The sequence below is a fragment of the Pistacia vera genome, unplaced genomic scaffold (assembly GCF_008641045.1).
Source record: "Pistacia vera cultivar Batoury unplaced genomic scaffold, PisVer_v2 Contig490, whole genome shotgun sequence".
In the NCBI taxonomy this organism is placed as follows: domain Eukaryota; kingdom Viridiplantae; phylum Streptophyta; class Magnoliopsida; order Sapindales; family Anacardiaceae; genus Pistacia; species Pistacia vera.
In genome coordinates, this window is record NW_022196324.1 from 651 (window position 1) to 72,739 (window position 72,089).

Consider the following 72,089-nt stretch of genomic DNA (forward strand, 5'->3'; position numbering starts at 1 on the left):
GATTTCTCTGTGATTTTCGGCGATAAAAGTTCCCTATTTCCGGCCAATATTTGATCCTAAAGCTTCTTTACACAAAATCATAGTTGATATTTACAAAGAGGAGGAAAACCTAACCCCATTCCAAATCCTAGACTCCGACGACGGCGACTGTTCAAAGGTTGTCAAAGAAGACGCTCTGGTAGATCATCCGATGAGTGAAGGTGGTCCAGAGGCAGAGGAGACAACGACAGCACAAGAATAGAGAGAAGAATCAGAAAATGGTTCTAAAGAAGAGGACGTCGGTTAGAATTCAAGCGAGGAGGAAGATGCCAGTGAAGAAAGGGTACGCTTTTTACTAGTGGTTTTGAATTTGATGAAAAATTTGATTGGTTTGTGCGAATTTGGGGGACATGTAGTTGGTTTTATTGTTACGGTGGTTGTGGCGTTTTATTGAGCAGTTGGTGGGCATTGAGGGAGTGGCTTTGTTTAGGTTCTAGAGGATGAGGGAAGGCAAGGAAGGTCATATGGAGGTTGTTGTAGGAGGTTGGAGGGTTGGGGATGGCAAGAGGTGGCAGAATAGGGGGTTGGAGGGCTGCCCTGCATATTGCAGTGTTGGCCATGCACAGCTGCGCATGCATAGTTGTGCGTGGCCAGCCTTGTAGTATGCAAGGCAGCCCTCCCGCCTCCTATTCTGCCACCTCCTGCCATCCTCAACGATCTCGAGTCATGGAACCTGCCACAATAGCCTCTGTAGGGCCCGCATTGGCTTCCTCGGTCATCTCGAAGCCAAAAACACCCACTCCCTAATGCCCTAGAAGCCCATATCCCCCAAATTGGTAGCCTATTGGTTGTTTTTTTTTTTTTTTTTTTGCTGATATTTAGTTTATATTGATTGTGCAAATTTTCCGAAGCGTAAATTATAAAGACTATAGGTTGGAGGTTGTAAGCGATAAGGTACCATACTTCCCCGTAAGGGTGACAGATTGACAGTTAGGTCGAGTTGGCAAGTTTTTATGAGAATAATGGAGATTTTAGAGGAACAAAAGAAGGGTATGGACCGATTCAAAGAGAGTTGTTTCAGTCATTTTGGGGACATTGGAGAAAATTGGGAAAAGGCATTCTGGGGGTAGGGAGTGCATTATATGTTGCTGCACTCAGTTAAAAGCCAAAAAAAAAAAAAAATGAAATGTGGTTCGTGGTGGATGGGAAGCCATTGCATTTTAGGATGATGAAATATGCCCTAATGACAGGCTTAAGATGTGGGGCATTTCCAGATGCGGAAGAGCAAGAGAGAATAACGAAGAGTAGGGCAATCGATAACTTGGCTAAAAGGCTTTAAGGGGGAAGGCGTCTATTACGAGACGCGATTTAGAGGAGAGGTTAGGAATGTGGGTATACCTCTTTAGAGAAGTTTAACATGTGCCTGGTATGGTTCATGCATTCAATCCTAATGGCTTTTGACTCAACAAAAGTCGTTAATATGGATTGGGTGAAGTTTGCAAGCAACATGAACTTCTTTAATGCTTATCCGTGGGGACGGGTATCATTTTAGCTTACCATTGACTCCCTACGTGGAAAAGACATGGCGATAAAACATCGCTAAGCTGTCGAGAAGGATAGACCAAGCACGTACAATTTGTTTGGCTTCCCATGGGCACTGCAGGTAAATATTAATAGCTTTTTTTTTTTATATTTTTTTATATTATATGTGTTTTAATTACGATATGGATTGTTTTTTTTACAATGTAGGCTTCGATGTATGAAGCCATCCTTGTCTTGGCTAAGGCAGGGGGTGGAAGAAGACTTTGGATGAACGGCCACAATTTCCTAGGATGTTGTGGTGGCATTTCGAGAAGTGTATCCATTGGGATTATGACAAAATAGAAATGGAGATTCAAACAGCTCGGGTAAGATTAAAGGATTAATCTTTTGAGTATGCACTTGCTTTTAAACGTGGCTTAAATTTGATTGATTTTTTTTTTCTTATTGTTGGGAGTCGTTCGTCCCTTCCTCACCCCTACTAGGGGTGAAGTGGGAGAGGAGTATGTTACATCTTTCAGAGCACTGGACGATGCAGTAGATGAAGGGATAGACCGCCTAATATAGGACCTAGAAGGGGTCACGCATGTCAGTGCAATGTAGGATCACTACTTGAGAATGTTGTTGAGGCCAAGGATGATGAATCTCAATCGACGGGAGGGAGGAAGAAAAGAAGAGGAGGAGGATGAAGAGGTTCATACGCCTCTATCTAATTGGCAAACTGGTACAACAAGTACTGCTTTGTCGAGGCGTCGGGAGAATGACATGGTTGACCTCATAAACGGTATGTTTGACAATTTTACAATAGCCGTTGATGAGAGGTTTGAGAAAATGGAAGAGCGGATGAAAAGGGTGGAGGAGAAAGTTGATAGGGTGGCGGAGAAAGTTGATAGGGTGGAGGAGGAAGTTGGTGGGGTATTGAAAGTGGTTGAAATGCAACCTGAGCATAAAAGAGATAGCTAAAAGAGTAAGCATGTAAAATCTCCTTACATGGCAGTAACATATGGAAAGAAGAGGAAAACAAAGAAAAAAAATAAGGAAGTCTGTGAAAGTGGAGAAGCAAAAATGGAGGAGGGTAAGGAGGAAGGCGAACGAAGTGGGGAAGTGAAAATGAAGGAGGGTGAGGCGAGACACGAATGAATTGGGGAAGTGATGATGGAAGAGGGTGAGGAGGAAGTCAGAGGAAGTGGGCAAGTGAAAACAGAAGAGTTAAAGGTCTATTTGTATAGGCCAACAGATGAGGAAAAGAAAAAAAACTCTTTTATGCCTATTACGAAGATTCTGAAAGTGATGGGCGTGTGAAGTGAAAGATTAAGGATTATCCTCGAGAGTGGTTTGAAAAGATGTTGACAATGGGCAGGTGATTCGATGACTCGGTGAGTTATTTTCTCTTATTTTTCCTTGTGTTTTCCATGAGGTATTGTATGCTTATCATGTTGTTTTTATTTGATGCAACACATTGATGAGGTATTGACAGTTATGAGACTACGACAAAGCAGTAATGATGATATTTTGTATCCATACTATGCCATCACCGATATGGCCTTTGGCCAAAGGCCAATAACTACATATGACGTTTTAATGAAAAAGGTCAATGGTGGAGGTGCAATAAGGGGAGGCAAGCAGAAAATATTGGCCATAGATGACTTCGACGGTGTCCTTAATGATTTTCGGTTTGATGAGAGGATGATGCAGTACGTACGGGGGGGAAGACCCAAATATTGCAATAGTTGGGCAAACGTTAAAAGAGTATACTGTATCATGAACATCAAGGATATGTATTGGATAACCGTCGTTTGGCTATTAGAGGAGGGTTTGCTGCAGATCCTTGATTGCAACCCGAGTATTTATTGAGAGAGGTAGTTGGAGACAGAGTTACAACCGCTGTGTATATTGTTCCCACGATTGTTGAACGATAGCAGGATGTTTCAGCACTTGGGTGATGAACTATTAACGAGAAAGTTGCCACTCAGGTGCCTTCCTATCCTGATAAATGACTCAAGTTAAATTTTATATAAAACTTACATAATACAATTGTTCTATAAGCTGATTCTAATGCTAATATCTTCTTCCTCTTGTAGTGCTGATTGCGGGGCATATGCACTAAAATTTATTGAGTTCGATATGACCAACACCCCAATGGACAGGTTGAATGATGAAACAATAAGCAACTTTCGAAAGCGGTTGGTTGTTGAGTGCTCCCATGGACATATGGATCCCTTTTGACTGACTAAAACCCAATCCAAGTCATTGTTGATGCTGTCATCAAAAGGTATGGAAGTTGGACTTAGAGTTTTGTAGTTTATGTGAAATGCATTTCTTATTGGGTTGTCTTGAATAATTGGATTGTCTTGAATTGGGTCAGCTGGTGTTGTTAGGTGTCAGGCTGTTGATACTTGGGTTGTGGTGTTATGTATACTTTGTGGCCAAGGCCCTGGATAATGTTGGAAGGGGCGTTGTAGAAGAAGACGAAGAGGTTGTTGCTACTGTTGCTGATGCTGAAGGTGTGTTAGATAATTGTGGAAGATGGGGAAGTGGTTGAAGAGAATAATGAAGAGGGAGGATGGAGGCTGCCGGCACTACTTTTATTTTGGGTGTATATAGGACATTTATTTGTTGTATATAATGTTGTATTTTAATGTAATTGACACATTTCATACCTGTATAAAAGCAATTCAATATTTCTTTCCCTCTTTTCAGTTTGAGTTTATTTAATATTCTTGTTAAATGACATTAATGAGTTGATGCAATTAGGTTGTCAAATTCAGGAGAAAAGATGGAATTAATATGTGTTGATGATTTTAGTTTGTCAAAACTCAGGAGAAAAGCTAGAAAAAAAATATGTGTTGCCCATGATCACTTAAGCGACTATATATATCGCTTAAGCAATCAAGGGTTTTCTATACAGGATCGCTTAAGCAAGACCTTAAATCGCTTAAGCGATCGTGCACTTGGGGTGATCCTCATTAAGTTGATTTAAGGTCTCGCTTAAACGATCCTGTATAGAAAACCCTTGATCGCTTAAGCGATATATATAGTCGCTTAAGCGATCATGGGCAACACATATTTTTTCCAAATTTTCTCCTGAGTTTTGATAAATTAAAATCATCAACACATATTAATTCCATCTTTTTTCCTGAATTTGACAACCTAATTGCATCAACACATTAATGCCATTTAACAAGAATACTAAATAAACTCAAACTCAAAAGAGGGAAAGAAATATTGAATTGCTTTTGTACAACTCTGAAATGTGTCAATTACAACATTATATACAACAAAATATGTCCTATATACACCCAAAATAAAAGCAACGTCGGCAACCTCCATCCTCCATCTTCATTATTCTCTTTAGCCACTTTCCCATCCTCCACAATTATCCAGCACACCTTCACCATCAACAACAGTAGCAACAACCTCTTTGTCTTCTTCTACAACACCCCTTCCAACATTGTCCAACCTTGGCCTTGGCCACAAAGCATACATAATACCACAACCCAAGTATCAACAGCCTGATGCCTAACAACACCAGCTGATCCAATTCAAGACAATCCAATTATTCAAGACAACCCAATAAGAAATTCATTTCACATAAACTACAAAACTCTAAGTCCAACTTCCATACCTGATCTTATCTGCAGATCTTACGGCAAGTTGCTTGTTTTATTTCATCTCAACGATTCGAACCTAATTTTCTATATCTGCATGTGATCGATTCTAGCAACTACTTCTCTTGTGGTCAGGTTGCTTGCAAATTGAGCACTTATTCATCCTTTAGGGAACCACACAGGTTGATGGAATATGTTTTACTCTTTTTCTTCCATTTTCTGTCTTCTTGAATGGTGGATGGATGATAATATCAACCAGCTATGGCGGCACCACCCACTGCTCTTCTAGAGGAACTGGATATATCATTTTCGAATAAGCCAGCATGTAATGGTTTTCCATATAAAGAGGGGACAAAGTTCCATGTAAATTCTTGAACCCAAATCCGGCCTCTGTTGGTGTTTCAGTGCTGCTAGTGCATGAGGACAAGGTAAACATTGAATGTCAAACACTTTATAGCTACAAGTTTTACTAAAATGGTTAACTAAGACATCTAGACATAACCGTGCATGGTGAACTCTTGAGCATTCAAAGGATAGACAAATAGTGCATTTGATAGTTCTATACGTTCTTATAATAATTTTTCAGTTGACGGAACAAAGGTTGTGGTAAAATTATCTGACTTCATATGACGCTCACGGAACCATCGTGACAATGTCCTCTGGATTGCATCAAAAAGAGCAACAATTGGAAACTCTCTTTCTATTAACAACTTCGAATTTATGGACTCGACTATGTTCATCATCATGACATCGACTCGAAACCAACATCATGCTCAAGATACATAACAATTCTATCATCCTTGATTCAGATTTGTCGGAAGTGCTCCTCAAACTCATCAACTCGATAAGCTTTTACTGCCATGTAGTATGTTTAAAGGAGGCTAGCACACTTAATCTTTTGTTTTATGTTCTCGCCAAGGTGCTTCATACAGAATCCGTGATGTGCTTAAGGGTAAATAGTGGCAATCCCCTTATTTATAGATTTGTGCCTATCAGATATTATACACAACTTGTCACCGTTAGGCACTATTGTAAGTAATTTATGGAAAAATTAAGTCCATGACTTGTCATTCTTAGAGTCAACCACACACCATGCAACGGGATATGTGTGATTCTCGCTATCCTATGTAGTGGCTACCAACAATGTACCTCCATACTTTCTTGTCAAAGAGCAACCATCAATAACCAACACCTTTCTCATGTTTACAAAATCCCTTATAGCAACACCATAAGCAGTAAAAAAATATTCAAACCTTATATTCTTGTCCCACTTCAAAGCCGTCTTGCTACCTTGGTTTGTCAACTCAAGCAGATAACATGCTTCTAATACTGCGTACCTGTGCTCTGGCGTGCCCCTCACAAAATCTTGTGCATGATGTCTCCCTTTTCACCATTTCCAGTAACTAACATTGCATTCCAACTTTGTGCGCACAAGTCTCTAAATGTCCTTAGGAGATGGATTGTCCCCTTCAACAAACCGACTTTTGACAAATTGTCAAATAACATCAACAGATGCTTGTCGATGCTCGCTTGAAATATGCCCCAACCCATATGTGTGCTCACGGGTATATGTGCTAACAATAAATTTTTTAGACTCTGCCAACCTTCTACAATAAACCCGCTACTTGCACTTTCGATCATGACATGCAACCGTAACTACCGATGAATTAGACTTTTTGGTGATGAACTCAAAATTACCTCTCATGGCAACAAGTTTGAGCTTCCTCACCACTTCCTCCTCACTGTCAAATAACTAACCTACGTGCAAGTCTGATCCATCAGTAAAAACGTGAGCTGCTTCACTACTACCCATAATTGTCGCCTTTGAACCTGTATAAACGACCATAGTGTTCTCTTCCTTACAAACTACACCTTCTGCATATTCTGTATTTATAGGAATCTCCATATCTGTAGGAACATGTATGGGGTCCTCCTCGTCCACATTTTCATTCTGCCCCACATGACCACCTCTTCTATAATGTCCTCCTCACCACCCAAATCACCGCCTAATCTTGATTTTTCAACAAAGAAATCAATGCCCTCATAGTTAAAATTAAAACCAGCATTCTCCCCACCCAAATCACCGCTTACTCTTGAACTAACTTCCAAAGCTTTATCCACAACCGAAACCATTAAAATTGGCCTCGAACCATTATCGCCCACATCAAGCATAAATAACTTCACATCTTCATCAGATATTAATACAACAGGGGGTTCCTTAAAATTTGTAGGAGCTATGCTTAAAACATACTTCACAACTATATCACTACGTGAGCAACTCAACCCACCTCTTCTAATGATTTCATCAATTAAACTCATCAAAACTAACTTCTGTACTCACGACAATTGCTTTAACTTGTTTGCTCTTCCCAATCAATTTCCAGCAACTTTCTTCCTCCACCCACTCACCAAAATATTCAACACCCAAAACCACTTGTTCCATGTCTAATAATAGTCAAGTACCTATAATGCAAAAAACAAAATTATTAGCCGATATATTAAAGGTTGATAGATTTTAAAAAGCATCTCTAGAGTCTCTTAAGTGATCTGATATATCGCCTATTGGATTGCTTAAACGATCTGGTATAAATAAACCTGATTGCTTAAGCGATCTGTTGTCATATACCAGACTTATAGCAGATCATTTAAGTGATCTTCTGCCATAAACTTGATCGCTTAAGCGATCTACCATCTACTGCACTAAACCAAACATACTAGATTGCTTAAGCGATACACAAGATCACTTAAGCGATTCATTAGATATAGAACACATTTTCAGTCATCTCCACCTACAATCGATGCTATCACCCCAACTACCCACAATGCAAGAAAATATTCAAAAATTTCACTCATTTGAACTTGCATTACGTCAAACACAACCCAACAACCTAAATAACTAAATCAAAATCATAACCCAAACCCAATCCATAATTAAATCTTTGTAAATTGAAATTTAAATTGCAAAGAGGAGATACGCATACTTGGACAAAATGTCAAGAGGAGGAAGAGGGGGATCTTTGGCAGAGAAGATGTTAATGGCGGAGGAAGAAGAAAGTGTTAATGGCAGGGAAAGAAGAAGATGTAGAGGAAGGAGGAAGAAGAAGATGGAGAGGAAGAAGAAGATGTAAACGAAGCTTAGAAGAAACAACAACCAGGGGAGGTGCGTTAATAGCGTGAGGAAGAAGAAGAAGATGTTTGGGTTTGTTTGCAAGAATTTTAGCTCTTTGGGGACATATTATAATTTTTAAAAGATTATACAATACTTCATTAATCCTAATTAACTACTAATCATGTTTAATTAACCTTAATCAATAATAAGCTATTTACTTAACATTTTAAACTACATGATCTTTTAATTAAATTTGAACTTGATTTGGTCTTTTAATAAAATGCCTCGAAAGTGGGTTGCTCAAGTTCAGCCCAATACGCGGGCATCCATGGTATAAAAATTCAAATCAATTTGAATGATTTGGTGTCTAATCCAAAATTAATTTTAAAAATTAAATATAAATAAATTATTTGAAGACAGTTTAAAACTATAAAGCATTGAAAAACAATGTTGTGGTCGATTGGGACGATAAGGATTACTGGATGTATTACTTAGGAGTTCTTGAGTTTGACTTCTCTCGGTAAATTGACCTGAAAACTCCGTTCACAAAAAATAAATAATAATAATAATAGTGTATATGATTTTCTTTTTAAATATTCCAATTAAACATGTTTCATTGTATTATTATTAATTTTTTTAAAAATAAAATAACAACTGTATTAAAATTCAATATGTAAAATGTTCTTAGTTTTTCATATTGATTCAATCGAGTCTTCGTCGGGGTATTTCCATAATGGAAATATAGCTGCCCGGTCATCCCAAGTATGTATTTAAGAAAATGGCCTTGAAACTGTTCATCAAATTTTTTATAATTTAGAGAAGATGAAGTGGCATAGTTAGGATTAATTAAACACGTAAAATGGGTTAAAATGAAAAGATTAAAACATATGTGGCCGAATTAGAATAATGAAAGTTTTCAAAATTGAAATTCGCAAAACAAGCCCCACTAACTATTCACCTCGCTTAACGAAATTATAAGTTGAAAACGCAATTTCTTGAACGAAGGGAGACGCGATTTTTTTCGAGAACACAATTGATTTGCACCCTAAATCAATTTCTTGAACCTAAACCGAATACAGTCGCGATTTTTGGTGATATAGTCGCGATTTTCGATCGATTTGTTGAACCTAAAATCGATTTCCTTAACCGTAAACGAAAACTGTGCCATTTCCGGCGAACAGTCCAGATTTCGATCGAAACTGCAAACTTTGACACCAAATTCAACCAAAACCATGAGTGACACTGACAATGAGGAGGGAAGCCCAACGCCACTTCGAATCCTAGATTCCGGTGGCGCAAGCAATTCAATGGCCGCTCCGGTGGATCATCTAACCATTGAAGTGGTCACACGTAGAGGAGACGCCGGCGGCACAAGAACAGGAGGAAGAAACAGCAAAGGGGTCTGAAGGCGAGGAGTCAGGCGAGAATTCAGGCCAGAAGGAGGATTCCGGAGAGAATTCAGGCCAGGAGGTGGATTCGGCAAGAATTCAGGAGGAGGTGCGGAGGATCCAGGCGACGAGGAGAGGCCGGCGAAGATAGGGTACGTAGTTTGGGAATGTGTTGTAATTCGCTTAAGCGATCATTGTATTGCTTAAGCGGTTATTCTATTTTACTCGTGATCCAGCAATGATCGCTTAAGCGATAAAAAAGATCGCTAAAGCGATCTGAGATTGGGAGATGATTTGCCCAGACAAAGATCGCTTAAGAGCTCATGAGTGTTTACTCTGGTCGCTTAAGCGATCTTAGGTCTGGGCAGAATCAGAATAAGAGATTCTCAGTTAACTTTTGGTCGCTTAAGCGATTTAAAATCGCTTAAGCGATCTTGCATGAGACAGTAAAGATCTCTTAAGCGATCCGAGATCGCTTAAGCGACTACAGTGGTTTGGTTTATTTTGTTGATGACATTTTATTTATATCGATTGTGCAGATTGTGCGGACCGTAAACTGTAGAGGTACGAGTTGGAGCCTATAAGTGAGAAGGTACCCTACTTCCCTGCAAGGGTGACGGTGGGTCGAGCTGGGAGGTTTTTGACAGAAAGGGCCATTTGCTAGAATGAGAGGTGAAAGAGATTTTGGTGGCAATTGTTCGGTCAGTTTTAAGAATCGGAACAAAGTGGAAAAGTCATTTTGGGGGAGGGAGTGCCTACATGTTGATGCACTCAGTAAAATGCAACAAAAAAAATGAAATGTGGGTTCGTGGTGGGGGAAAGCCACTACAGTTTGGTATGATGGAGTATGCGTTGGTGACGGGCTTAGGATGCGGGAAAGTGCCAACTAAGGCGGAGGCAGACGCAGTAAGGACGAGTGTGGGGGCCATAAACTTTTGTAAAAGGTTTTGAAAGGGGCAAAGTCTATTACAGGAAAGTTTAGAGAAGAGGCTATATACAGTTCGTTTAGTGATGCAGGAAAATAAAAGTGTGCTTGATATTGTTTTTACATTCTATCTTATTGGCTGGTGACTCAACAAAAGCTGTTGAGAAAGATTGGTTGCTGTTTGTAAGCGACTTGGGTTTTTTAATTCTTATCCGTGGGGATGGGTATCATTTGAGTGAACCATCAAGAGCCTGAAAAAACCAGACATGGCATTAAAGCATGCCGAATGGGGCGGAAGGCTAAACCAAGCACGTATAATTTGTTTGGCTTCCCATGGGCAATGCAGGTAAATATAATAGCTCTATGTTATATTTTTATAATATGTGTGTTTGAATAATGACATGGACTGTTTTTTTACAATGTAGGCTTGGATGTACGAGGCCATCCCTGTCTTCGCTAAGGCGAGGGGAGGAGAACAATGTGAATGTGCAACAACAATTTAGGATGTTGCGGTGGCATGTCGAGAGCGTAACGGGATTATGGCAATTAGAGATTGAGTTCAAGCAGCTGGGGTAAGATTGAGGATTAAGCTTTTGAATATGCAGTTGCTTTTTATTTTGCTTCAATCTGATTGATTTTTATTTCTTATTGCAGGAAGTCGTCCGCTCCTTTTTGACCGCTATTGGGGATGAAGCGGAAGAGGACTATGTCACATCTTTAAGAGCACTGGAGGATGAAAGGGATGAACAGATAGACCGCTGATGCAGGACCTAAAAGGGGTCACGCAGTGAGGCAGTGTAGGGCCATTGTGACAATGTCGTTGATGCTGAGGATAATGAAGCTCGGGGGGCCGAGGATGAGGATGAGGAGGAGAAGAGGGAGGAAGAGGTTCGTATGCCTCGGCAAACCGTACACACAGTACCACTTTGTCGAGAAATCGGGTAGGGAGAATGAGGTTGTTAACCTCATAAACGGCCTGTTTGAGAGTTTTACAACAGCCGTTTATGCAAAGCTTGAGAAGATGGAAGAAACAATGAAAAGGGTGGAGAAGAAAGTGGATAGGTGGGAGGGAAAGTAGGTACAAGTAGGGCGAAGTTGGTACAATGGAGGAGGAAGTTGGTGGAGAATTAAAGGCGGTTGAAGTGCAATTGGCTTGAAAAGAGAGAGCCGGAGAGTAAGTTTGTGAAACGCCTTACATGGTAGTGACACAGGTAAAGAAGAAAAATGAGAAGAAACAAATGGGGGACAACCAGAAATGGAGGAGGTTGAGGAGGTTGGGGGTGGAAGTGGGGCGGTGATAAGGAGGAGGGGGGTTGGGAGGCGAGGGAAGCAGGGATGTAAAAATGGAAGAAGGGGGAGGAAGTGGGGAAGGGAAATTAGAATCAAATGTCGATGTAGAGGCCAATAGAGGAAAAGAAAAAACTCTTTTATGCCTATTACAATAGATCGGGAAGTGATGGCATATAAGTGTAAGACAGGGGATATCCCGGGAATGGTTTTAGAAGTTGTTGACAATGGGGACGTGGCTTGGGACTCGGTGAGTTATTTTCACTTAATTTTCTTATTTTTGCCTAGTTTTCCATACTTATCTTGTTGTGTTTTATTTGATGCAGCACACGATGAGTTGGCACTGATGACGCTAGATAGAATAGTGATGGTGATCTATATCCGACTGTGCTTACCGATGTGGCGTTGTGGGAAAACGCTTGTTCAGCATATAGGTCTTTAATTAAAATGTGTTGTAGTGGTGTAGCAAAAGGACCGAGAGCGAAAACATTGGCCGCACAACAGTCGGATTGCATCCCTGATGATTTCCGATTTGATGAAGGATATGCAGTACGTAAGGGGGGATCGGCCAAATATGGCCACGGTTGGGCCTTGTTAAAAGAGTGTACTGCATCATCCTCGTCAAACAGATGCATGGATAGTAGTCGTTGCGATCTAGAGGAGGGGTGTCTGAAGATCCTTGACTGCAACCCAACCATTTGTCGAGACAAGCAGTTGGAGGTCGAGGTGAGCCACGTCCAGGTTGTTCCCGCGGCTGTTGCGTGACAGCGGGATGTTTGGGCAGTTGGGGATCAGGTACAACCAGAAGTGGCCAATTTAGCGCTCTACCTGCCCAATAAATGAGTCCAGGTAAATTTTGTTTAAAACTAACTTACATAATACATGTTCTATAAGTTTTATAATGCTAATGTTTCTTCCTATTGTAGCGCTGAATGTGGGGCATATGCCCTGAAATTTATTCAGTCTGACATGACAATAGCCTGATGGACAGCTATGATGAAACCAGAGAGACGTCAGGAGCGCGGGCTGTCGACTGCTTCCATGGGCAGATGGATGTTGAGTGACCAGAACCCAATCAAAGGGTATGAAAGTTGGACGCTGAATTTTGTAGTTTATGTGATGTTGATGTTCATACTTGGGTTTTTTGAGTTGAGTTTATGTGATGTAATTATCAATAAGGGTGTATATACATGTTCTTCAATGGTGTTTTGATGTGTACTTTGTGTCAGAACTGCTTATTTAATTTGTTCTCATTGGCTTGGCTATTTTCTAATTCATGCCTTTCTCAATTATGGTGTTTTCACTGCAAGTCACTAAGATGGATGGTCAATCTCCATAGAAAGTCAACCGAGGGACCATATTAGCCGCCCTTGTAGATATCATCTTGAATTTGTTGGATGCTAGTGCAGAGCCAGAAAGCATCGGGAGATGATGGCGTGGGCATCTTTTCAAGCATGGATTGCCTGATACCATTCACTGGGTTCTAAACTCTTTGGCATCAAAAACTAAATTAAGGCAGTGTAGGAAATTGTAAATAATTTACTATGTATGGTGTGATCATTGTAAAGAATTGGATCTGATATTTGGGATATATTTTTGTTTGTCCATATAAGATAATTCATCAGCACGTTTCAATTTACTATGTAGGTGTATCCATATAAGATATTTTTGTTTGTCCACATATCTTCTAAAACGACTAAGACTTTTCCAGAAACGTCGCTTAAGCGATCTTAAATCGCTTAAGGACAAGGTCTGGGCAGAGGTATTTAGAAAGAATCGCTTAAGCGATACGCAAGGCTGTAAGCGATATAGTCTGGGCAGATGTCATTCTGCCTCAGAAAAGACGCTTAAGCGATCATTTCGGGCAGATGGCATTCTGCCTCGGAAAAGATCGCTTAAGCGATCATAAATCGCTTAAGCGACCATGTGTCTTTTAGGAAGAATCGCTTAGCGATATAAATGGGTCGCTTAAGCGACATAGTCTGGGCAGTTGTCATTCTACCTCGGAAAAGATCGCTTAAGCGATTCGTTTAGTGCACCTATTCCGATTACATTTATATAAAACATAGTGTCTTTTACATGTCAGTATGAAACTATAGGGTTTACGATTCGTTCAGAGCACTAAGTTCCGTTATTACATTTATATAAAACATATAGTTCTTTTACACGTCAGTATGAAACCTATAGGGTTTCGATTCGTTCAGAGACATGTTCCGTTATTACATTTATATAAAACATATAGTTCTTTTACACGTCAGTATGAAACATGGGTTTACGATTCGTTCAGAGCACCTGTTCCGTTATTACATTTATATAACATATAGTTCTTTTACCGTTAGTATGAAACCTATAGGGTTTACGATTCGTTCAGAGCACGTGTTCCGTTATTAATTTATATAAAACATATAGTTCTTTTACCATCAGTATGAAACCTATAGGGTTTACGATTCCTTCAGAGCACCTGTTCGTATTACATTTATATAAAACATATAGTTCCTTTACACGTCAGTATGAAACCTATAGGGTTTACGATTCGTTCAGAGACACTGTTCCGTTATTACATTTATTAAACATATAGTTTTTACACGTCAGTTGAAAACCTATAGGGTTTACGATTCGTTCAGAGCAACTGTCCGTTAACATTTATATAAAACATATAGTTCTTTTACACGTAGTATGAAACCTATAGGGTTTACGATTCGTCAAAGCACCTGTTCTGTATTACATTTATATAAAACATATGTTCTTTTACACGTCAGTATGAAAACTAGGGTTTACGATTCGTTCAGAGCACCTGTTCCATTTACAATTATATAAAACATATAGTTCTTTACACGTCAGTATGAAACCTATAGGGTTTATGATTCGTTCAGGCACCTGTTCCGTTATTACATTTATATAAAACATATAGTTCCTTACACGTCAGTATGAAACCTATATGGTTTACGATTCGTTCAGAGCAACTGTTCCGTTATTACATTTATATAAAACATATGGGGTTTACGATTGTTCAGTATATTTTTATATTTGTTTGCTTAATATTTAGGAAATATTAGATATTTTTAATTAATTTTTGACCCATTAAGTGAATTAATTTCATTAATACCAGAAAAAAGTTTAAATTAAAAAACACCCCCACCTACCAACTTCCAGATTCTGGCTACCGTCGTAGCAACGAACGACCGGAAATGGCCGGTAATGGCCAGTTGTGACCTTTTTCGGCCAGATCACCGTGGATGTGGCCGGAAAAGGCCACATCTTCCCGTCATGGACTTTCATGAAATGTCCGACTTTGAAGGTCAACGACGGCCAAATGTTGGCCATCGTGACCGACAACGACGGCCATATATTTGGCTATCACAGACGGCAAGCTCTGGAATTTTCCGTTCGTCTACGGCTGGTTCTGGCGGTCGTCTGGCCTTTTGGCACACTCCGTGGTCGACTGGCGGAAAAGGCCATATAGAGCCCTACGGCCAGATCCGACCACTGTGCATCGTAACGCCCTTTCCCGGTCAGATTCCGGCTCCGGTCGCAAGAATCTGGCACCGTGGGTAGGTGGGGGTGTATCTGTAAATTTAAAAACCATTTGCACATCCGCTTAAGCGATACAATGGATCGCTGAAGCGATCATGTGATTGGCAGAAGCAAATCTGCCCGATGCATGATCGCTTAAGTGATCCGTGATATCGCTTAAGCGAATATGCCTTTTTCCCATGGTCGATTAAGCGATCGTGGATCGCTTAAGCGATCATGCACCTGGGCAGAATCAATCTGTCCAGGTGCACGATCGCTTAAGCGATCTTGTATCGCTTAAGCGATCTCTTCTACAAAACATCGTCGCTTAAGCGATACACTTAGTCGCTTAAGCGATCGTGGGCAATATTACATTGCACCTTTTCTCCTGAATTTTGACAAACTAAAATTACCAACGTATTAATTCCATACTTTTTTCTCAGTGACAGCCTAATTCCAAACTAAAATCACCAACAATATTAGAACATGTAATAAGAATACACAATATAAAGATAATTTATTAAAGGTAACAATAAATAAAACATCAATAATTTCATCCTTCTTCGAATCGAACCAATACTTCTGGCAATGCTTTCTTGTGACCAGGTTGCTTGCAAATTGAGCAATATTCATCTTCCGGGGAACCTCAAGGTGATGGATATCGCTTAACCCTTTTTCCCCTTTGGTGTCTTCTCAATGGCGGCTGGAGGATAATGTCAGCCACTCTGGCGGCACTACCCACTGCTCTCTGGAGGACTACCCACTGCTCTTCTGGAGGCAAGGATATACGTTTCGAATATGCTAGCAGTAGTGATCTGTCATATAGAAAGGGGAGCAAGTTCCATGTAAATTCTTGAAACAAAATCCGGCTTCCGTTGGTGTTTCAGTGCTGCTAGTGCATGAGGACAAGGTAAATGTTGAATGTCAAGCACTTTACAGCTGCAAGTTTTGTGAACAAGGAACTAGGGCATCCGGACCATAGCGCGCACAGTAAACTCTTGAGCATTAAGAGGATAGGCAAACAGTGCATTTGACAGTTCCATATGTTCTGCAATATTTTTCAGCTGACGGAACAAGGGTTGTAGTAAATTATCTGACTCCGTACGACGTCATGGAACCACCGCGACAGTGTCTTGGATTGCATCAAAAAGTGCAACTATTGGAAACTCTCTTTCTATTACAACTTCGAATTTATGGACTCAACTATGTTCGGGTCATGACATCAACTTCTTCCTGGAAAGTAAGCTCTACTCCATCTCTCGAAACCAACATCATGCGCCAAGATACTTAGCAACTCTAACATCCTTGTTCGGATTTGCTGGAAGTGCTCCTCGAACTCATCAACCCGATAAATTTTGCTGCCATGTAGTATGTCTGAAGGAGGGCAGACAACTTAAACTTTTGTTTTATGTTCTCACCAAGGTGCCTCATACAGAATCCGTGATGTGCTTGACGGTAAATAGTGGCAATCCCCTTCTTTATAGAGTTGTGCCTATCGGATATTATGCACAATTCACTGTCAAACACTATCGTACGTAACTGCTGAAAAAACCAAGTCCACGATCGTCATTCTCAGAGTCAACCACACACCATGCAACAGGATATGTGTGATTCTCGCTGTCCTGTACAGTGGCCACCAACAAGTACTCCATACTTTCCCGTCAGAGAGCAACCATCAACAGCCAACCCCTTTCTCATGTTTACAAAACCCCTTATAGCAGCACCATAAGCAACAAAAAAATATTTAAACATCATATCATCCCACTCAAAGCCGTCTTGCTACCTTGGTTTGTCAACTCAAGCATATAACGGTACGTTCTAATACTGCGACCGTGCTCCGGCGTGCCCTCACAAAACTTGTGCATGTTGTCTACCTTTCCAGCATTTCCAGTAACTAACAGCACATCCCAACTCTGTGCGCACAAGTCTCGAATGTCTTTAGGAGAGGACCTTTCCTTCGACGAAACGACCTTTGACAAATTGTCCAATAACATCAGCGGATGCTTGTCGATGCTCACCTGAAATATGTCCCAAAACACATGTGTGCTCAGGGTAATTGTGCTAGAATAAAACTTTTTCGACTCCGCCAACCTTCTACAATAAACCCGCCACTGCACTTCGGTCACGACATGCAACCGTCACAGCAATGAATTTGACTTTGGTGATGAACTCAAAATTACTTCACAGCAACAAGTTTTAGTTCTCCACCACTTCCTCTTTGTTGTCAAATAATACCTATGCGCAAGTCTGATCCATCGTAAAGACATGAGCTGATCACTACTACCTCCAATTGTCCCCTTTGAACCTGCATAAACGACCATAGTGTTCTCTTCCTCACAATCTACGCCTTGTATAATCTGTATAAAGGAATCTCTACATCTGTGGGAACATCTAGGGGTCCTCCTCCTCAAAACTTCATCTGCCCCCCATACCAACCCTTTCTATATGTGCCTCCTCACCACCCAATCTCCCGTCTACGATTGATTTCAGCTAACAATAATGGCCTCGTAGTTCAAATTAAAACCAGGCAAATCTCTGCCTACATCCTTGTATCCCCTTCCTTGGAACCAACTCCAACGGTTTTTCTACAAGAAACCCTTAAAATCGGTCTCGAACCACTATCGGCTATCATCATAATAAGTTCACACTTTCATCCGACTTTAATACAGCAGGAGGTACTATAATTTCAGGAGCTCTGTTAAAACATACTTCACAACTATATACGAGGAGCAACTCAAATACCTCTTCTAATTATTTCACAATCAACTCATCAAAACTAACCTCCGTGCTCACAGCAATTGGTATAACTCTTTGCTCTTCCCAATCCACTTCCACCTACTTCTTCCTCCACCCACTCACCAAAATATTCAACACCCAAAACAACTTTTCATGTAAATAATAGCCAACTACCTGTAATGCAAGAAAAACAATATTTTAAATGCTGTACTAAGGGTTCAAATATTTTAAAAAGAATCTGCACATTGCGATATTTGGTCTGATGTATCGCTTGAATGATCGGTTATATACTAGATCGCTTAAGCGAACACTTGATCGCTAAGCGATCTGTATAAAAACAATGATCGCTTAAGCGATCTTAGCCATTTACTGACGCTTAAGGATGCTCCCATACAACCGACTTTAACCAGATCGCTTAAGCGATCTTATGCCACATACCTGATCGCTTAAGCGATCTATCTGTGCATTACCAGACCTACTAGATCGCTTAAGCGATACATCGTGCCCAAAAACACATTCAGTCATCTCCACCTACAATCGATCCATCATACCCAGAACAAATTTTCAACAAATTTCACCTTTCAACTTGCATTACACAGACACAACCAACAACCTAAACAACTAAATCCAAATCATAACCAAACCCATCCATTATTAAATCTTTGTAATCTAAATATAAAATGTAAAAAGGAGATACACATACTTAGACGAAATGTCAGGAGGAGGAAGAGGGGATCTTTGCCGGAGAAGATGTTAATGGTGGAGGAAGAAGAAGAAAGTGTTAATGCGGAGGAACAAGAAGATATAGAGGAATGGAAGAATAAGATGTACAGGAAGGAGAAGAAGAAGAAGATGCGAGGAAGGAAGAAGATGTAGACGAAGCCAAGAAGAAGAGGAGAAAATGCAGAGGTAGAGATGCGTTATGGCGGGGGAAGAAGAAGGTTTTTGGGTTTATATGCAACAATTTTGGGTTTGTGGAAATTTAGATAATTTTGAAAAAATTACATTAATCCATATTAAGCACTAATTACCTTAATCAATAATATGGCTATTTAGTTAATATTTTAAAACTTGATAGCCTTTTAATTAAATGTAAACTTCAATGTCTTTTTAATAAACTGCCCCATTTCCATAAATAGTCATTCAATATTCCAAATATAAAAATATAAAAGTTTCATTTAAATAAATTAAAAAAAATTGTTTTTTTAGTCTGAAATATAGAGTGAAAAAAATATTTCAAGTAAGGTTGTTCTCTGTCTACCGTAATTGGACTAATTCATCAACCAAGGAAGACAGTTTTAATTAATCCATTCATCGATCATAAATCGAACGATTCCATAAAACTAACTAATATCCACAATCATGTGCAGCACAATTTGATTTCGACAGTAAATTCAAATGCGGGAAAGAAATCATGTGTAAATGACGTGTTGTTGAAGGCTTGAAGTCCGTAAGTTTAAAAAAATTATTCATGGTAAATGTTATGTAAGTCCATCGATAATTTAAAATGGGGGTTTTTTTTTTTAACTATTATGAAACCATTGGGTTTAACTGAATTTACCAAAACGATATTGTTTCCTTACAAACAAAACGATGCCGTTTCCTTCCAAAAATGTCGTCGTTTCAAATAGAAAAAAAGATGGCGTTTCGTTAGAAACAAATGACATTGTTTTTTTGTAAAGTAACACGACACGTTTTATTCTCAAACGAGTTGTGTTGTTTCAAAAAACGCATAAAAAAGAAACAATGTTGTTTCATTTATTAAAACGATGTCGTTTTCGAAAGAAAATGATGATGTTTCTTTTCCCCAAACGACACCGTTTCGGTAAGTAGAAAATGATGACATTTTCTTTTCCCAAAACAAACACCGTTTTAGTAAGTAGAAAATGATATTGTTTCACTGGGCATAAACAACGCCATTTTTGGGAAAGAAAATGATGCCATTTTCTTTTCACAATGACGTTATTTCTATCAGTAAAAAATGATGACGTTGTTGTGGAAACAACATCGTTTTAAGAAAACAAAATGACATTGTTTAAATTTCCTTAAACGAAGCATTCATTATCCTCAAACGGTGCTGTTTTTAATAACTTGAAAATGATGTGTTTCATTTTCCAAAAACGACGTCATTTTGTCTAAAAGAAACGCCTCTGTTTCATTTGCTAACGTATTTGCTTTTGTAAAACGAAAACGATGTGTTTTTTCCCTTAAAGACTTCGTTTTGATCAGCGAAAATGTTGCCATTTTTTTTGCATAAACGAGGTCGTTTTTGGGAAAAGAAATGGTTCGATCAGTACAAAACGATGGCGTTTTATTTGGTGTAAATGGCTTCATTTTTTGTGAAAATAAAACGATGCCGTTTTCTTTCTTAAAAACGACACCATTTCCTTTTCCCAAAAACAATGTCATTTCGTCCAAGAGAAATGATGCCGTTTAATTTAGGAAACGACGTCATTTTTGTACAAATAAAACGATGTCGTTTGTATCTATATAAAACGATGCAGTTTCATTTGGTTTAAACGATGTCATTTTACTAAAATAAAAATGACATCGTTGGGTTTTTCAAAATGATGTCGTTTCCACATGTACAAAACGCTACCATTTGGTTTGGTTGAAACGATGTTGTTGTTTATAATATAAAACGATGCCATTTTTCCTTTCAAACAACGCCATTTTTTCGTTACAAAACGATGTCGTATCATTAAGTGTAAATGACATCATTCCTTTCTATAAAACGACAAGTTGTCTGTTTTGTAAACGGCATGTCAGACAATGGTAAATATTTTTCAACCCTCTATCATTTGATAAAGTACAGAAAACCCAAAATGGATAGTTCTTAAACCTTAATGGACCAAAGTGATAATTGACCATTAATAAAATTTTGAAATCGAAGTAGGAACGACATCTTGTTTACAAGAAAAATGGAGATGTGTTTTGCATATAAAAAATAAAAAAAGAATAAACAAAGCTCAAGTAAATTCATAATAGCCAACAGAAAGCCAAATGAGATGTTTAAGCATTGCCATCACTAATGATCAAGCTTGTAACGATCTTTAGATTTCCTCCCTTCCTCGACAACGTGCACGATGTGTTTGTACAGACACTGGATTATTAATATCAATGGGACTGTAACTATGATCAAGAACATAAGAACGTTTGATATCTTTTCTCCATCGTGAAAGAATGTAATAAGATGATTTAGAACGCTCTAGATATGTCTCCATAAATATCCTCTAAATTAAATTGAACATCCCACAAACACAAAGCACATCCATTTCGGATGGATTGTACAAAACATCAAAAACTCTGGAATCTCTCATATTTCCATCAACTTCAAATTCTTCGTTGACTATGTACGTTACAATTGGCCCTTCAGCATTCATACGCCTTGTGTTTAGCAAGAGTACATTCCATCAATCTCCCTCTTGAACTTCCTTAATATTTTATTTGTGTACAGTTGAGACTTGGAACTCAAAGTAACACCTTGCCTTAAGCATATAAGTTGAGTTTCTTGATTCCATATCTCCAAAGCTTTAAGTTGATAATTTGCTTGTAGAGCTTGATCTTACTTCTCTAGAAACTCTTTTAGAGGGGTATTTTTCTCAAGATATCCTTCAAAAAATGAAGAATTAACCTCATTCCTACCAAAAATGTCTCCTTCAGGTTAACTAGAACCCATCGTCTTTGATCTTCATATAAAGTTTGAATCCTTCTATGATCCCTTATTCTTAAGGTGTTTCAAATTCCTCAAGCCTTAGAGAGTGATAAACTGTTCTACCCAAAAAAATTGTTCTATTCAATGCCACTCTAATTGCTTCATATTTGTTAGATTACAAGCTGGAGAATACAAAGAAAGAATGCATGAAAAAGTTTTTAATTTCATTAATTCAAACATTGATTATATATAGCCTAAACACATCATTGATTGTGTCTTTTAACATGCCTATTCTGTAGAACATTAAATGCTAATCCTAAACTATAGACAAATTTATCACGCTAAGCCACTTTTACCTGTTGTTAGAATTTTGAGCCAAACATTCCTAACCAGTTTGATATCTACCAATCTTATCCATAATAACAGCTAAACCCTACAGGGTAATTGACCGTCTTCTGACATTCAACAATGATGGTCTGGCCTTCCTTCTGACAGGTCACTGCATGCTTCTGATCATAAGCTCGTTAGGCTGCTTTGACACTTTCCTGTATTGCTTCCAGATTGCATTACCTTTTGGTCGCTTAATCCAAATTGCATGTTCATTACAACATGCTTAGAGTACATTTGCTTCACATTGTAGCTTTACTTATCTAGCCCATTTGGTCACTAGCTTTAGGTCACAAGCCTATCAGGTTGCTCGCCACATGTTTCTAGAAAGATATCATTCACGTTAACACTCATCCTTGATATCATTTTGGGAAACACCAAGCCTGAACCTTAGTTCTTCAAACTTGGATTTGCATAGACCTTTTGTCAGAATATCTACTGCTTGTTCTTCAGATGGCAGTGAACGACCTTTACTTTTTTGTTCTGTTCAGCTTCACAAACAGCATGATACTTGATTTTTATATGCTTGGATCGGCCATAAAACACAGGGTTCTTGGCCATGGCAATAGTAGATTGATTGTCACAGAAGATTGTTGTGGGCTCTAACTGATCTAACTTCATGTTAGTCAGGATTTTCCTAAGCCATATAGCTTGATTTACTGTAGCAGTAGTAGCATGTATTCTGCTTCTGCAGTTGATTGAGCCACTGTTTCTTGTTTCTTGGACAACTAACTGATTGCACTTGAGTTTAAGAAGAAAACATACACCGTTGTGCTCTTCATGTCATCTATTGATCCTGCCTAGACACTATCAGTAAATCCAACTAGGTCGAAGTCTTCAAACCTTTTGTACCATATCTCAAGGTCAGCACTCCTTTTGACATATCATAACACCTTTTTGGCTACTTGCAAGTGAACTTTGCTAGGCTCGTTCATAAATCTTTGACAAGAGGTGTAAGCATACATGAGATTAGGAGATCAGGTTTGGTCGCAGTTAGATACAAGAGACTGATGAATGGTGAAATGGTATTTATATTCCGTGATTTTATGGGTAAATTGTTTGAAATTCATTGACTTTAAGGATTATTTTTATGCAAATTTCTTTATTTATTTCTATTGTTATGAATTGCGGGTATATGTATGAGTTTCAGGTTTTTAGGCAGAAAAATGGTGACTCTATACTCACACGATGGTTAGAGGCTTTGGATGTGCTAAAGAGAGAAACCAGGTCATCAAGCAAAAGAAATAATATGAAATTTCTTGATAGAGCCGCGACATGGTTTTTTACTGTCGCGGTGCAAATAGAAGATTTGGGGCAAAAAGTTTATGCTGCAGCGTGAAAAAGTTGGTGTCACACATGACAAAGCTCTAGGGTTGCATAAGAATTATGCGCCCCAGAAAATAATGTCGTGGGCTCGTGGCATGGATCGCAAGAAAAATAAAAATACCCTTGGCAAAGGAAAAGTATAAATAGGACTTTGTAATTTATTTTAGGGATTCTCTTTGACCTAAATTGAGAGCCATTTTGTAGCAAGAAAGAGAAAGAGATTCTTCCTAGGGTTTTTGGATTGTTCATGCTTTTGGGGGAATTGAGGTTTGCTTTCTTTATGTCAATGTGTAGCTAAATTCTTCTCTAGGGATCCAATGTAGCCTAATTGGAAGGCTTTGTGTTAAACATATGTTATTGTTACCAATTTAATGAAAATCTTGATTCATTCATGTTATTAATTTAATCTTTAAATTTCATTATTGTGTGACGACACTTAGTGTAAATTATTAGGTTGTATGTGTTGAGATTAGACATATGTTATGTTTTAGTCTTGAAGAATTCATGTGAATGAAGGATTAGTACTCTGTGCATACGCCCTGATGGAGTATTACTAGGTTCATGATTTCTTGAATAATTAGTGTATGTGCATACGCCCTAACAGATGCGCCTTTGTTCTTGATTTCGAGTATTCCTATGTTTAATGGGTTTTTAATTTGTAGGCTATACTATATGCCCTAGCTAGTCTTGTGTTAAAAATACTAGGTTCATCCCAACGCCCTATGGTAATACCTTGATTTAGTGAATGCGAACCCTAGAAACTGAATTGATATAAAATAGAGAGATGTTTGACATAGAGCTGGATAGTTATGGTGAAATTTGAGTCCCTAGGTTTTGGTCAATTGGGTTTTAGATCATTTTAATAGTTGTTTAATTTTAGTTTTAATTAGTTTTTTCTTTCTGAGTGATCTTCCTTAATTCATGATTATTAAGTTTTGTTATTATTTTTAATTGAAGCTTAGTTATTAGGATTAGTAAATTGCTTACAAATCTCTATGGGATCGACCCTTGCTTTTGCACACTAGACTATGAGAGTGATTCGTGGACTTGCGAGGTTATAAAATTGTTCATTAGAGACATCCAATCATGCTCCTGTATTTACTCTCATCAATTTTGTGACTTTCATCTTGTCTGCTCATTTTTTGGTTTTGAACCAGTGGAGTACTCACTGGATTGCAATTCTCCATACTGAACTTCTTTAAGATCTCATTTGCATATTTTCTTTTATAGATAAATATGCCATTTGAAGATTGGTATATCTCCATTTCGAGGAAGAAGGTCATTTCTCTCAATTTTGTCATTTCAAATTCCTTGTGCATTGCTTTTTTGTATTGGTCTACGTTATTAGGATTATTTCCAGTTACTAGCAAGTCATCAACATATAGGGAGACAATTATGAGATCACCATCTAATTCATTCACATAGAGAGTGTGTTCATTAGGACTTCTTGTATAACCGAGCTTGCTTAAATACTCATTGATTCGGCTATACCAGGCTAGATGTGCCTGCTTCAATCCATACAAAACCTTTTTTAACAAGTAGACTTTGTCTTTGCTGGCTTTAGTTGCAGAGCCCTTTGGTCGCTCCACATATATTTGTTCATCCAAGTAGCCATTCAAAAAGACTAACTTTACATCCAACTGATATATCTTCCATTTGAACTATGCTGCAAGAACGATGAGAAGTCTAATCGTATCATGTTTCACAATTAGAGCAAAATTATCTGAGAAATCTACCTCATATTGCTGAGCGTAGCCCCTAGCTACAAGTCTTGCCTTATATTTGTTGATTAAGCCATTAGGATTCAATTTTGTCTTGTAGATCCATTTAACTTGGATGATTTTGCGACCTGATAGTCGCTCGACCAACTTTCAGGTTTCATTATTCTCTATCATACTTAGCTCCTCCTTAATTACATTTTTCCATTCTTTTGACTTAACAACTTCAGCATAATTTACTAGTTCAAAAACTACCAAGTTGCATCTCTCATACACTTCTGCTGGAAGCCTAATCCCTCTAACTAACAGTTCTTCTTCGGCATTTGATTCTTCCTTAACTTCATTCTGGTCGTTAGTGACCTCTTTCTGCTGAGGTATTTCTTCTTAAATTTTCTTTTCTTCTCAATTTCAAATTGATGTCTCATCAACTCTGACATCCCTTGTGATCAGAATTTTGTTAATGATTGGATTGAGAATTCTGTAAGTTTTTGATTGGCTGGTGTAGCCAATCAAAATTCTAGCTTCGGCTTTTTCATCAAGCTTGCTTCTTTTGCTCGTTGGAACATGTGCATAACAGATGCTTCCAAAGACTTTGAGGTCCTCCACACTTGATTTAACTCCATACCAAGCTTCTATTGGAGTCTAATCGTTCAAGGCCTTTGTTGGCAATCTATTAAGCAAATAAACTCTTGTATTAACTGCTTCAGCCCAAAATATCTTGGGCAGCTTCTTTTCAACAAACATGCATCTAGCCATCTCCATGATTGTTATGTTTTTTCTTTTAGTCACTCCATTCTATTGTGGAGTGTAAGGACTGCTGAACTGGTGCTTGATTCCAACTCCTTTGCATATCTTTTTGAATTTATTCGAAGTGTATTATGTTCCATTGTCATTGCGAACAATTTTGATGGTCAAACTAGTTTGGTTTTTGACTAGGAGCTTAAACTTCTTGAATACTTCGGCCACTTCACTTTTTTGCCTTAGAAAATAGATCCATATCATTCTAGAGTAGTCATCAATGAACAACACAAAATACTTACTTCCACTTAAGGAGGGAGTCTGTATAGGACCACACACGTCAGTGTCTATCAACTGGAGTTTCTCAATAGCTTTCCAAGTTGCATTTCCAGGAAATGGTTGTCTGCTCGACTTTCCGAGCTGACAGGCTTGACATAAACTCGTCCTCTCTTCGATTTTTGGTTAGTTCAGGACCAGATTCTTGTGATTCATTTCTTTTAGCCCATTGTAGTGAAAATGACCAAGTCTTTTATGCCAAAGTTCTGACTCATCTATTCTGGCAGACTAAGCTTGAAATTCAAGTTTTCTCCATTCTATGGGAAAGCTTTTTCCCATCATCTTTACCTTCATTAACTCACTTCCTCCATTGTGCACTATTGTGCATGACCTGTTCTGGAAGTGTAGAGAATAATTTTTCTCTAACATTTGTTCCACACTTAGTAGACTCTAACTAATTTTTGGCACATTCAACACATTCGCGATGTGTTTTATGCTCGTATGAGTCTAGATGAAAACTTTGCCCCTTCCTTTAACCTCCAGAAACTCTCCATTTTCAACCTTCAACTTAGATTGGAAGGAACAATCCAGTTCCCCAAAATTGGTGAGGTCAAGTGTCATGTGGTTAATACAACCACTGTCTATCAGCCATGTTTCTTTATCGAAGTGAGTTGCATGACAAGAGGTCATAAATAAGTTCTCCTCTTGATTTTGCTGTTGATTCTCGACCACTTGAGCTTGTTAAGGTTGTGGCTGGTTGGCATTATTTTTGTAAACATACTTAATATGGTCGAACTATTTGCATGACCTATACTGAATGTTAGGTCTGAACCAACATCTATTTTCAGCGTGGTTCTTCTTCTTATAGTGGGTGTATAATGGATATCCCTTCATCCCACCATTCTTGCCCCGATGATTGTTAGCCTTTTCTTTCCCCTTTCTGTCTCCAGCAAGCTTTTTGTATCCTCCCTGCATGATTTCCCTTTATAAGACGTTGTCATGGTTCCTTCACTACTGTCTTCTTGTCTCAACAGTCTTGTTTGTTCTTGAGCTTGTAGGGCATGAACAAGCTCAACAAGGGTCATCTGAGAGAGATCTTTCGTGTCTTCTAGTGATAAGATTTTAGCCTCAAACCTCTCTGGTAGACTAACGAGAACTTTTTCAACAATTCTTGCATCCGTCAACTCCTCGACAAGTAGTCTAATTTTGTTAACCACATTCATCAGTTAATCAACATATTCCTTCACATTTTTAGATTCTTGCATTTTTAACACCTCAAACTCCCTTTGTAGATTCATAACATGCATGTTTCTAGTTTTATCACTTTTACCGTACTCTTTCTTGAGCATATCCCAAGCTTTTTTCGATGTCTCACAAGCCATTATTCTTGTGAAAACCAGCTCTGTTACGGCTGAGTGTATGTGTGACAAAGCTCTAGGGGCTTTCATGGCTTCTTTTTCATGCAACCAGATCTAGATCAATGTGGGATTTGGTCCTAGTTGAGTTGGCTGCCTCTCTTCCGTCACATATTGCCAGAGATCTTGTCCCTTTAAATATGTCTTCATTCTAACCAACCATATGTGGTACTGTTCTCCATTGAAGACTGGAGGTAAGAGAGAAGCTGTGCTTGACGCCATAAAGACAGGTTTTGGATTTTAAGGTTGAAGGTAATTTTGAGGGGAGAAGATGAACTGTTTAAGGATAGATTAATCTCGGTGAAGAGAATTACAACTCTAATACCAATTGTTGGATTACAAGCTGGAGAATACAAAGAAAGAATGCACGAAAAAGTTCTTAATTTCATTAATTCAAACATTGATTATATACAGCCTAAACACATCATTGATTGCGTCTTTTAACACGCCTATTCTGCAGAGCATTAAATGCTAATCCTAGACTGCAGACAAATTTATCACGCTAAGCTACTATTACACGTTGTCAGAATTTTGAGCCAAACATTCCTAACCAGTTTGACATCTGACAGTCTTATCCATAATAACAGCTAAACCCTATAGGGTAATTGACCGTCTTCTGACATTCAACAATAATGGCTCTGACCTTCCTTCTGACAGGTCACTGCATGCTTCTGATCACAAGCTCGTTAGGTCGCTTGGACACTTTCTTGTATTGCTTCCAGATCGCATTACCCTCTGATCGCTTCATTCAAATTGCATGTTCATTACGATACATGCTTAGAGAACATTTACTTCACATCGCAGCTTTACTTATCTAGCTCATCTGGTCGCTAGCCTATTAGGTCACTCCCCACATGTTTCCAGAAAGATATCATTCACGTTAATAATATTCAAACAATCCTTGTAACTCATTTGGAACATTTTGCATGACATGCGATAACGGAAAACAATGATAAGCTCTTGGGAAAACATCAGAAACAGCAACTTGCAAAATTTTACAGTGGTCCGTGATGATTGATTGTGGAGGGCGTCCTAACATGCATGTAAGCCATGCCCTAAACAACCATGTATGGTCTCACCTGCAAGTAAACCACAGCCCAGTAACACTGATTGTCCACGGTGATTCATGCCAATAAATGAAACCAGAGGCACATCATATTTGTCTGCCAAGCATGTAGTGTCAATTGAAACTACATCACCAAAATACCTATATGCAACTCTTGACCTTGCATCAGTCCAGAACAGATTCCTCAAGCATCCTTTTCATTTAGATCTGCCACATTAAAGAAGTTAGGATCCATCAACTGCAAGCGACAAAAGAAATTATGAACAGATTGGGCATCTCCTGGTTTAAGCTTCAATTTATTGGCAGGGTCAACATTTTTCCCAAATTCTCCGTTAACATCTACATTTCCATTTCCCTCAGCATCAATAATCACACTTCGAAATAGCCGAATTTTTTGTACTTCATCAGCACCATCTAACTGCAATGTTCTTTTGGTTCCAGGACTTATGTGCTTATGTGACTTATAAAACTTTCCACTTGCTGGGCTAATCAAGTGGTTGTGCTCAAGCTCGACTTCAATAATTCTCCACCCTTTATTTTCCTTCAACCTGAACTTCATTGCTGGACAACCAGTCCTTGTTTCTGGTCTTGACCGATTTGCTTCAGTTTTCTTTGTGAAACCTGCACTACTGCAGCTAAGTTTTCCTCTGTTTTTTTATTTACTTTTTCTGTACCATGTGTTGCTAACTCTGACACCAAAGCCTTGTTCTTTGGCATAGCAATTGTAGAAGTAATACACATCCTCGTACGTTTCAAACTCCATTCCAACAGCGGGAGGCAGAGGATTTTGGATTATACCAGTTTGACCTACATATTCTGTCATTGCATAATCTCCAACAACCTCAAAGTCATCAATATCATCATCACCTGTTGGCTTATTGTTGAGAGAAACTTCATTCATCTGCAATAGATGTAGGAGAAAGTGAGCTTTATGAAAAAAGGAAAATAAAGAAAATGAATGCTGAAAAAAGTGAAACGAAGAAACTAGACATTTGCTTCTGAAAGGCTGCATATTTAGGTCAATATTTCACAAAATTAAAGGAATTTAAAAAAATGAGCTTTAATAATTTGATTCCATAATGATCACTTGCACCTGTAATAATTTTTCCTCAATTTTCCTTTCTCAATCATACCAAGGATCATTTTTCCTCAATTTTCCTTTCTCCATCATAACAAGGATCACATTTACCATCAGAACACATAAATTTATGACATAAGAACTTGACTAGAAACACAAAAGAATAGGCTAGTCCACATTTGAATTTGGTCGTAAAAAGTTATTGGGTTATGCGTCAACATTTCTGCCACAATGGTAACAAAACAACCACAAACTACATACAGACAACTTCAACCCAAATTAACAATAAGCTTCTTGATATTTCAAATAGTTAAGACACTGTGATTTGGGTAGTCGTGTCTAGAGATTTGCAACTGAAGAAGATTCAAGAAAGGATCGGGCAAAAGATAGGCTTAGTTGGAGATTCGTGGAAGAATAAAAGTATTGATGAGAAAGCATCGGACATCTTTAAGATTTTGCGCAAAAAGAAGTTTGTTGTATTATTAGATGATATATGGGAGAGGGTTGATTTGATCAAAGTGGTTATCCCTCTTCGTATTGTGGAAGTTGGATGTAAAATAGTCTTCACTACTCGTTTTCTTGTTGTTTGTGGACTCATGGAAGCTGACGGGAAGTTTAGAGTGGAATGTTTAGGAGAAGAGGTAGCTTGGAAATTGTTTGAGAAAAAGGTTGGGAGAGATTCTTGATAGTCATCCTGATATTTTGGAGTTAGCTAAACTTGTGGCGAAAGAGTGTGGCGGTTTACCACTTGCACTCATTACAGTTGATAGAGCCATGTCCTGCAAGAAGACACCTGAAGAATGGAGATATGCAATTCAAGTGTTAAGGAGAGCTTCTTCCAGGTATATCCCCTTCTAGAGTATAGTTATGATAGTTTGCCTGATGACAAGATGAGATCATGTCTTTTTATATTGTAGTTTATTTCCAGAAGACTAAAATAAAATTGATAGATTATTGGTTTTGTGACAAGCCATGGTTACTACATTATTGGTGTTCTTGTTCATGCCTGTTTATTGAAAGAGGAGATTATTTTGTAAAAATGCATGATGTGATTCGTGATATGACTTTGCGGATAGCATGTGAAATTTTTAGTTCAGGTGGGTGTTGGATTATCTAAAGCAACAAGGATCAAAGAATGGGAAGGAAGGATATCCCTGCCCGATGGAAAACAAAATTGAGGAATTATCAGTGACTCCCACACTCTTGACTTTGTTTCTTAACCTTAGTAGCTTTTTCCAATTCATGTCTTCCCTCAAAGTCTTAAACTTATCATATAATAATTTTCTATTACAATGGGATTTCAAATTTGGTATCATCATGGTCCACAATAACAGAGTTACCAATGGAGGTAAAAGCTTTGGTAAATCTTAAATGTTTAAGCCTGGAGTATACATACAATTCCAAGTCAACTGATATCCAATTTTTCAGAATTATATATAATGAGAATGATTGGTTTTGGTTGTAATCAAGAAGTGGAAGAAAATAGTGGTGTTGGAATCTTTATGTGTGCTGAGTATTACCTTAAAAAGTTGCCATGCTCTCCATACATTTCTCAACTCCCACAAGTTTCAGAATTATACTCACGCCTTGATGCTCAACGTTTTGTCTTTAGGCATCTTCGCAGACTAGAAATTGAAAATTGTGAAAATTTGGAAGAGTTGAACATGGAGCATGTAAAGGTAGTAGTGCAAAAAACAATTTCTGCAGCCTTAACAGAGTTCAAATAGTTTTTTTTTTTTTTTCTCTAGAATAAGAGACTTGACATGGCTTGTTGCTTGGAAAAATTCTCTTGTTATCAAGATTCAAGGGTTTGCTATTTCTTAACCATTTAGATTTTTTTATCAATTTAAATTTAGGTTTTATTCTTGATAATAAATTTGTAATTTACTATGCTGTGGCCAGTTCCTGATATTCTTTTCAAAAACATTATTCTTCCTGCAATTGCTTCCGTCCCACTCTTTGTACCCAATTCAGGGAAGACTCATGACTCGACATTGCTGGAAGAAATTCAGTGGCCAAACCCTGTCAAACATAACCAGAAGATTGCATGTAATGTACAGTTAAATGAGCATATTTTCTGCTTCATGTTTGATATTTAGATTGTAATTAAGCATATTGAGTTTTCAACTTGCCAAAATAATTGGCCATACATGATGGCAATGAGAACAGCCATAAAATTCAATGTCAGAGGAGAGGACACCCCAACATGAACTAGATTAAGTGATCCATAAGTTCATTAAAACAAGATTAATCAGAAAATTTTCAGATAATAACATTGAAGCTAAGGCATCAAAATGTTCTTCCAAAAAAAGATTACAATTTTTAAATCAACTCATGGTTGACAGGGTGGGACAAATCCCATATTCCTGTTAAATAATATTAATATACCATTGTAAATAATCTATATATACTACGCTACACATCCATCACCTTCAAGGTCAACCATATTTTACTACAACATTTTCTACCTGCGGGAGCAAAGGAAGTCTGTTGTGAAATATTATTTGCAGAAAAAGAACGGCAGACTCCTCTGGCTCTCAATCTGTTTCAAAAATGATAACTTCTAATTCTTTGACTCTTCATTAATGTGAGTGTAATCATTAATTGTATTCAGCCAAAAAACATTTAACAGGAACTGAATCCTAATCATCTCCATGCCGACCTTCCTTCCTGCCAGGTAACCTCACATTTGGTGGTTTATGTTGCATGTTCGAATGTACAGATCTTTCTCCATCATTCCGGGTCACAATTCTAATTGGGTGGGCTTCTGTATTAAAAACCCACTCGTCTAATGGGATCACTGTAGGGGGTGAGAAAAGGAGATACAGATATTTTAATGTCTCTGCAAGAAAGAAGCTTTGCATCATGTTGTCTTTGACTCCAGTATTAACCTGGGAACACAAAAATTATGGTAAATAAACAACCATATGTAGCAGTATATGGCATGATAAATCCAATCTCCATCAAGAAAAGCCAACTAGACGGCAGCCACAATCTTTATGCCAAGTCACGGGCCAACAATTTCAAGTCACAAGAAAACAATAGACTTTATGACCTCAGAGTAGGAGAATTGGACGTAATTTCCTACAAACCTTGAGTTTTGCAGAAAAGAATTGACAAAGGTCAGTTAATTATCAGGAATAAATAAAGTAAAATAGCATGACAGAATCCTCCTGGCCAGTTATTAGACATAATTAAGTGGGACATGAAGTGTAAGATCTCACCCACTATAAAAAGAGTTAGTATTAGAACAATTGTTTATACTGTGTTTGACATCAGTCAAAGAAAAACTTGCAGGTTGGCCATAAAGAAGAAATTAAAGAGAAATCGGCAAGGAAGATTGGCGTAACACATTTAACATTCTTCAGCTCATAAATCAGCTTGTAAACAATCCAAAGGCTTTTAGAAGTTTCCACACATGGCAATGCTACCACAGGCAGTTACCACTGTCTCATTAGTTAGACAGGTGAATTCTCAATCTTGGTATAACCACCTCTTACATGGACTATATAATTAGTGAAGTCTTTTCTTAAACGCTAATTAACAAAGAGAAAACATACAATAGCACTGAGTTACTAAAATGAAAGGTCAAAGCCACTAACAGAGGCTGAGTTTCTAAAGAAAATCACCACCTCTGGTATTGTAACAGTAATAATGGATAAATCGTGAAGCAAAAAAAATATATATAAACAAAGATATATATGATGTAATGCTGCAGTGCGAGATGTGCTTACATCTTTCAATCCAACATATCCAGACTCCACGCGGGAGTTCTTTTCGAATGCCTGAAAGATATTCCAACCCCACTCTTTGTATGTCTTATTCCCAGTTAAACGCCACAGGTAAAAAAGTGATTCAACTGTCTCTGGTCTCAATATGTTCCATGATGTACCTACAGTCATGTCCTGAAGAAATGATGCGTGAAGCACTGTTAGACAACTGAATTTAACTCATTGTATATCTGAGAATAAGGATAACTAACCTCCCCGGAATGAAAGAAATAATTCTCTCCCGCCAATTTTGTTGGTGTTGATTGGTAGAAGTTATAACACGTCCAAGCAAGCTTAAAACAAGGGGAAATAAAATCCAGTGAAAAGCCTAGTTGGAATTCTTGAATCATCCCTAGTTTCTATGCTCCAAAGAAGGCACACATAAATATACAATACTTCAGGGTTGGGTCATTCAGCAATCAGATTAAAGTTGATTTTGAACTCAAGAGTTTGGATTGTGTGTTTCCTCAAGGCTAATTAACCAAAGAAAGTTGAATTTAAAAATATGATTCATAAAAGACTATCTCTGCAATGCATCATTCCTATACTCAAAACAAGTTTAGGTTTAGGTCGAAATCCAATATTTTAAATTAAAGCTGACAATTTGTATATGTATGATCCAATATTAGATCCATTGAATCATCTTGGTATCTACACAAGAATTGTCCACATAAAAAAATTAAAGAAAAGCACGAGCACTTACACATACCAATGCTCATATATTTTTGACAAACTTATGAATTTATTGTCAGTAGCTTATTTGCTATCCTTGGATAATTCTTCCCAAACAGAATGGACACTATATGTAATCATAACTTCACCAAATTTCAAATGTCAAGTCAAAATGGAGCTTAAAATTCGAGAACGAAATTCTATTTCAATCACCACTAACATGAATTGAAGAAACAAGTTCAGGAATTTTTTTTTTTTCTTGTTCTTTTTCTTTCATATCAAACTTGAAGACTTACAATCCAGTTTTCAATAGGTGCTTTTCTCTGGAATAAGAACTAATTGTTTTCAGAAGATTATGCCCTGTCTCATTGGTGTTATTTAATGTATTTACTTAAAAATCAAAAGACAGAAGTTTAGGATGCAAGCTATAAGGGACATTGTGAATACCTCTTCTGCAAGCGAAAGAAATTTCTCAGATTCACCAGGCCCATAACCAAATGATCCTAAAGCCAGCATTCCAGGAGCAAAGCATGCTAATTCATCCATCTGCATATGTATATGTAGGATCAGAACTTCACTCAGCATTACCTAGCAATACAATAATGCAGCCCTACAATAGTGGTAAGAAAATAAACGTTACCTTATCTGTCAGTGACTCCCCATTTTTCTCACAAATGTATGCAAAAGATGATGGCGTTGTTCTCCTGATCATGGTTAATAGACCTTTCATTGATGTCTCCCACATATCCCTGTTTCCAAGTTTGACAAGATAACTCTGAGACCAAGAATTACGAACACAAACTTTTTGAATACTTCAGAGAGAGGGGGGGAGAGAATTTTATGTATCAAGAACATCAAGACTGTAAAAAAATTACATAGTAACATATAAAATCAATTCTGCAGCATTATCAATCTTTCTTTGAGCAGTCAGTGCTATTTTCCGCTAGAAAAGTTTTCATATCTGGCTTGTATACCAAATCGCCATTTAACTTTTTATAGAAATTCTACTACTGACATCAAAATTATAATGAGGAAGCTAATATTGGAAAAATAAAGTCATAATAGTACTGCATTTATTATGGACTCCTAAAGATGTTGGCTTCATCAAAGATGATAGCAACCACAGTATGAGGCCAAATATCTATTTCTGTTTTACAAAAAACAAAAACACAAATACCACAGAGTTTCATAGTCTCTCATAAATCCAAAAAAAGAGAAAGGAAAGAAAGAAAGAAATATTACTTTTTGTCCAATATTATTCACGAGTTCAGCTCCCCAAGACATTTTTACAAGAATGACTTTTTAAGATATAAAATGCAAACAGTAAAGAGTGGAGCATAACAGATACTGTGAACCGTGCAGATACATGCTCACTAAATGTCCTCACCTATAAGGTCTAACCGCTGAAGTTTTGTTCCCTTGTATCCAAACTTTGAGTAAATATTCATAAAAGCTGCAATTATCCACAAATTCAAGCAAACTTGTGAAATTATACTCATTCACTTGCATCAAGCAGTGAACATAGCAAGTAGCTAAAGGTCAAATATCATTATGTGAGCCCAACAAAGATCTAACAAATAAATAGTAAATGAGTAGTAAATACCTATCACCCATGGCACCAAAGGTTATGGTCGAGTATGATCTAGCCCCTCTTTCAGGATTAATATAGATGGGTAGCAAACCATCAGCAGGGAAGGTTTTATTAAGCTCCTCTATAACCCTCTCTGCCTGAAACATTAGCAGCAACCAATCAGATTCCCCAGAAAATTTACACTGAGAACCTTCATCACTCAAAAATGTAAACCCCTGATTTATTCCACTTGAACATATTTGCTTTTCAACTTTAACCTCTTGTGTGGAAAGCAAGGACATCAATGATTGACAATAATTTCTGAATGATAGATTGACAATAATTTCTGAATGATAGACATTATGTGAACAGCTTTTAACACAACATGTTGAACAACACATTCCACCACACATGTTCATAAATGCACAAGAGGAATATACCTTCTGCTGATACTTTGGGTCTCCTGTCCTTTGTGAAAGAGCAATAAATTCCACCTGTTCTGTGCCAGAGTCTGCTAGAATGCTATCACCCTAAAAAAAGGAAAGAAAGCATAAACAATCATAGAAGCATGTCTTAGAATTTAATGAAAGAACCAAACTGGTCAATAAATTGAAAAATAGAGCTGCCACAGAGGACAGAATGGTGTACTTGAAGACTAATATAGACAACTCTATACGTTACAATGAATAGAATTATGAAAATAGTCTCAGGGAAAATAATTTTACTTACTGGATAACCAAGCAACTGACAATGTGAAAAAGAATATATAATATATTTGAGAAGCTTCAAGAAAATATAGAGCACTATAAAGTAAAAAAATTATCTTAGGGTAAAGAAGCATCAAATTATTACAGTACTAAGTTATTATCTAAAAGATAAAGATAAACCAGATCAACTCAAACTATGATCCCAAGTATGACGTAAAGTGAAAAGTAGAATTTAAAAGTGGACAACTTACTCCAGTCCATGAAGGGTTATGCGGATTTCCACGAGCCAAGTTAATAATGTTATAAGGAATTCCTGAATGAGTATTCCATGCAGGCAGCAATCTATCTGCAATATCTCTAGCCTTCTCTAGGAAAACTTTGTCTTCTGACAGATCATATGCACTAAGAAGTCCACCTACAACTCTGAATCATGATTAAAGAGAAAAATAATCTATCAGTAAAAGCAAAGTACCAGGTTATTAATTCAAGAAGAGATATAGCCCTAAACAGTTGTTTCAACAAAAATCAACTATGAATTAAACCTGGTAACGCAACCTTATGGTTGTCTCAAAAACACTAGCTTCATAATCCTTGTTAAAGTCCAATGAGTTTGCAACCCAACTGCAAAGAAAGGCATTGTAATTCAAATGAGATTTCATTCATCAATATTCACGATTCAAAGTAATATGAACTGCATGGCATTACATACTCATCGACAGATGACGAAAAAATTTGGGGAGAAATGTGAATAGCAAAATAAAGAAAATAAAAAAGACAACATAGGTAGTGATTAGGAATTGAACAATCAAATTGATGAGACGAGAAGCCAGGCTGTGCTGGATGTGAAACTGGTTTCCACTGAGATGAGTTGGAGGTATGATAGTAATTATGAAGCTAAAAATCAAATATAAGAAACATTAATAAAAAAACGAAGAAGCATACAAAGGGAGTATAGGTCACATATATTCAAAATTTAACACCTTACGAACAGCAAGAAAGGTCTTGTCACACAATTTCATTTAGGGTACTTAATAGCTACTTTCAGACTTTATAATTACCTCTCATAACTGCATTTAGACCAGCAACAAATAGAGCAGTGAAAGAAAGAAGATGATACCAGAGTCATATGAAGAAAATGTGTAAGAAAAGTATTCATGAACTCAACCCAGTCATAATATACACTAAATAGATTTACGTCCCATAAAATTGTTTCTCTTAAGCTTTTTGGTTTTTTTTTTTTTGTATTAATTTTACTTTATTTTTGTTATTTCATTTTTTATTATTTTTTTATTATTTTTTGTTTTTAATTTTTATAATATTTTGGTTTTTTTTTATTTCCAATAGTTTTTATTTTTTTTATTTTTTAATTTTATTTTATGATTTTTTTTTTCTTTGTTATTTTTTGTTTATTTTATTTATTTTTTTTTTTTGTTTTATTTTTTTTTTTTTTTTTTATAATTTTTTTATAACTTTTTTTTTTTTTTTATTTTTATTTTTTTTTATTTTTTTTTTTTTTTTTTTCTTATTTTTTTTTTTTTTTTTTTTAATTTTATCTTTTTATTCAATTTTTTTTTTATTTTTTTTAATTTTCTATTTTCTTTCTTTTTCTGTTTTTAATTATCTTTTTGTTTTTTTTTTCTTTTTTTCTTGATTGTTTTATTTTATTTTTTTTTTTTTCTTTTTTTTCTTATATTTCTATTTCTTTTCTGTTTTTTTTTTTTTTATTTTTATTTATTTTTTTTATTTTTTTTTTTATTATTTGATTTTTTTTGTCTTTTTTTTTTTTTCTTTTTTTTTTTTTTTTCTTTATTTTTTTATTTTGTGCATGTTGGCTATTTTTTTTTTTCCTTTTTTTTTTAGGTTGCTTTTTTCTTATTTTTTTTGTTTTGTTTTTGTTACTTTTTTGTTTTTCCATATTTTTATTTTTTTTTTTTTTTTTTTTATTTTTTTTTTTTATGTTTATTATTTTAATTTTTATTTATTATTAAATAATATTTTTTTTATAATTTTTAATTTTAATATTTTTTTTTTTTTTTTTTTTCTTATTCTTTATTTTATTTTTCCTTATTTAATTTTTTTTTTTTTTATTTTTTTTAATTAATTTTATTTTTTTTCTTTTTTATTTCTTTTATTTTTTTATTTATTTTTACTTTTTTTTAATTTTATTTTTTTTTATTTAAACTTTCTCTTTTGTTTTTTTAATTTTTTTTTTTATTTTCTTTATATATTTTTTTTCATTAGTTTTTATTTTTTTTTTTTCATTATTATTAAATTTTTTTATATTATTTTTTGTTTTTTTTTGTTAATATGTTTTTGTTTGTATATTTTTTTTTTTTTTGTTTATTTTTATTTATTTTTTTTTATAATTTTTTTTTTCTTTCTTTATCATGAATAGGTAGGGCTTCTTTTGTATCTTTTTTCCGGGCTGTTAAGTCAACAGGAGTCACAATGCCCTTATTTAATTTTGCACAGTTATACCAACACTTTCAAAGGTCTTTCATATAGTTCTTTTTTCTCCTTTAGGGGGAGATCCGGCCTTTACAATAGGCATCTGATCCACCTTTGCACTTTCTTACTTCTTAATGTTAATACAATCTAGTTATGTCTCCTAACCAAGCAAAAAAGGGAGAACTAAATTCCAAATTTCAAATATTAAGCTAAGAATGGTAAAAAAATAGTACATATCTTGTTTTGGAATTCAATTTATCTGACCGTAAAGAAAAAATGATCATAAAACAAGCATGGAATTAAAATCTACAACCAAGAAATTATTTAAAAAGTTGATTGTTTTACAAGAACAGAACTAACCCAACAAGTTTCCAGATGTTTCTAACTTTCTATCCATTCAGTCAGTCCAACCACAGACAAAAAGAAAGCATCAAGCAAGGCAAAGTCAAAGTGGAAATTGTATCGCCTAGACCAAATTCTAGAATGAAAAATTCACTCTATGCACAAGTACTGTGCCTAAAAGCAAGTTTTCTAGAGTAGTGCTCCTCCCCATTTTAACACAAATAATACTATCTTATTCCTCATACAATAAAGTACCAACTAAAAAATAATTGATATCAAGATGTTCTGCTCAGTTCCATCCAATTTTTGTAACACAAAGTCAAGTTCAGGATTCCATTAAAATGCTAAAATTTCAAACCAAAGTCAAAGTTTCAAAGACATTTGAGTCAAGTAATGTTTTCTTGAGTTTCTCATTAAAAAAAAAAAAAAAAAAAAGAAGTAATGTTTTTAATTGCAGACTGTAATAATCATGCTTAATATGTTTAACATTATATCAGAGCTAACAGCATTGCAACTAATTTTCGAAGAGAAAAGACACATGGCTTAATAACTAAGAATTAAAACTGATAATCCATGTCAATCTGATCATATATCACTAACAGTAAGACATAGAAACCAAATAAACGTTAATGCGTGGAATATATAAACATATGATACGCTTGAAAATACCTGAAGTTCATCCTGACCCCATGCATACTTCTCATATGAACTCCATGCATGAATCATAGCTTCTTTTACTTTCTCTCTTCGCTGAATATCAGTAGGATCATCTTCAAAAACCTTGTTACCTGGAATCTTACCATGTTTTCCATTATTCTCAATTTTTCTAATTGCATTGCCATTACTATCCTTTAACTCTTCCAGCTGAAAGAACAAAAAATTCATCCAGTCAATAGTTAAGCAACCTTGAAAGTTTCTCATTATAAAATGTAATGCGGTGTGCCCATGGCTTAGAGAGCCTTATTAGTTACCTAAATGACATAAAGACAGATGAAGAGAACTTTTAATGAACATGTCAACATATCAATCAGAAAATATTGACCTTTAAAACAAATATGTTACTCATTCTATTTAGATAACAGTATTTGTGTAATACCCAGCTATAACTGTCAAAAAACTCTGGTGTTTTCAGGCCTACACGTGAAATTGCTAAAAGAATTGGTAGTCACAGACAAACAGCATATCATATAACCACAGAGAATGCTAAGCTAGATGATGAACAAAGATCTCCTACCATATTTTGCAATCGTGTAACTTCTTCACTTAACTTTGAAACTTCAACCTGCAAGTGAGAAAAAAGTTTGTTACTTATAAACACTAAACTGACAATAAAAGTTCAGGCAGAAAAAAAATGTTGAGCAACAAATTAATCCTAAAATGAGTTACGTTTTTAAGAAAGAGTCAAAAACTTAGCATCTAAATTTTAGCTTGCCCCTTAGAGATGCATGATAACAGGCTTGTTAAGTAGACCCACACACAAAAATGCATAACCATAGTTAAACAAAATCGATGGAATATTCCAAGCACAGGGACCCTCGATTAACTTGGCTCTAACAACATGTGAGTAATCATTACAATAAGGAAAGCGCTCAAAGATGGAATTTAAACTCTAATAAAGGCAATTTTTTGAACACTTATAGATTATGATTCTGGTCTTCAACTTGCTATGCAGGTGACCTTTCAAGGAAAATGTGTCTGACGTCTAGTTAACTGCACATTTGAGAGTTTTAGTATCTAGATCTCTAAGTTGGGTAGAGAAGAATATTTATTTGGCTCATCTATGGCCAGTTTGTTCACTTATTCTCGAATCCTTTTCATCCAATACAAACATTTTGTATTTCACATTTTAAAAAGTAATAGTATTAAGAAAACTAAAATATTAAAAAAAAGGAATAAGTAGTCTTAGAACTTTGCCAGTGCATTGATGAAGATGCACATATATAGAACATGCCCGTGTAAAAAAGTAATTAAGATATAATCAACATGATATTCAAAATGGTGTGGTGAAAGACTTCTCATTCTATCTCCCCCTCCCTCTTTTCTCTTCATCTTGCTCCCTCCCAAATCCTCTCCAAACTCCACTAACCTCTTTTAGGAATATGCGTAAAACAATGGTGGAAGTCAATGCTAAAGTTTGTGGAGAGAGAGAAATCTGAAGCTTTTAAAGGCATTTAGAGTCCTCTTGCATCTCAAGGTCCATATTTAAGAAAAATCTTCCTGTATTTAGTTTCCCTCTAGCTTATATCTTTTTTTACCAGTATTTTAAGTTCATTCAAGGAACAAATTGCAAAAGGTTTAGTTAAAAATTCTAGCTCTCTTTTCTTCCATTTTTCCCCTCTTTTGTGTTGCTCCTTGCGTTTAAATCATTTTACCTTAGTCATAACTCTCTTTGATTTCCTTTATTTCCATATCTCCTATAAGAAACTAAAAAAAGGTTCTGATACCTCATCATGTCAACATCTTAATAAATTCAGGAAAATAATTCACATCACATACCCACCCCTCGGTTCAATTATGTGTCTGTACGTGTCCTTGCCCCATTTTTGCCTCTAAATCAAATGTGTTCTCAGCCTATTTTATTATTTCCGTTGCATACTAGTATATTCCTAGAATCTACATTTGCCACAGTAGTGGAACTTAACTGTTCATTCTTTGAAATGTACCAGGAACCAACATGAACTCCAAGAACAATCACAGCCACAATCACAATCAAGTCAACAACATAATAATAACTCAGAAAAATAAATCACATTCAGTATAATCAAATTCAGTCAGATCCTCCACAATGTCTACAGAAATATTGCTTGATCCCAGGCGACATTTCAAAATTTTCCAGTATAATCAAAACTCTAAATTCATTCTCAACAACGACAACTATCAAATTATCATCATCTTAAAAATTACGTAATCAACAAAAACCTAAACAGAAACCACCAAAACAAGCAGAACAAAAACAAATAGTACATAAATTGAAAATAAAAATGTAATTTAATAAAATAATAGATTAAAGAAACAGGAACCTCGTGCTCTCTAACAAGAGTCTGGCGATCCCAAACAACTAAAGTTGCAGAAACGAAGACAATCAAAAGCAAAGCTAGACGTTTCGGTCGCTTCAGATAATAAGAAGGATTACAATATCTCCACTTGGAAGAAGAAGATGATGATGATCTGCTCCTCGCCATCCGATCAGATCTCCCGAGAACAAGAAACAAAACAAAAAAAATCGCGGATCCGCGAGAAGAATTAGGAAAGGACAGAGAAACTTTTGGAGGTGGTGATCATTGTTCGGCTGTTGAACGCAGCGTGAGGGTTGGTTGGTTTGAAGCGTGAAGAAGAAACAGAAGAGCAAGAGACGGAGACGGAGACGACGTAAATTTACAGGAGACTTGCGTTTGGTCTTCGGTCAAGTTAATGAGGTGACGTACACGGACTAATCAACAGTTGACATGTAATCATCGAAATCTCAACTCATCAACTGCATTCTTGTTTTTGGTTTTCTTTTCTTTAATTTAATTTTATTTAGACATAGCATGGTCAATATTACAAGTCTATTTTTATTTTTTAAAGGTTGGAAAACAGCGATGCTACAGACACCGGAAATGGGTACCAAAAAGTTACACCAAAATACGTGACTTTTGACTCAGACATGGCAATGTAAAACACGATAAAAGAATTTCGTAAATAGATGGCTGTCCAACATTTTCGGACAATCGTCCATACCTCATGAACTACCATTCATTTAGTAATGGACGACGGTCCATAACAAATATTTAAAAATAAGCACACTAGATAGACGTCTATCCATCTAATGTGGGCGACCGTCCCTATAAAATGGACGGTCGTCTACAATAGATGGACTAACGTCCATTTAGTGTTAAAATATTTTTTATAAAAAATAAAAACAAAAAAACATTGGATGGACGCCAGTCCATCTAGTATGAATGGTCGTTCCTTTTATAGGAATAGCTGTCCACAATAGATGGATTAGCGTCCATAAGCAATACAATTTTTTTTTTTTTTTTTAAATGAAAAGAAAAAATTAGATGGTCCATATGAGATGGATTGGCGTACATCTTATGTTAAAAATTTTAAAATTTTAACTTCTTCCCACTTTGTTTAGGGGAACATTGTTTGCTCTTATTGGGTCAATATGTGAGTGCCCAAAGGCAGGATCAGGCATTTGACCATGCATCAACCACTCAAAAAGCACCTGTCGAGCTTGTGATTGTTGTCGCTCCTGCAAAAGCTTCTGTTGTTGATGAAACTGTTGCTGTTGCTGCAATTGATGATGTTAAAGTTCAAGCTGACGCTGTTGTTGCAGATGAAGGGTCAAGAGATGTTCCACATCTGGAGCTGGATGGTTTGCCAACTGTTGTTGATGAATTAGATTCTGATTGGCAACTGTTCTAAAACTGATTCATTCAAGCATGTAGGAGGAAACATATTTCGCTATTGGAGCTGCTGTTGATGCAATTGTTTAGACAAAAGCTGCTCCGCTAGATCAAAATTTTTGGATTCATGTTCCATGCATCGCATGTGGTGAGCAGCCATAAGATCTTGATACACAATGGGGTCAACAAGTATGTTTTTTCTATAAATATCTGACTGTGTCTCTACAGCAAGAGTTGGATCAGCCATCGCACTATATGGAGCAGTCCTTCCCACACCAGAAGGCACATTTGTAGGTCTTGCGTGAGTTCCTTCGAGCTTCAACCACAGCAAGCCAAAAGGGTGCAACTTATTATCATTCTGAATTGCAATGCCAAAATCTATTAACTTAGTTGGACAAGAGGGTTGGACTAGTATCATGAATGTTCCCAAAAGACTTTACAATAGGAGCAGTATTCCCTGTTGATAAAATATGATGGACGACAGTCCATCTCATGTGGATGACTGTCCCTATAAGATGGACGACCATCCACAACAGATGGACTGGCGTCCATCTACTGTACTTTTATTTTTTTTTTTAAAATACTTTTTATGGACCCTCGTCCGTTCCACTATGAACGACCGTCCAGGAAGTATGGACGACCGTTCGAAACCGTTGGACGACCATCCATTTACGTCAGTGTTCTATTGTCCAACGTGGCAACGTCCACGTATTTCGGTGCAACTATTTGGTACCAATCTTTCGGTGGATATAACATTTTTGGGTTGGAAAAGCATTGCGTTTCATTTTGTGGTCAAACCCAATCGTGTCATACAATTTTTTTTTTTTTTTTTTTTTTTTTTTTGTAAAAAAATTGTATCATATCACACTATGTTAGTTTGATAACGGAATCTAAACTAAAATAATTAAATTTGGTATGTTCGGTGTTATCGGATTTTTTATAAAAGTTTTCTATTTTTGGTAATTTCAGGAACTTTTTTAAATAAAAAATATAAAAAAAGGTTCAGATCAAATAAACCGAATAGTACATGAACCACTATTAGGTAACTTGATGGTAAAAAAGCATAGAAGGATTTAAGTTTACATGATCTCCTGAATTTGAGTCTCCACAATCCCTAATAGGAGTAATTATTAGAGCTCTTATCTAGCTGATAGTTCTAGAGTTTCTTAGTCGATAGTTTTAAGGTCCCGAAAATTAATTGAGATACGGGTAAATTGATTTAGACATCCTTGATAAAAAAAAAAAAAAAAAAAGTTCTCTAAATGCTAAAAAAATCGTACTGAATCATTTGGTTTTTCAATTTAGTACAGTTTTACAATATTTTTGTCCACCCTTAATTATTACATGTCTATTATTCTACTTTAAAAAAAAAAAACTATTATAAATTTATTTTATATTTAGATAATAAAGTTTGCATAAAAAGTTTTGTAACATTTAAAATGACGATATTGACACTGTGATGTGGATGTAATAGGAACCATTGACATAATAAATTTACATTTTCTCAAAATTGTTGAACTCATCATTAAGGTCCAGCCATTGGCAGAATGAAATCAACTATTTTGGGGTCTTTAGTTGGGTGTGGTTTGAAGGCTTACAAATTAAATAAGGTCCACATCATTCAAAATATTTATGAGGTTAGATTTGTTTGGAATAAAATAATGTTCTTTAAAACCCACATATTTGGTAATCAGAATCATAGTCTCATTCCAATTGAAGTTGCATATATTCTTTATGGCCACAAATTTGCAAGAATGCCTGTCAAAGTTATATAAGGTAAATGTCCTCGATCATCCTCACGCATCTTAACAATTAAAAGTTTACTGAATATTTAACTAACATTTTCGTCATTTTGACAGCTTAAGAGCTCATAAAATATTTAATTAACCTTCATTTTGTCCTATTGATAGTTTAGCAGCTCATATGATGTCTAACTAACCTTCATTTCGTCTTTTAACAATTAGGGAGCTCACAAGATATTTAAGTAACTTTCATTTCGTGATTTGACAACTTAGAAGTTTATAAGATATTTAATTAACCTTCACTATAAGATATTTAATTAACCTTCACTTCATCCTCAAGCATCCACACACTTCCCGTTTGAGTTGCTTTGGTGCCAATTAAAACACCATGTTCTACTATGTTTTCATCCTCAAGCATCCACACACTTCGAGTTTGAGTTGCTTTGGTGCCAATTAAAACTCCATGTTCTACTATGTTTTCCGCTTTGGGACAAGGCAAGCGTCATTCATCCAAAACGTGTTTTGACAACTTAGGAGCTTACAAAATATTTAACTAGCCTTCACTTCGTCCTCATCTATCCACACGTGTCTTGACAACTTAAGAGCTTACATGATATTTAACTAACCTTCACTTTGTCCTCTTGACAACAATTTTCCTCGTTAGATATAGCTTGCATTGTCTATGAGAAATTTGTTAACATTATAAATTAGGGGTGGCCCAATCACCATCCCTGATTGTATAACCGAGGATTTGGTTGGGGATTCCCCGAAAATAAAGACAACCATGTCCCTAACCCGACCTGGCCCAAAATTCCTTAAAAATTAAAATTTTATATTTTTATTGTTTTGAAATTCTAATTTTCTTGATTAAACTATAAACTTAAACAGAAATAAAATATTTGGTTATAAATCTAACCAAATATTTCATAAACCGTACAAATATAAATGTATATATAGATAGATGGATAAAACTTATCAAGGCATTCTGATAATTTTATTATGCGGAATTTAAATTTCAGCCGTTAGATATTTTTAGTGGTTCATATTTTATTTTTACGTGAGAATAGTGAAAAAGATACGTCGGAGAGAGAAAGTGTAATAATATATAAGGTTAGAGAAGGTTCAATCCTATACAACCTTGAAACTTAAAAAACTGACACATACACCCCCCAAAATTCAATAAATTCCTTCTTGTTTAATTTGGCTTCAATAGATTGAATCCAAATATTAGGTTTGTGTGTTCTCTAATAAAATTTGTGCATTGCATATATTTATTATCAGGGAAATCAAATTAAATAGCCCTAATTATATTAACAAGATGTGTATAATCAGGATATTTAGCTTTTAAATACAACATAAAATGATAATTGAAATGAAAATATACTTCTACTTAACATTGTATAAGTATAAACAATAATACTGTTTTTCAAAAATTTATCCCAAATTTCATATTCGAAGTAATGTGTCAACATATTTGACATTGAAATATAAATAAAGTGATGATGCATTGAATGACATGACACGGCTCATATGATTAAATACCATTTGGGATGTAAAATTTAAGATAAATATTTAGGATAAGTAATGTTTCTCAAGTATAAAACATCTACTATACACAATTCGGAGAACAAAAGAATATTATTGGAAAAAAAATAAAAAATAAAATGTTGTAACACATTATTTTGGCCTATAACTTATTTAAGCTTGTTAGTTTTGATATTTTATTGTATATTTATGATCATTTGTATTAAGAACATTTACATTATATATTAACAAATAAGAATATTCAAAGCAAGAAAAATATTAATAAAAAAAAAAAATCAATTTCACTCTTTATCTTTTCTCCCTACTCTTACAAAATAAAATTTTCAATTTTAAATCAATATTTAATCATAAAATTGCGAATTGAAATAAATTATTTGTGGTAAGTTCTTTGAAACAAACAAAAATGGTAATTTGGAAGTGTTTTATTGGTTATATAAGTTGTTGATACAAGATTTGCACTAACTAGAAAGATTCAATTGACCTTGACGGAATTGGAACCGATGTGTGCGTGATTAAGGATAACCAACAATGTATGACAAAAATGTAGTAAAATAAATTACCCAAAGAGTTTTAAAGTGGTTCAGCAAGTTAAGATCTTGAGCTTACGTCAACTGTTTTTTGTAGTTACTATGAGAGCTTACAATAATATTCCTAGAACAATTTGCTAACCCCTTTCTCATCATTGGAGGGGGTTTATATACAGATTTTGTACAAAGGAAAGAGTGAAAATAAAGGGATTGCAATTTAGATTAAAATGCAACTTCGATATTCTCGCGATTGAGAGTTGAGATTGCGCCATGATTGTTGTCGATCTAATCCTTTCCGAGATATCCGAGATCTGAGGTTATCTGTGAGCTGTTTGAACAACTATCGAGATTGATCATAACTAGCTTTTGCTGGGTTGAACTACATCTTGACGAGGTTACACTGGATTGGACAATGGTTTAAGCCGAACTAATTCTGGGTCAGGCTATAACCTCATAATTCTCTGAGGTTGATGGAAAAATCACACACAACATTTGCCCCCTAGTGTTCGATGCTTGTTTCGAGCTTCAAAGACTATTACTTGATTTGATGTCAAGCTCGGACTTCGTCAGTTGAACGCTAAATGCAGATTTGGTCGAGCATCATGAGTTGTACTCATCACCAGTCGACGTAATCAACACTTGAGCTTTCCTCTGCTATGATATTCTTGATAAACTCGGAATTTGAAATGAAGGGCATATGTGTAACTTCCATGCGGTCATGTCGCATTAAATGCAGCAGCCTTTGGTAGTTACTTTTCATTGTGCGTGGGTAACTACAACTGTCCATGCACGAAGTCGAGGCGATGGTTATGATTTTGGCAATCTAACAGTTGAACGACCTTCATAGATGAATGACACATGGCCACGTCCAATGGCTAGGATTACTCGACGAATGGAGGGTTGACATTCACTATAGATCGACGGTTACAGTCGAATCCCGCTCTTTCGTCTCCCATGCAACCACTATAAAAGCGGGCAACTTCGTCAAAATCCTACACACTTTGCAAAAAAAACTCTTAGACTTTCTTTGCTCTCATTCCGTCACTACTCTTTCGACTTCATGACGCTTTTTCAGCGAGTTTCTCCCACCTTCACACTTCGATAAGGCTTTTTTCTCCTCCTTTATTTATTTTTACGCTTTTTATGGTTGAGGGCGGCCATTTCCATGGCCACATTAAGCTTTTAGGGCTTTTTTTTTAGGGTTTTTGAATGTTTGTGTTGATTTTGAGTTTAAGCAGGGTTTATGGAGGTGGCCGCCAAAATCCTAGTAGCTCGCTTGTGTCTGAACTAAAAGAAAAGTGTAGATAGGTCGTTGAATTTTCGAGCTCTAACACTTTTTTGCTTCTGTTTCAGGTACCCAGAGGCGAGCTTTCACCATTTCTTCGTCAAGTAGCCATAGTATAGATCACATGTTCGACTTTCTAGCTGCCTCAACAGTTCTCAAGGACATAATCCTTGAGATTTCTGAGGACGTTGTTGTATGGAGCTCGGACCTCGATGCTACGTGCTCTTCTGACCATGCTTCCACGAAGACTCCTCCGCCAAAGAAATATCTAGCTCATAGGCCCTGGAAGGAACCACTTTCCTCGATTGGGGCTAAGCCATGTCCCTCGATTGGGGCTGAGCCATGTCCCTCGATTGGGCTGAGGATATTGAGCGCATAACTAAAGTTTATGCGCCTTAACTTTTCCTGAGAGCTCTAAGAGGCTTCTCGGGGAAAAATCCCCCCGCTGGTTGTGTGGTGATCTCAGATACCCTCTTAAGGTGTGAGATGTCCATTCCCCTTTATTTCTTCATCACCAGTGTTTTGGAATGGTTTGGTATCTTTCCCCTTCAATTGTCGACGAACTCGTACATAATTATTGTAGGCATATATATAGCATACAAAATAGTTGACTTGAGTGAGCTATCTGTAGAAGTGCTCGTCCACTTGTATAGATTAAAAAAGAGTTAGGACCAAACATACTATCTCTCTAAGGCGAGAAAAGTACATTTTAACGATTTGGTCGACGTCCCAAAGAAAGTTTCGCATTGGGACTTTTAGTATTTTTTCTACGAGGCTAAGGAGACCGACATTTTTGCTCTAGAAGCTATAAGATTCCGACCTTTACGCTTGCAAAGAGTGTTTCCAAACTTGACTATTGAACAAACCAAATTCCTTTGCCTTGCAGTAAACGTCGAGCAGAACTTCCTTCCTGAAGCGAGCTTAGAGCGACTTTAGTGTTTCAGCAATCTCTTTGATAGTGAGAACAACGTTACCTAGCTTATCACGCTTCCTCGGTTGAGAGAGTATGGCTTTTACACTGACGATGCCAAATTCAACATCATTTTTTTAAAAGGTAAGTGCTTAATTTCTCGGTGTTTTTGCCCTTGCTTTGTTAGGTCACTAATTGTTTACTTGTCCTTTTGCAGATATGTGGGCTAAAAAACCAAAGGGCCTAAAAAAGAAAACACTAGCGTTTGGGGTTGCTAAGAAGCCGTCGATTGCCCCAGCAAAGAAATAGCTCACTGATACTACTAGGACGCTCGGGTAAGGTGCCTTGTGCCTATTCCTCAAGCATAATGGTGGCGAGCTTGGGGAAGGCCCAAGTGCCAAGAAGCCCACGACTGCCTCCAAAGGTGCCCCTGAGCTTCTGAAGGGTCCGACAAAGAAAACCTTTAAGTCTGTTAGACATGCGGGAAAGTAGAAAATGTCTGAGCAGCAGGATGTAGGTTTATGGATCTATTCACGCAATAGAATTTAAAAAATTTAGATCCAAAACCTAACCCATGATCCTTATATTTTTTGTACATTATTTTGCACATAAAAATAATTATCAAGATGTAATAGAAACCATTCCATCTTTTGGAGGCTTCTTCAAGGGATTCATATTCACTTCCACTCCAAGGTAGGAGTGCACAAACGGTATCCACATGAAAACAGGACGAATGCCGTTGGTTGATTTTATTGGTTAGTAAAATCACCAACTTTAAGAACAAAAATCTACAAAATTTTCTTTGGGAGAAAAATTCTCTCTCTCACAAAAGGCTATGGGAGGGAGAGAGAGGGGTGGCTAGGGTTTTTTTTGTTTTTTAATTGAATGAATGAGAGAAATTTTACTTGCACTTAAATAGTGCACACTAAAACCCTATTTCAAATTGGAATAGCCATCTATTCCAGTTGGATATTGGAATAGATTACCCTTACAACCAAACATGGCATTTTTCAATTCAAATTTAAAAATAAAATTTGAATTCACATTATCAATATTAATAATAAATATTAATATTGGATAATATCTTAATATATATATATATATATATATATATATATATATATATATAGTGAGATTACCAAAATGCCCTTTCATCTTAAAAGGCGAAAATGCGCTTTCATCATAAATGACGAAAATACCCTTCTCATGAATTTTATTCTTAATTTGTCTTCCATGTGTGCAACCCAAAGACTTTTCATCATATCGACTATGAATCATATCGTGATTAAAAATCAATCAATCGTCCCACTAGACGCAAACCAAGATTGACCTCTAGCTAAGCATCATAGTCATCCGATAGATTCATATTTAGTGAAACCGCTACCTATCAACGATATGGTTACTGTGCAATCCAATCCTTTCATCATCTATTATCTCATCAAGGTCGAGGCATAGAAGTAGTGTCAACCTTGGATATCCTTGATATCTCAATATTCGGTTATTGGACCAACTACCAGAATAGATTGGATTGAGCTACAACTCAATCCCACTGTGGCTACAAATTTAATGTCATTTCCATCTATCGAATTACTCAATGAGATAATTTCTTCCATACCCGAGAGTGATGAATCCTTTGTCGATCCACCATAGTCTCGATACATTTTTCAGTGCAGCCAACCATTACCGTTCTGATAGTCCTGAATAGAACTACGTTGGGCTAGTGTCAAACTACACCAATTGGTACACAAGGCGCTCTATTGATCTCAAGTCTAAGGATCACATACACCACCATTCGTTGGAGGATTTGTTCCACAAACATTGGGGTAACCATCTATGCGGAATCCTCCAGTAGGTCAGTCCGCTGAATTTGCCTACAGCAAGCACCTATGTGTTACACCAGGTTGACACCAAACAACCTTGACAAGTGAGATCTATCACTGCCTCTCGACAAAGTCATCCAACACTATGATAGCCTTACCGTATTATCTATGCCCTAGGTTAGGATAATATTGGGGCTATGGACGTTTCTAGAATGGCCACCATATGTTCTCATAAGGTTCTCACTATCGAGATTTCAAACATTGGATACCCTCGTCACGATTCTACAATCCTAAGAATATATATCATTTTCTTATACGAATATAATCAGATCACATGATATAGATAGATGCCTTTATTAATAATAAAACATGATTACAAAGAGTCAATTTACAAAATAGGATTGGCTCTAGGGCACTTACTCTAACACAAGATAGCTCGAGCAAGAAGAAGGTGCCAGAGCAGTAGGAAGGCTCAGGCAAGAAGAAATTGATCGAGCTGCAAAGGGCTCGAGAAAGCAAAAAGTTGTCGAGTAGCAAGGTAGCTCGGGCAAGTAGGTTGTTGGGCAAGCTGGTGGCCTAAAGAAAGCTGTAGCTAATGACTTAGCTAAAAAGGAACCTGTTCCCATAGGTGAAGGCGTCATTCCCTTGGGTAGTAGAGCGAGCTTGCCTCTGTAAGGAGGCAAAAAGAAGGCGAACAAGGCAGCTCAGGCTACGCTTGACGCAATGATCAATAAGCTCCTCGAGCACATCGACGTTGGGGCCTTAACGGTTAGGCAAGCTGTCACATCGCAGACTTATACGGGTTTTAGGGATGCGTCTCCTCATGAGAAACTGGCTTAGGCATGTAGCTACGTGACCAAGGTATCACTTGTTCGCCCCATTTCCTTTTTTTATGTGCTTCTCTATTTATTCCCCATTGGCTTTTCTTTCTTTTCAGGCCTGCGTGGCGACCAAGCTTCTCCTCGATGAAAGTTACCCCATATTGGAGGGTACTCATATAGGGTGGCAAGAGGCGGAGAAGTTAAAAGAGGATGCCTTTACTAGGGCCGAGGTGGCAAAGAAAGAGAATGACTTGAAGTAAGCCGAGCTTGAGTGACTCAAGGAAGAGGTTGAGCCCTTTGCGACCAAGGAAAGGGAGTTCCTTGACAAAATCAAGGCGAGCGAGACCGCTCAAGTAAAGGCTGAGGCGAAGTCAGCCGAGGCTGAGAAAAGTTTGGCACAATAGCGGAGTGCCAATAACAAGCTGAATTCCGAGCTTACCTCGGCTCAGGAGGCTACCTCGGACTTGGAGACCAAGCACGAGAAGGCTTCACGCAAGCTTACCAAGGAGGTAGAAGATCGCAAAAGGTTGAAGCTGAGGTTGAGTGGCTCAAGCTCAATATCAAGAAGCTAAACTCGGCTATTACAAGCCATGTTTGGGACACCTCAGTCTTCCTCGTGTAGAAGCTGTGGGAAGCTTGTCCTTCACTCGAATTTTCCTTCCTTCCAAGGGCTTATCAGAAAGAGGTCGACAAGATGAAGACCGAGGCCCATGGCATGGAGTACGCCTATTCAAACAACTTTGAGTTTGACTGCGAAGATAAGAAAGAGGTCGAGGAGAAAGAAGAGGATGCTGAGGTTAACCAAGAGATCAAAGATCCGCCTCCTTTGGCTACAGTCCCGCCTATTGTTGTCGACCTTTCTCTGGTCGAGCCTTCGAAGGATGTCTCGGCTCCTGCCTTCGAAGAAGCTGCTAAGACACTTGTGGGCAATGATACTCCACCGGTTGTTGGTGTGATCGCCCTGGTCCTACTAGTGATGATGCCCCTACTCCTACTTTAGATTTTTTTTTTTTTTAACTAAACTAATTTGATTATTGCAAAATTTACTTTGCCCATTTTTGTTGAGCAATGTTTTCGTTTCTACAAAGTCATTTCAATTGTTTTAATCGAACTTAACATGAAAAAATCGAATTTGCTTCAGGTTATGCGTAGCCCGCTTCTTGAGGAACTTTTCGAACATATAAGAAATTCTCATGTGCAACAACTTTGTGTTTAGGCTAGTTGTCTATCTCAAGTTTTGGTCGTCAGTTTATGACCAATTTTCCTTCGACGTGTTTTACTCGAGTTTTTCCGAGTTTAACTTTGTCGAATTGGGGGATTTCTCCCTTCACGAGTTGAATTTTGGTGTGGCTTGTAAAGCTAAGCTGCCTTTTTTAAACTCTTGACTCTGAGTTTTGGATGTGATCGCTTAGGTTGTGATTTTGAAACAATAGATGATAAATGATGAACAAAATAACAATAGATAAATAATGACGAACAAAATACAATTGTGAATAATACCTCTTTATTATTGAATGAAATTTAGTCGTAAAAGACCTTACATTGATTAAGAAAAACAAAATAGAATTGAAACCTGAGCTGCTTACTGGTAATACCTTCGTAAATGCTTAGCGTTCCATGCTAGTAGTATAGCTTCACCATTAAGGTGTTCCAAGTGAGAAATTCTTGGTGCGAGCTTTTTAAAGATCCTGAAAGGACCTTCCCATTTGAGCCTAAGCGCCCATAAGTTCGGGTTTGGTGTGCTCTGGATGACCTTTCTGAGGACTAGGTCACCCACTCTGAAGTCCTTATTTTTTACCTTGGAGTTAAATATTGTTTGGCTCGTTGCTGATAGGAGGCGAGCCTTAGCTGAGACTTGGCTCGATGTTCTTTGATTAGATCTAGCCTTAGGCGGAGAAGATCTTCGTTTGTTTCTTCATTAAAGACCTCTCTTTGAAACAAACTAATCCCTACTTCAACTAGGGCCATTGCTTCACACCCGTATGAAAGTGAGAACAGGGTTTCTCCTATCGAGTTTCTGGCTATTGTTTTGTAAGACCATAAGGCCTTGAGCAATTCCTCAATCCATCTTCCTTTAAGGGCATCGAGCTTCTTTTTAATGGTGTGCTTGATCACTACCTGGCCATTGGCTTGAGGCCGATAAACAGTGGTGAAACTTTTCTTGATCCTGAGCCTTTCATAGAAAGATTTGAAGTCTTACAATCGAACTACTTTCCATTGTCAGTTATTATAGTGTAGGGAATTCAGAATCTACAAATAATGTTTTTGTAGATGAAATTCTTCAGCTTGTTCGAAGTGATGGTGACCAAAGGTTCGACTTCTACCCACTTAGTGAAGTAATCCACTACGACCACTGCGAACTTAACACCTCATTTTCCTTGAGGCAAAGGGCCTATCAAATTGATTCCTCAGATCGCGAATGGCCAAAGGCTTATGAGAGTAGTTAATTCCTAGGGTGGAGCTCATAGAACATATGCAAATCTTTGGCATTTGTCACATCTGTGCACATAGTCTACTGCATCATAAAAAACTGTTGGCCAATAATAACCCTAGCGAAACACCTTGTATGCTAAAGATCTACCCCCTGTACGGTTCCCACAAATGCCTTCATGGATCTCTCTCAAGAAATATTCCACGTCCTCGTGATCAACACACCGTAAGAGCGACGAATTATACCCACGCTTTTATAATTTGTCTTTGATAAGCATGTATCGAGTTGACTTTGCTTGGAGTGTCTTGGCTTCACTCCTACCCTCAGGCTCTATCCCATCTCTTAAGTAAGAAGTTATTGCATCCATCCAACTGTACCTCTACCCTGTTATTAAGACTGACTCTTATGAAGCGAGGATGCTGGGACTTGGGAGAAATTTGACGAGAATTGAATTAGTCGCTTGTTAACTCATTATTGAAGCTAGGCAGGCTAGAGTGCCAGCCACTGAATTATTCTCTCTCGGGATCTGAAAAACAGAGAAAGACTTGAACTGCTCGAGCTCAGATTTTACTTGCCAGAGATAGGATGTCATTCTATCCTCTTTTATTGGATATTCCCAAAACATTTGGCAGACCACGAGCTGAGATTCGCTGTAGATCTTTATGGACTCTGCCCCTATTTCTTTATCAAGGGGGATCCCCGCAAGCATCGCTTCATACTTTGCCTTATTGTTTGAGACAGCAAACCAAATTTGATTGTAGCTCGGATCGGGTTCCAGACAAGACTTTTGAGCAAGAGCCCAGCTCTTGCCCCCTTTTCATTTAAGGACCTGTCTATGTACAAGGTCTACTGCCATAAATTGTCAAGCTTTGGTTTCTTTGGTTCGCTTGCTTCTGAGGTGATTGCTTCTGAGGTGCTCACTTCTGGCAGGCTTACTTCTCTCTCGGGCTGATAGGAGAACTTTGAAATATAGTCTACCAAAGTTGTCCACGAGATGTACTTGATATCATGCTGACTCATCTCCATGGTCCACTGAATCAATCAACCCAATGCCTAGGCTTCTACATTATCTTTCTTAATGGAAGGTTCTTCAGTACATGTATGGACTGCGCCTGAAAATAGGTTCATAACTTCCGAGCGGTGATAACCAGTGCATAGGCGAGGTTCTCCATCTTGGGGTATCTTGTCTCAACATCAAGCAATCTCTTGCTAACATAATATACCAGTCATTACACTCCCTCCTCTTCATGTATCAAAGCTGCGCTGATTGCAGACATAGATATTGATAAATATAGAAGTAGGGGCTTGCCCTGGATAGGCTTTGATAGCAAAAAGGGCTACCCCAAGTGCTTCTTCAATTCTTAGAATGTTTTCTCGCACTCCTCTATCCATTTGAAACCCTTGTTTCCCTTTAGAGTTTCGAAGAAAGGTACCTAAACCCTAAACCCTAAACACTTGTCTATAGCTTGGGAGACAAAACTACTAAGTACGACCACAAGCCTTGTCAAGCTCTGAACCTGCTTTATGCTGGCATGGCTCTCCATGTTCAAGAGAGCTTGAATCTTTTCTGGATTGGCTTCAACACTTCGCTGATTAATAAGGAAACCTAGAAACTTTCCCGAGCTTACTTTGAAATCACACGTCAAAGGATTGAGTCTCATTTTATATTTTTTGAGGATGTCAAACATTTCCCCTAGATGCTCAATGTGGCTTTTGACGACCTTTGATTTGACGAGCATGTCGTCGATATACACCTCCATTGTCTTGCCAATTTGTTCAACGAATATTTTGTTCACCAAGCGCTGATAGGTCACTCTAGCATTCTTCAGGACAAATGGCATTACCTTGTAACAGTAATACCCTGGTCAGTAATAAATGAGGTGTGTTCTTCATCAAGCTAATACATCGGGATTTGGTTGTATCTCGAGTATACATCCATGAAGCTTATTAATGCATTCCCGATTGTCGCAACTACTAATTGATCTATTTGGGGTAGTGGAAAGCTGTCTTTGGGACAAGCTTTATTCAAATCTGTGAAGTCGACGCAAGTTTGCCACTTGCCATTTGACTTCTTCACCAAGATCGGGTTGGCAAGCCAGTCTGGGTATTTCACTTCCCTAATAAAGTTGATGTTTAAGAGCTTGCCAACTTCATCTTTGAGCACTCTAGACCGCTTTGGATCCATAGATTTTCTCTTCTGTCTAATTGGTCGAGCTTTTAGGTTGACGTTTAATCTATGGCACATTACCTCAGGGCTAATCTCTAGCTTGTTTGCGTGTACCCAAGCGAACACGTCGAGGTTATTCTTTAGGAACCCTACCAGATTGTTTGCCAGTTCGTCACTCAGACTGCTACCAATTTTCAGCATGCAAGTTAGGTCTTCCTCGCTGACAGATACTTCTTGCAGCTCTTCTATTAGCCATACTACAGACTTTTCTTTGTGGATATGAGGATCGATTGTGTCTTTCAGAGGTCCGGGATTTGGGTCGGACTTAATGATGACCATAGTTCTCGAAAGCATCCATTTTAGTGTAGCACGAATGGCCCGATTGTGGCATTCCCAAGATTCTTTCCTGTAACTCCTAATCATTGTAACCCCCCCCTAGAGTTGGGAACCTCATTGCTTGGTAGCGTACAGAGGTGATTATAGTCAGATCATCCAGGATGGGTCTTCCAACAATGACACTGTAAGTGGTCAGGCAATCCACCACTAAGAACTCTACCATCACCATCCTGATCTTGGGCTCTACCCCCAGAGTCACGGCCAAGTCAATTATTCCTTCAGGGACTAAGCTATCCTTGGTGAATCCATAGAGCAGCGATGGACATGCCTTTAGGTCTTGCTCTATGAACCTCATTTCTTAGAAAGCTCCCAAGAAAATGATATTTGCTGCACTGCCATTGTCAACCATTACCTTGAGTACTTGGACGTTGTTGATCTTAGCTGCGATTACGATCGCATCATGATTGTGGCGAGGAGATTCTTCACAGTCTTCCACGGTGAATCCTATTACCTCACTTTCTTGCCTAGGCTGCTTTGGCAGCTTCTGTTCACAACTCATTACTTGGGGGACCGAGTCTGTCTTGGCCTCTCACGCATATTTCTTGTGAGAGAACCTTGAGCTCCCTACAATATTGGGACCCCTATAGATCATGCCTACTAGAACTTCGTTGTTGGCCAAGGCTTGCTGGATTTGATTATTCTGTTCACTTGTATTCTCGCTAATTGGTCCCTCCTTGACAAATTCTTTCAGGTGGCCCCTTCATATCAAATCTTCAATGGCATCCTTTAGAGCTCGACACTCATTCATGTTGTGTTCGATGTCCCTGTGATATCGACAATATTTATGGCAATCTTTTCTGCCTGGAGCACCCTATCCTTTCTGGAGCAAGCAGTCTCTTAGCCTCACGAGAGACTTCATATATATGAGCTATGTGTTGAGTGAGGGGGGTGTACTTTGCATAGTGCGGGAAAGGCAACCTTTCCCCGTGATTTTTTGTTTTTTGCCTTTTTTGGAACCTATTCTGGTCCTTGTCATTGTAGTCTTGACCACTCCGTTTATCTACTGGGCGATCTTGTCACCTGTCCAAGGCTCTTCTTAGTGAGCTTTTGGCTAGGGCAGCTAGCAAGCTTTCCACTCGCTAATGTTTAGCAACCATTTGATAGAATTTTGTCAAGCTCACATGGTCTTCACTTTGGAGTTCTTTCCACAACTCCATCTGCGATCTTATACCTGCAATTAACAAAGTCCGAATTGACTCTTTAGGTGCATCTGCGACCTTTGCCTACTCATTCTGGAACCTCATTAAATATGAGGTTAGTGTTTTATCTCTTTCCTGATGAATATTACTCAGATAGTTGAGCAGCATTACGAACTATCTCTTTGCTTGGAATTGTTGTAGGTACAGCAAGGAGAACTACTACTAAGACTTAATCGAGTTCACCTTGAGCCTTTTGTACCACCTCTTGGCATCCCTTACCAATGTGACCACAAAGCAGTAGCATTTTGCCAAGTCATATACCTGGTGTAGCTCCATCAGGTTGTTGAAAGTGTCAAGATGGTCTTTGAGATCTCCTTTCTATCGAACTTGTTTTCTAGTGCCTTGAATCCCTAGGGAAGCGGGGCCTGGCGAACTTCCTCTGTGAATGGAGAGCTCACTATCTCTTCCGTTACATTGTTCTAGTGGGCTCTTAGATTGTCGAGCATTTTTTGCACCTGATGTAAGTCTTTGTTATGGGGATTACTCTGGCTGGCTCTATTCAGCCTTACCTCGAGCAGATGAGTTCGCAAATATGTTACTTGTGAGCCCCCTCTATTGTGTGCATTGATGCGCGAGGTTGAGTCATGAGGGCTTGATTGGTAAGTGCTATCATGCTCGTCAGTGCGTTGCTCGCGACATTGGTTAAAATCAGAACGTCGATCATTGCCAGACTCTCGTACGTGGCTCATCTCGCCAACTTGTGAGGTTTGAGCCTACCTTTGGCGTGGGTTAAAACCGACACGTTGACATTGGGGATATTTCGAGTAGGACAGGTATCCCTCTTGTGACCATTACCTTCATCCTCTCCCATGGGTTGTTTGCCTGATCGCCTCCTAGGTTAGTTTTCCCGCGGGATTCTCGTTCATGAGCAGAATGTGTTTGGCGGTGCTGAGGTTGTTGACCGTTCCTTGGTGCCGACAAACCAGATTGGTCACCGGTTGAATTTCGACAGGTTAGGGCGACATCAGTGAAGCATGGCTAGTCAAGGTCTTGGGGGACTGGTTGCTAGTTTCTTAACTCAACCATGTTCTATTACACTACTTGTGCAACCATTATTCTGATCATCTCCACCAATTTCCCATTCTCAGGATTTGATGTCCTTACCCCCTACTGGTTCACTGCATACTACACCGGCGACACTTATGGTTGACCTGAAGGTACAGTCTGATGAACCTCTTGATTGGTGGTTTCCATGTTGTCTTGGTTTCCTGTGTTGGTCTTTGATCTGATGTGAGCCATTGAGATTTTCGGGTGAACGAATCACTGAAACTGATTGCTAGAAATTCTGAGATTTGGCGGAGGCCCTCCTTCTAGCGCTAAAATGTTGATACAAGATTTGCACAAACTAGAGAGATCTGATTTACCTTGATAGAATCGGAACCAATGTGTATGTGATTAAGGATAACTAGCAATGTATGACAAAAATGCAGTAAAATAAATGACAGAAAGAGTTTTAAAGTGGTTCGGAAAGTTAAGATCTTAAGCCTACGTCCACGGTTTTTTGTATTTGCTGTGAGAGCTTACAATAGTATTCCTAGAACAATTTGCTAGCCCCTTTCTCATCATTAGAGGGGGTTTATATACAGATTTTGTGCAAAGGAAAGAGCAAAAGTAAATGGATTACAATTAAATTAAAATGCAACTCTGATATTCTCACGATTAAGCGCTGAGATTGCGCCATGATTGCTATCGATCCAATCCTTTATGAGATATCCGGGATCTAAGGTTATCTATGACCTGTTTGAACGATTGTCGAGATTAGTTGCTACTAGCTTTTGTTGGGTCGAGCTACATCTCAACGAGCTTACGTTGGATAGGACAATCGTTTGAGCCGAATTGATTCTAGGTCGGGCTATAACCTAGCAATTCTCCAAGCTTGATGGAAAAATCACACACAACATAAGTGATAAGTCTCATATTTTTAATTCAAATATTTCTGTTTTCATATTATCATACCAAGCATGTCTTATTATCATATTTTTAAAATACTATTTTTTACATACATTTTCATTTTTCATTTTTCAGATTTTCTAATTATCTATATAATCCTGAAGCCCCCCCTCTTTAGCGATCGCCATTTGGACTCCACGTAGGATTCCAATTGGATCTTTTAAATTCCATGTAGGATTCTAGTTGGATCTCTATAATTGGACAGGTGTTGGCCTATTTGCTTTTGTAATACCCACATTTAGAAATATGGTAGGGATTATTTTATAGTCATAGTGACTATATTTAACTAGTTTTATAGAGGAATTCTATAAAAGTTTCAATAGGGGCAAAATGGTCATTTCACACAGAATCATGTGCTCATGTGAAAAGTGAGTATGATAAATATAATGTATTAAGTGTGCTAGCCATGAGAATAGAGTGGTAGAAAGATTATAGACAATACATGTGATATGATGCCGAGATAAATACGTGTTTGTAAAGTAAGAAAGAAATTAAAGAATAAGGGTAAAATGGCCTTTTCACTCACAACTAAAGTGGGGAGTGAAAATGACCAAGAACATGTATTAGATTCATTGAAAGTGAGGGTATATCGGTAAATGTATGTATGACATAATTGGAATTATCATAAAAGTGCAAAGGCAAAGTGGGAATATATATATTTTATTAGTTATAAGGCTTCAATTGACAAACCCTAGCCATTCTCACCCTTGACCATGCCACCTGGTAGCGTGCCGAATGCACCAAATTAATTAACCTTACTGACCTAACTATTGAATTGTATAAAGGGCAAGCAAGGGTCGATCCCACAGGGAATGACTCGATTAATTTCTATATTCTAAAACAATAAAAACAACAGAAACGCAAATTAAATTCTAAATAGAAAACCTGACAACAGTAATGAAAGGGGGTTTGTAATCAAGGCAAACAAAAGTAAAACAGAGAAATAAAATATCAGGTTAAACAATCAGCTCTCGGTTCAAAATCCACCTAAACATGCACTGGACATAAAGTAACCGTAACACTGTTCTATCTCATCATTATGAAACTACTGACCCTAGGAAACAACAAGCTCTGTTACCCGAATTCTCCCTTAGTTTGTCACTACCGAAACAAGCTCTTCGAGTAGATACTAACCCTTGAACAACCTAGAACAAGCTCTCTAAATTTAATTCAATGGCAGCCTTAAGAATTAGGAGAATAGATCAATCTAAGCAACAATCACGCAAGCTCGGATTATTTAACTTAGGTTATGTTATTCAAGACAATAGACCGAAAACTTGTCCATAATCAGCTATCATCATGTGTCACTCGTTGAATAGAAAAAGGACAATTACGGATCACAATTCCTAATTCTAACAGGTAAATTCTGATTAAACAATTTAGCAGGCCAAAACTAAATCACTCAAACAAGAATCACAAACAATTAAAACAGAATAACATAAACAATTCCAATAAAAACGAGATTAAGAACAATGTTACTAGAGTCAGGTTACACCAATGACATGAAATTAGGCTTCAAAATCCCCTTGAACTGAAGAAGGAAATTAGCCGCACATCTTGATCTAGAACGCAAAAACTCTCCAAAATTAAAACTCTACTGTCCTCCACCCGTTTAACCTAAAAACTTCTGATTAAATAACATGTGTTTTCCTTAATTCTTCCCCAAGAATCACGGAATTTCTTTCCTAGACGTTTCCTAGAAGATAGACTTCCAGATTTGATAAAATCTGATCAGATATGGATTCCAGAATTCGTCTCCAGCTTGCACCAGGATTCTCGCAATGTAAAAGATCTTTTCTGGGCTCCATCACTTCATAAAAATTGTAGTCTAGGATGTGTAGATGAATTTGGGCTTTTGAATCACCCGCTTTCGATATCCGACGCTCCAGTTAGGCCCATTTGAAGATTCGATGCTCAGCTAAGGAATCCTTCTGCGACTAGGATTCCAGGTCCGGTTTTGCAACAACAACTGAAAACCCAAACGAACTCGGATTCTCACTAATAATACCTTCCTGAAAAGCTTGATTTGTCTACTTTAATTTCTCTGAAGACCACTTTTGCAATTGAGGAATCTATCTCCATGAAAAACCTGGAAAACGCAGCACTGGTCAGAATAACGAAAAATCTGGAAAATCTGGAATTTCCTAATCTTTTATCACTTACTTCCTAAAGTCTATCCAACTATGCCAAACTCACAAAATAAACTCTAATCAATTCAAATAGGCATAAAACATAACAAAAAACATAATATGGAAAGAATAAAAATATATCAATTACACTCTTATCACCACCTCTCATCCATTTTCTCTCAAGATTCTTCATCAAATTTTAAAGAGAAATCATAGGGTTTAGCTTAAATTTTTGTAGATTTTCAATCCTAAAGCATCCAAAGGTAAGATTCTAGCACAAAAGTTTGTGATTTGTATTTTATAAGTGTGAGTTCTCATGAATTTATGTGTTTTAGCATGAATTGACAAGCTTTTCGCAAGTGTACAAAATCGTGCAAATAGTAAAACTCGAGTAAACGAGGGTCGAATCCCAAGAGAACTACCTACCAAGTACCAAACTAGTCTATTTTATTGCTGTTTGATGAAACAGAATTTTATGAATGAATTTAATGAGAAGGAAAACAAATTAAAAACTAACAAATCAGAATTTTATAAAAGCTATGGTATAAAGATCAATATGGCTAAACCCTAGGGCACAGATTTCACACCAATTTATTCCTATGTATTGACGATTATTACTATTCTAATTAAGCTTATTCTAAAGGCCAAACTCCCTAATTTTCTCTTGAACAATTAGTGAATTAACCCTTAAACAACAACCCAAAATATCTCTAAATTGGATTTAGAAGCTAAGAGATCATTAAGTTCTATGGAATTTAAAAGAGCCTCATAGATCGCGGTAACCTATCTCTAGCATTCGCTCAATCTATGGTTTTATTACCTTAGACAAATCAGGTTTCATCTCTCGATCTCAACCCAACCCATGATATCATTCAACCCTCGGATCCTTAAGAATTGAAAGCATTACACACAATAATAAAACTTAGAATCAATTCTTAATAAGAAATCAATAAAGAAAACGTCAACACATATTCATAAATTGGGCTACATCTTTAGCCCTAGAAAAGAAATTTAGTTCATAATTGTAATAATAAAAACCATCCTTCTATTCAATGACATGAGTTCAAGAAAGAAAAATATAAACACTTCTCTAATCGATGAAAGAGAGCTTCAAGAATCCCAATCTCCAGACTAGTAGCCGTCCTTCTCTTTCTCTCTAAAGAACTCCCTTAGACACTTCTTAAAGACCCTTATTTATATCCCTAGGGTTTTGATCTTACTTATAAAAAGATTAAATGCCTTAGCCCATTCAGATTCAGATTAGGATAATGCATTAACTTAACAAGCCATTGACCCATCGCCGCGACAGTGAGAACAGTCACTGTGGTGATCTGTCCAAGGCGTCCGTGATCTTCAGAATTTGGTAAAGTCATAAACATGAACTTTGTAGCTCTCTGAATAAGATTTCCAACGCCACCAGAATCGTCGAATTCCAATTTCTACAACTCAAGTTATGACAGAAACATTAAAGCACGCTCATCTTGAAGGATTTCCAGATTTTATGTTATATTTTCGATGCGTCACAACTTTCTCGTTTCAACTCCGATTCTTGTACCGTTTGTTCCTACGCATCATGAATTCCATCGACATCATTCTTTTCCCTTCAAATATCTATTTGAACATGAAAATACTCAAAATACACCCGTGATCCCGTAAAAGGTATTTATGAAAGAATTTATTAAAATACCACAATCTAAACACATTTTTCCATAAATAATCCCGTTAAATCACTAACAAAATATAAACTCTCAAGCTCTTATCACAACCCCCAACCAGCTTTTTGCTAGTCCCTAGCAAACAAAGCGATAAAATAAGTCTCTAAGCTTGAAAATAAAACAACTAATTGAAAACCTTTATCTAAACTACCGTAAATCACTTTCGTAGATTGACACGATTGCATTTAGCGTATTCAACAAGCCTTTAAACCCCTAGGCGGCCCTAGTTGGATGAGTTGTAGTCTCGTGAGGGTTTCCAGCGATGATACCCACAAACATCCACACTACACTTATCCTAAACTCCAAAAACAAAGATAAACATAAACATAAAAAGAATAAAAACTAACAAAAATTCTTGGATTAGTTCATAGAAGTGTCTCAAAACTCACATATACATAAAACAAATAGAATAATTAAAAGTCACCTAAACTCACAGACAATGCATACATCAATTTCATTTTCATTATTGACCCTAGAATATCCATACAACCACAAACCATTAGTCTACAAGCTCGAATAGTTTTATGCATAAAATTCATGAACAAGATTTTGATCTCAGTATTCAGGTTATGACTTATATGTGAATCATGGAATCAAACTCCATAGGCTCACTTTTCAAACCACTCTCCACTAATGTAGAATTTCACATTACCTTGGATCAATAGGTCTTTGTAAAGGTTGTAACGTTAGGCTAGGGTGTGAGTTCATGAAGGAACGAAAAGGGAAATTAACAAAAGTCAAATTAAGAGACTTAATTTTTATTCATTCTTATTACACCATACACGAAACTTCCCTAAATCACTCAGTAGCTTCCCAACCTTTATCGAGCTCTTTCTTTTTGACAGTAATATAAACCCATTTATAATTCCAACTCTTCACAATGCTTTTCAATGCCCACTTTTTTTTTTTTTTTTTAATATTAATAGTAAGAAAGTAGAAAACAAATACACAGCCTCACTGATCTTACAAGCACTCCACAAGCCCCAACCAATTTCTTTGCATAAACCTGGGTTGTGGCAAAACTATATGTCCTCACCAACACTCGTGCTACACTTGAACAACAATTAAGTCTCCTAAGGAAAAATGAGTGAGATTGTGTTTTAGGCTTAAGTCCAAAGAAAAAAAGACAAGGCTTAAAAGGGTTAACTAGTGATGACAATAAAAAGGGTTGGCTTGAAAGGCTCAATCGGTCCAAAAATAGCCTAAATCATCTCCTAAGTGATGTGAATTCTATGATTTCACCTTGAGTGGTTGTCAAATGAGTTATAGAGTTTGTTGAGATCGCAACAATATTCATGGAAAATTCACACATAATACATCTCTAAGTAGGTAAACTGAACCACTTTCAATCCACAAATCACTAGGGTCTCAAACTAAATGTCATTAACATTCACAAACATCCGTAATTAAAGGTAAAAAATTAATGTCCTCAATTAGTTCTATGTTATTGCAATCACATTCCTATCATAGACATATAACTTCATCCAAGAGATAAAAAAAATTAAACTCACAACATAAAACAAAAGAACAAACAAATCTGCTCTCTAAATCCAATTTAAATTTCTGCTCAATTTAAATTCCTTAAATTGCTACCCCCAACCAAAAAGTCAACAGTGTCCTCAATGTTAAGAGTAGAAACAAGAGAAAGGGAACGTTACCACATTCCTCAATGTAATAAGGTTGTCCAATTCGTAATCACCAAATTCATTCTAAAAAAAAAAAACACTAAACGGACCTTGTCGGCCATCATTGTTATGTTATGTAGAAAAAAAATAATGGAAATAAAGTGCATTATCAATAACGATGTAATAAGAGTTCACAAAGACTGAAAGAACAAACAGTAACAAAAAAAAAAAAAATACATCAAAACAAAACAACAAAACAAACTACACGGACAACATTAAACAAAAACAGAACTAAAATTTTCATGTACTCCTCCATACTCTCCTCAGAATCATCATCAGGAGCATCGCCTTGCTCCTTATCCGCTGGGTACACAAAATCAATCCATTCACACCCTGGTGCTGCTATCCCAACATGGGCAAGTTGCAATCTTTGCATCTCATGTTGCACCCTCATTTGCCCACTCATCCACGTCATCCAGGCTTCTTGACGATTCTGTTGCTTTTTCAATTTTTCAATGTCTTCATTTAACTTCGACAATTGATCTCTTTGGGATAGCTTCGTCGATGAAGAGGCTTTGGCCTTGGGTACTTCTACTCTACCCCCACTTGTGAGATTTTACATAAATTGCATTGTAAGACATACTCCTTGCAGGATTAAAACTTCTTTAGCATTTAAAGGCACTTGAGCTTGCTTACACAATTCAGTAATCATGTGAGGGAAGTAAAAACCAATCTTGTTACGCTTTGCCGAATGGGTAATCTCTTGAAAAATTATCTCACCCACATTCATCTTTATCTTGTGGTGGATCGCATATATCAAAATTGCCCTATTTTTGCTAACAGTGCTCATGTGCTTTGAGGGCATCAATCGAAAGTATACAAAATACAACCACATGCGTAAAGTTGAGTCCAAAAACTTACTTTCAAAACGGATGTGTTCCCCAGCCGCAATAAACCATGTAGCTTTCCCTGCTGTCAGAAAATTAATCACTGCGTCATAATCCACTTCTTGCTTGTATGCGGCATAGGCATCCTCATCCATCTCAACTTGCGGTAGCCCATAAAACTGATTAATAGCAGCTGCAGTAAATATGACCTTTTTACCTCTTACCATTGTCCTCCCGTCAATGCTATCAGGAACGTTGGCATAGAACTCTTTTACCACAGAGGCAACAGCAGGAGCCGGGGGTTCTTTGCAAAATATCTCCCAACCCAGAGCTTGAATTACATCAGTTATTCCCCTAAAATCTTCTGTAAACACCAGCCCTCTTTCTTCGATAAATCCTCCCAATTTCTTTGCAAAATTTTCATATCTTTCCTAGGTAGCCTGACTAACAAACCGGATATCACTAGAGGCCTGTCCTTTTCCTTTTTCTCTCCTATCACTTCCTGGCTTTCTTTTGGGTGCATGCCATTATCACTGTTTCTCACTTAACCCAAACAAACAAGTACACCACTCTCAATACCCAACGAAAATCACTACACTCCCACAAAACTACAACTTCTCTTATTCAACAATCAACAATCACGAAAATAACCACAGGCTCCCATGAAAATCAAATCAATCTCTCCCAATCTTCAACAACCAACAACAATCATCCCACACTCCCATAAAATTCAAATCAATGGGTTCCAACCTTTAACAAGCAAAATTACTTTGCAAAATGGGTGAGAAACACTTACTTGAGCCGTATTCTGTCCAAATGTGCCTTGCATTGGTATGGATTGGCTAAATTTTTGAAAACCCCCAAATTGTCTCTTTGAAACCCTAACTTTGATTTTTGCAAAAATTCCACTTGCTCCTTTAATCTGTGAATTGTGATGTGAAATACTGTGTTAGTGAGCAATGGAGTACAAATTGAAAATGGTTTGAATGAATTGTGAAGAAATGAAAAAGAATGTGGTGAAGAGCAACTGTGGAAGAGAAGAGTATGGAATGTAAACTGTTTTAAGGAAAAGAGGAACAGGCTGATTTAAACGCGATATCGCGTTGCCTGGTACGATCGTTGCGACGATCTAATGTGTCACCGCGGGGAACGTTCAGTTTGTCGTGGCTGTGCATGAGAGCAATGCTTGCTGTAACAATTCTGTTCGTTGCTGCGGTGAGCGTGAGTTGTCTTCGGTTCTTGCATGAAATTGATGCTCACTGCAGCAATTCTTTGTACCGCCGCGATGAGCGTGATGATGCCGTAACTCAACAGACCCAGATTGTTCCCTGAGTGTGTTGTGCCCATAACTTGAAAAAAAAAATCAAAACATCTGAATTAACGAACTAAACATAACACAGAAACATAACACACAAAAATTACAAAAAAAAAAAAAAAATACAAATACAAATAAAATAAATAAATAAATAAAAAACAAACAGAATCGAAATCTTGGTTTGCCTCCCAAAAAGCGTTTGCTTAAAGTCTTAAGCTCGACTCATTTCTGTCGTCAATTAGGATTTTGAAGAAGAATTGAAACCCTCTCGTCTTCATTCCCATTCTCAATATAAGGTTTCAATCTTTGGCCGTTGACTTTGAATGTTCCCTTTGTCGGGTGGTGAAGCTCTATCGCCCCATGCAGGAACACGCGATGAATTATGAACGGGCCAAACCATCTTAAGAGCAATTTTCCCGGAAAAAGTCTTAGTCTTGAGTTGAACAACAACACTTTGTCGCCCTTCTTGAATTCCTTGTTCACAATGTGTTTGTCATACCACTGCTTAGTCTTTTCTTTGTAGATTCAGGCATTCTCGTGTGCATTATTGCAAAACTCTTCCATCTCATTGAGTTGCAATAATCGTTTTGCTCCTGCGGCTTTTAGATCAAAATTCAAAAACTTCACTGCCCAATATGATTTGTGCTCTAACTCTACTGGCAAGTGACAAGCTTTTCCATAAACCATCCTATAGGGCAACATTCCTATTGGTGTTTTGAATGTCGTCCTATAGGCCCATAATTCATCATCAAGCTTGATTGCCCAATCCTTTCGAGAGGTGCTTACTGTCTTTTCCAATATTCGTTTCAGCTCCCTATTGGATACTTCTACTTGGCCACTGGTTTGAGGGTGATATGGGGTAGCAACTTGATGTGTAACCCCATACTTGCTTAACAATGTTGCGAATTGGCGATTGTAAAAGTGAGAACCACCATCACTGATAATGGCTCTTGGCATGCCAAACCTTGAAAAGATATTCTTCTTCACAAACTTGATAACTACACGAGCATTGTTTGTTGGCAACGCAGCAGCTTCCACCCACTTCGAAACATAATCTACAGCAACCAAAATAAAACAGTTAGAAAACGAAGAAGGAAAAGGTCCCACAAAATCTATCCCCCACACATCAAACAATTCTACTTCTAGGATATTATTTAAAGGCATGACATTTCTCCTAGATATGTTCCCAACCCGTTGACAGTCATCACAACTCATAACAAAATGAAAAGCATCTTTAAAAAGAGTTGGCCAGAAAAATCCTGATTGAAGAACTTTAGCGGCAGTCTTTGTCGAACCAAAATGACCACCAACTTCCATGGAATGACAATGACGAAGTATATTCATCATCTCTTCTTCTGGCACACATCTTCTTATCATTTGATCGGCGTAATGCTTGTACAAAAATGGATCCTCCCAAAAGTAGTACTTTAAATCTGCAAAAAAATTCTTTTGTCTTTGGGAGTTCATCCCAAGAGACAATACTTTTTGCACCAAATAGTTCACAATATCTGCAAACCACGGCCCTTCTTGAATAGCAAACAATTGCTCATCCAGGAAGTATTCGTTGATTGGCTTTTCTTCCTCTTGAACTTCTTCATTGGACTCTAATCGGGATAAATGGTCAGCCACTTGATTTTTCGTTCCTTTCTTGTCCTCAATCTCCAAGTCAAATTCTTGTAAAAGCAATACCCATCACAATAATTGGCTTGGAATCCCATTTTGCTATGAGGTACTTCAATGCAGCATGGTCAGTGTACACAATAACCTTGGTACCTAGCAAATAAAAATGAAATTTGTCAATACAGAATGCTACTGCTAAAAATTCTTTTTCAGTAGTTGCATAATTTAACTGTGGTCCCGTTGGCATAATAAATCACATGCAAAACCTTACCTTTTCGCTGTCCTAAAACAGCCCCTAAAGCGTAGTCACTTGCATCACATATGAGTTCAAAAGGTAGTTCCCAATCGTGTGCAACAATAAAGGAGCATAAATTAATTTTTCTTTTAAACACTTAAATGCATCTAAACACTCTTGACTAAAATTAAAAGGAACATCCTTAGCTAATAAATCACAGAGAGGTTTAGAGATTTTAGAGAAATCATGTATGAATCTCCTATAAAAACCCACATGCCCAAGGAAACTTCTGACAGCCTTCACTGAATTTGGAGGTGGTAGTTTCTCAATGACTTCAATCTTCACTTGATCCACCTCAATTCCATTCGCGGATATCCGATGACCTAACACAATCCCATCTTGTACCATGAAATGACATTTTTCCCAATTTAGCACCAAGTTAGTGTCAACACATCTCTGCAAAACATTAGATGAGTTAGTTAAACAATCATCAAAAGAATCTCCAAAAAATAGAAAAATCGTCTATGAAAACTTCAATGGACTTTTCAACCATACCAGAGAATATTGAGATCATGCAACGTTGAAAAGTTGCAGGAGCGTTGCACAAGCCAAAAGGCATTCTTCGATAGGCGAATGTTCTGTATGGGCACATGAAAGTTATTTTCTCTTGATCTTCTGGTGCTATAGCAATTTGATTGTAGCCTGAGTATCCGTCTAGGAAATAGTAGAACTCATGGCCAGCTAACCTCTCCAACATTTGATCGATGAGTGGCAATGGAAAATGGTCCTTACGAGTCGCAGAATTCAGTTTGCGATAGTCAATACATACTCTCAATCCCATGACTGTTCGTGTTGGAATCAGCTCACTGTTATCATTACGGACCATTGTCATTCCTTCCTTCTTTGGCACTACTTGGACTAGACTCACCCATGCACTATCCGAAATTGGATGTATGATTCCTACATCTAAAAGCTTCAACACCTCCTTCTTGACCACTTCTTGCATTCATGGATTCAATCTTCTCTATGGTTGGACAGTACGCTTATAACTTTCCTCTATTAGGATCTTATGCGTGCAGATTGACGGACTGGTACCTTTTATATCCCCAATTGTCCATCCAATAGCCTTCTTGTATTTTCTTAATATGCACAGCAACTTTTCTTCCTCTACAACACTCAAAAAAGCATTAATAATGACTAGAAAAAATTTACCCTCTTCTAAAAATGCATACCTTAAATGAGATGGTAGTTGCTTGAGCCCAAGTGTAGGTGCCTTGGTGATTGGTAAAGTAGACTAAGACAGCACAGCTCCAATTTCTCTTATCGAATTAGCTTTAGGACAAACCAAAGGTGGTAGAGCATTTAAGTATCTTAAACACTCCCTTATCTCTTCACTATTAACTTCATCCTCTTGATCTCTAGAATTCATCAAACAATTCTCTTAAGGAAAAATGGGGTAGCTCTTTTCAAAATTCTGCTCCACTATGGTGTCGAGAACATCAATCTTAAAACATGAGTCTAATTCAGATGAACACTTCATAGATTCGAAAACATCAAATTCTACTTGCTCATCTTCTACCCTCAAGATTAATTTCCCTTGGTGGACATCTATCAATGTTCTGCCTATGGCTAGAAAACGTCATCCTAAAATTAAAGGTATTTCCCTATCCTCCTCCATGTCTAACACTATGAAATCTATTGGGAAAATCAGTTTGTTTACCTTAACCAGGACGTCTTCTATCACCCCCCTAGGATATGTTATTGATCGATCAGCTAATTGGAGAGACACAGTGGTTGGCTTCACCTCTTCTAATCCAAGCTTCATGTAAATGGAAAACGACATTAAGTTTATACTTGCCCCTAAATCACATAACACTTTATTAAAATAATAACTACCAGTAATACAAGGGATAGTAAGACTCCTTGGATCTCGTAGTTTAGGTGGTAGTTTCTTTTGAATCAGCATGCTGCATTCCTCCGTTAGCATAACTTTCTCGTGTTCCTAGAATTTTCTCTTGTGCGTGAGGATCTCCTTAAAAAATTTCGCATACTTCGACATCTGTTCTAGCATATCAACGAAAGAGATATTAATATGTAAACTTTGAAACATATCAATAAACTTACCGA

At 37.2% G+C, this 72,089-nt stretch overlaps 1 protein-coding gene across 1 annotated transcript; it reads right to left on the bottom strand.

Moving 5' to 3' along the window:
• Positions 1 to 32,202: 32,202 nt before the first annotated feature.
• Positions 32,203 to 42,612, bottom strand: LOC116104984 (mannosyl-oligosaccharide 1,2-alpha-mannosidase MNS1-like). Its single transcript, XM_031391407.1, has 14 exons — positions 42,273 to 42,612; positions 40,487 to 40,534; positions 39,922 to 40,116; positions 37,283 to 37,356; positions 37,018 to 37,083; positions 36,714 to 36,885; positions 36,196 to 36,285; positions 35,789 to 35,913; positions 35,573 to 35,638; positions 34,826 to 34,934; positions 34,633 to 34,731; positions 33,726 to 33,806; positions 33,478 to 33,648; positions 32,203 to 32,634 (listed from the first exon to the last, which is right to left on the bottom strand). Exons 1-14 carry the CDS (start codon positions 42,432 to 42,434, stop codon positions 32,386 to 32,388), a joined length of 1,707 nt encoding a protein of 568 aa, XP_031247267.1. The 5' UTR covers positions 42,435 to 42,612; the 3' UTR covers positions 32,203 to 32,385.
• Positions 42,613 to 72,089: the final 29,477 nt, after the last annotated feature.

Coding starts and splice junctions, on each gene's coding strand:
- LOC116104984 (XM_031391407.1), bottom strand. CDS start 42,434: ATGGCGAGGAGCAGATCATCATCATCTTCTTCTTCCAAGTGGAGATAT. Junction 37,084..37,282: donor CCAGCACAGCCTGGCTTCTC/GTCTCATCAATT, acceptor CTTTCTTTGCAG/TTGGGTTGCAAACTCATTGG. Junction 36,886..37,017: donor GTTTTTGAGACAACCATAAG/GTTGCGTTACCA, acceptor ATCATGATTCAG/AGTTGTAGGTGGACTTCTTA.